Source organism: Notolepis coatsorum (assembly GCF_963971535.1).
Source record: "Notolepis coatsorum genome assembly, contig: SUPER_15_unloc_4, whole genome shotgun sequence".
In the NCBI taxonomy this organism is placed as follows: domain Eukaryota; kingdom Metazoa; phylum Chordata; class Actinopteri; order Aulopiformes; family Paralepididae; genus Notolepis; species Notolepis coatsorum.
The window spans coordinates 769,313-841,401 of NW_028174863.1; positions in this window are offsets into that span (position 1 = coordinate 769,313).

The following is a 72,089-nucleotide window of genomic DNA, read 5'->3' on the forward strand; positions in this document are numbered from 1 at the left end:
CTTTGTGCTCAAAACACAAAATCGACTAGACCAGTGCTTCCCAATTCTCTCCTCGAAGCACCCCAGCCGTTCAATGTATTTGTTAAATTCCACCACCAGCACACCTGATTCAACTTAACTAGCCCTTTATTAGTTGAATCAAGGTGTGCTGGTGGTGGAATTTAACAAATACATGGAACGGCTGGGGTGTCTCGAGGAGAGGTTTGGGAACCACTGGACTAGAACTAGAGCATACATTTGAGCCATCAAAGAAATTAAGCAAAAGTGGTTACCTGTGTTGAACTGGTTAATTTTTTAGAAAATAAAAAAATATAGTGGATTACTATTACGACTACTACAACTGCCAATACTACTGATACATCCCTATTGGCAAACGTTATATTTAAAAAAAAATATATATATATATATTTTCTTTTCTTTTTTAAACTTTTTTTTTGGTTCATTATACAACTGTGGCGGGACTAATTAGACTGTGGCGGGCCTCCACAGTCTAGGTAATTAATGGGAAACCCTGCAGCAGGCATGTATCCCCTCCCTACTTCCCATTTCCCCACGTGGAATGCACCTGATTGGATAAATGACATGCTGGTGCTCTAGTGTGACACCTTGTGGCTGAATGTTATCTATACTCTATACTATAGCACCAGCCAGGTGCTACAACCAGGAAATGCCCAAGAGAAAATTGTCTGTTATATCCATGCGCAGAATTTATTTCCCTCCCCCCCAGGTAATCTCTTAGTTACAACACAATTGTAACAGTAATGCATTTGTATGGTTCATACGTGACAAGGCTTTAATTTTGGGTAGTTTGGAGTTTGTTTGCTTTAAATAAATAATATAAATATTGTATTAAATATATAGCCCTATTAAATATACATAATACTACAGATATTACCTGAAAAAATACAATCAACAAGTAAACAAGTCAAGAAGAAACATCACAATAAGAGTCTTCCACTCTGTATCGAACTGAGACTGTGCACAGAATAAACTATCTTTTTTTCCCTATCCATTGACCTGCTCCTCTGATTATGTGATCACAGAAATAAACGACTTTCTTTGGAATAGCTCATCTCAATTTCTGTAAACTCACTGGATTTGGTAAAATAATCTTTCACAACACCTCCAGGAATGTGGGAGAAGAATAGTAATATATGTGCATTAACAATATGTTTAAATAAAAAAGGCAGAGGGCATAAATTCTGTTTTGAAAAAACTATATTTATTTAGTAAGTAGTTGTGTAATGCGTGGCACATTCAATCAATTTGCATGCATGTTGAGAAAACGGGTACATGCGGCATTTAAACATCTGAGTCTTGGCTATTTTTTATTTTTAGTCTTAGTCATGTGTCAAATGCTCTTTTTCGTTTTCATCATTTAGTCACCTTAATTTATTTTTCGTTTTGTCAGTTTTAGTCAACTACAGGTCAGCATTTTAGTTTTTGTTTTGTCTCGATTTAGTCTTTTTTTGTCTCGCCACTCAGTTACAGCAGTCAACGACCTCATTCCTGGTCCGTATACTAACAGCACTAGAGTCTGTTCAGCCTGTTTACTAACAGCACTAGAGTCTGTTCAGCCTGTTTACTAACAGCACTAGAGTCTGTTCAGCCTGTTTACTAACAGCACTAGAGTCTGTTCAGCCTGTTTACTAACAGCACTAGAGTCTGTTCAGCCTGTTTACTAACAGCACTAGAGTCTGTTCAGCCTGTTTACTAACAGCACTAGAGTCTGTTCAGCCTGTTTACTAACAGCAGTAGTCTGTTCAGCCTGTTTACTCACAGCACTAGTCTGTTCAGCCTGTTTACTCACAGTACTAGAGTCTGTTCAGCCTGTTTACTAACAGCACTAGTCTGTTCAGCCTGTTTACTCACAGTACTAGAGTCTGTTCAGCCTGTTTGTTCAGCCTGTTTACTAACAGCACTAGAGTCTGTTCAGCCTGTTTACTCACAGCAGTAGTCTGTTCAGCCTGTTTACTAACAGCACTAGAGTCTGTTCAGCCTGTTTACTCACAGCACTAGTCTGTTCAGCCTGTTTACTAACAGTACTAGTCTGTTCAGCCTGTTTACTCACAGCACTAGAGTTCAGTTCAGAGTTTTTATTTGCCACATGGAATCATACTATCAGAGTTTCTTCATTACACAATCATAAATATCATTCCATGGACAAAAGGAGCAGGAAGAAGAATAAATCTTATAGTTACCTGCCCCTTATTCCTAAACTAAACAAGTATTTACTTAATGGTCGGCGTACAACCTAATTTACACAAATAATAATTTATACCATTATACAAGAAACACACAATCCACAGTTAAACAAGAAAAAATTTAATAATAATAATAAAAAAGAGAGAAAAAATATCTCACTATTCAGATCACATTTGATTTTCATACTGACAAAATATTTTTTTTTTATAATTTTTTTAAATTGATAAACACTATTACATCCCTTAAGCTCGCTATGGAGAGAATTCCACAACTTTACACCAATAACTGAAGGACACATCTGTTTAAGTGTGGTACGTGCAAATTGATGTTTAAAATTTTATTTTCTCCTACTAAACTCACTTTCTAAATGAAAAAGATTTTATAGTTTTTCTGGCAGTGTATTATTTCTTGCCCTAAACATAATTAACATTGTTTGAAACTTAACCATGTCTTCAAGTTTAATTATTCTAGATTTAATAAATAATGTATTTGTGTGTTCTCGATAACTCACTCTATGTGTGATTCTTACAGCCCTCTTCTGTAGTATATATAATGGTTTTATATTGGTCCCATAAGTATTCCCCCATACTTCAACACAATAACTGATATAAGGTGAGATGAGTGAACAGTAGAGTGTTCTCATTGCCTCATACTCTAACACATCCTTTACTTTATTCATAACAAAAATACTATATTTTTTTACGTGTGCTATGTGCGATTTCCATGTTAATTTATCATCCATAATCATACCAAGAAAACGAAATTCATTAACTCTCTATATCAACTCCATCTATGGTCAGTACTATATTTTCATCTAGTTTTCGATTGCCAAAAATCATAAATTTAGTTTTTTTCAGATTCAGTGATAGCTTATTTACATCAAACCATTTCTTTAGCTTTGTCATTTCATACACAATATATTCAGCTAGTTCCTTTAAATTATTTCCAGAGCAAAAAAATGGGTATCATCAGCAAACAAGACAAACTGTAGTTTGAAAGTTGAAGTTTTGAAACATCACAAATATCATTAATATATAGTCTATATAGAGTCTGTTCAGCCTGTTTACTAACAGCACTAGAGTCTGTTCAGCCTGTTTACTCACAGTACTAGAGTCTGTTCAGCCTGTTTACTAACAGCACTAGAGTCTGTTCAGCCTGTATACTCACAGATGATGATTGACAATATATTATTTGTAGCTAAGGGGCTACACAACCCTGACTGTATTTAGATTGTTTAGATTAAACCACTGCTAAAGAATATATTAATGGCCAGACAGTATAGGTAGACAAAATGGCGGACACTCCATTAACTGCGCGGGGACAGGGATACAAGTTGAACAAGCATCATTTTAATGTCAATAGCAAACATACATATTATTTATCACGGTTCTCCTTTAATAATAGAATGTCAGTGCAACAAAGTCAGCGGTAACGATAGTTCCTATACTACGGATACTCGACCGGTGGAGCTCTGAATGGAGTGAGACGAAGCGAGGCGGCACAGGGAAAAGCAAGATGGTGGCTGGAGACGGTGGTTCTCTCTAGAGCTCCGGCTCCAGAGAAACTGTAGACTGTTGGGATAATCCTGTCGTCGCTGGGAGAAGGGGTCTCGTACGGAACCGGTCCTTGTATTCCTAGCGCCCGATGGCAGGGTTAATAGCTATTAATCCAAAAGCCTGTTGGCATAGATGATAGCTAGTTAGCTCCGTCTGTACTGGAAGCTAACCCGCAGGCGGTCTCCAATGAGTAGTTATGTCCAGAACGTCGCTGGGTTTAACTATAAGTCTCTCCACGTTACTTCGCTTACACAAGTCACTATACTGTGCCAATAATGGCTCGACAATATTATAGTGGTATCTAATTAGCCATGCGGCTCTCTATAACGATACACTGCTCTCGGTCTGTGTACAACTGCACCAGACGTCTTCTCTCTCACTCTGTTAGTTTCCCTGTAATGCTGCTGCTGTACGTCGTCTACCCAACGTCGTCTAATACTCTATATTAGTTCCCTGTTGGTCTCCGCCTGTTCACCTGTACAGAATCAATGCGCTCGCTCCCTTGAACGGGCATGCCTGAACATGTTCTGAAAACATGTCTAGGGGGGCGCGCGCCCTGGCGCCTACAGCGTTAAGAATGGGACATACAATAAGCGAATGATGAATACTGGTAGGTAAACAGATGACGTAAAGATATATATATCTTATATATATAAACAATATATAAGTTATACAAAATAATAAACGCAGACTTTCAGTGTTAATCTGGACCTTCAGAACATTATTATTATATATTATCACATGTGAAGAGAATAGAGTCACACACTGTAACGTGTCTGGCTGTGTGACGTCAACTTGTCAGCATCAAAATAACTGCACCAGGATAGCTTAGCTTAGCAAGTAGCTAATCAAACGCTTCTTGGATTTGGTACACACCCATTTATTATCAAAATATAAGATTAGGCTTATGACCATACAATGCCTGGTCATACGGCTTTATATTAATTCAATGTACATATTAAATAATAGTTTCACAGACACATCGTTACTAGAGAACTAGACAAGTTAACGCTGTACTGAACGGCACTGGCTCAAGTTAAACCTGTTACTACGTCAGGTACAAACAAGCCGCGTTCTTCAAAATTGCTTTGTCTCTTTGACAATCAACGTTTTCCCAATACCATCTACAATCCTAGATCCTAGATTGTAAATTGGTGCAAGAAAGGCAAATTAATACAATTACAAGACAATAGAATATTTTGCGCCGAGATGCTTTAGTGAAACTCAGCCTCGGTTTGTCAGGTGTCCTCCTACCCGCTCAGGGACTCGATGCTCAGCCAATCAGTGTCGCTGCTCTTTATTAACTTTATTAACAGATTGCAGAATGGGTACAATACAGTACGGCTCGATACAAACAATTGTTAAGAGGATGCAGACCAGAAAAATACTTTTGTCTTGTTTACATCAGGGTTCCCCATTTTCAATTCATCAATACATTTATGACATACAGATATACAGTAGGCCTACTGTGTAAGAAAAAGAGATAATAAAAAAATATATACATCCGAAGGGGAAGAAACTGTACATTGGAGGGGGTTGGGTGGGCGGGGGGGGGATTTGGACACTTGGACACCCATCACTCTTTATCAGCTATGTCGGCCAGTTAATTTCAAGGTTGGGTTGACTTACAAGTTCAAGTTTCAAGTTTGTTTATTAATTGTGACAATAAAATACATGTATTTTACGGTGAAAGGCGTGGTTCTGTATGAGCCCCTGAGAGTGTGCTTCATACAGTAAAAAAAAGTAAGTAAAAGTGTAGAAGGGTGGATTATCCCTACTTTATGAGAGTGGATATGAACTGTCACCAGGTAGTGGGAGCACAGCAGATCTGGGTCCGGCTGAGTCCCTGACTGTAGTGTAGGGGTACTAGAATTGGGATTTAGCTAATGGAGCGAATGGGGCCTAGGATTTACTAACCTAGGGGTTCTACACTGGTCCTTCTTGCCCTCCAGGGCGACTGCAGTAATTCCCCAAACACCCACACTTCCCCTAATACGTCCCACACCCTCTCACACCCGGTGGCAGTAGTGATAGATGATATAATTTCTCCCCAAAGCAGTACCTTTCCTTGTTGACTGGTGGAGACCTGTCCAGAACACCTGCCCAAATTATGCATAGACCGTAGATAGGAAAGGGTTAAACAGTAATACACATTCGTCGGAAGGAAGGGGTTAAACACTCATTCCCAGTAATTGACACGCACACAGTGGTCCCATTTCTACGCCTCTCCTTTTACTGAAGCTTTACATGCACTCTCATGCACAAGTCCCCATATGGGTTATAAGCTTTTCATACACTAAGTACCAAGGAGATTGGCGGAACGCTCCGGGAGCACACAGTGGGAAAACCAGTATAATTACAATCACAATTGTGCCATATGCACCACATGTTATTACAGTAAACGAAAGAGAGTGGGCCCACACTGAAAATCAAAATACCTTATAAATGCCGGCATTACCAAAATAATAAAGTTGGGGCGCCCTTAATCGCTGGTGCACGTGCAAGCTCAAAGTACCGTATCCTCTTCGCCCTTAGAGAGCATGCTATTAAAAAAGAGAATGTTCGCCGATAATGTTCCAGGGCGCTTGGAGCGCTAACAGTACCTGTTGTGAGTGTACCAACCGAGTGCTGGCCCGCTCCCGCAACGAATGTCTGTGACGCGAGTTGGCCGTCGTACGGTCCCGTGGTTGTCACCTGTGATAGCAAGGGGGCTGGCTGGGCTGACGTTAGGCAGGCGAATCGCTGGACTGGCGGTCGGCTAGGAGAATGTTGGAGGCGGGTGAAGTCCGGAGAAGTCTGGCGGCGGTGTCTGCTCCGAGGGCTGGAAGACGGCGGAGCGACGCGTGAGCTAACTAGGCTAACAGGCCTATACTTGGAGCTAAGCTCTGGTCAGTGTGACCAAACGATTCTCCCGACCATACGTTCTAAACGCTGCTCGCGGCGGGTCAGCGGTGCCGTCCGGCTGTCGAACGTCTTCTTCTGGGGTCAACGTGCCCTAATCACTATACTGGGATGATAACCTATTGGCTAGCGACGTTACTTGTTCGGACTGGACGCAGGAGCCGTATCCCACGTGTCCTTTGTATGGTAAGCTCTTCGCCGACACACCTGCTTGCTTCTGTGGAATTCGACGAAAGAGAGAGTCCCGTGTATCCAGCTCCTCCTTCATACCAGCCTCTCCTTTACCTGTCTCCTTTGCCAGCCCAACGCCCACCAGCTCCCCCTGGCGATAGTCTTCCACACTGTCCCACTGAGTCCCAGGGCAAAACGGGTCAAGAGATTACACAGCAGTTATCATAAATACAGTTAGGTCGCAAGGAATACAGTTAGAGCACAATGGATTATAGTTAGACACATTCACGTGTCTACAAGAGGAATATACAATACAATATACAATCTAAAGTACAACCTAAGTACAATCTAAGTACAGTAAGTAAAAATGACTCCTGTGAATGTGTTCAGCATGCATGGGTCCAGGGGTGTGATGGGGAAGGATAAGGTGTTTTTTCCTTTATAAAATCACTGAATCTTTGGGGGGCAGAAGAAGACCTTTGTCCTTTGTTTTGACTCACACGTCTGAATGAATGGAAGTGGACAGCCATTTTGAATAATCACGCTGAATTATTGCGGTACACACATTACAAAACCTTTGTTAAACACTCATTTTCTGTCTGACTTTTATAAACTTGTACTACATAAGACTTCAGCTCCTACCTCTCAGCTGGAACCCAAAAACAGGCATCTGGCAGCAAGTCAACACAAAAGTAAGGAGAAAATATTTTATTTCAGTGTGTTTACTTCAAACCTCTGTTTCTCTAATACATTAGCACTCAACGTGATTTTTCTTTATTGTGTAAGAAACTTCAGAATGTTACCTTTCAAAATAGACCATCTCATGCATGTGCTATAAGAATACAGTATAATATTTAGTTTTATGCAAAATGTGGGGTAAGCTTAAGGTTGATGTTAAGGTTATGGGATGTTATCATAACCCAGGAATACACTCTTTGAGTTAGTCTAAGAGACACAGGTGTGGTTAGTCTAAAAGAAACATTATGCTTTCAGCTTATGTGAAGAGAGATGTTACGATACCTCCAGGTCAGCAGAGGGCGCTCTCAAGAGTGTAGAAGCAGACTGCGTAGCATTGATTCTGCACGGAGCTCGACAGGATGCGAGTCTGAAATACAATGAGTGTCGTCATTGATAGCGAGCCCCAAACACCAGGTAGGCAATGTTTTAAAATGTCTTACACCTTTTACAAGTGATGCTATACTGCTTTTTCTGCTGTATTGAGCTATAGTTTACTATGGACTACGTGTTGGTGGTGTTTAGGCTTTGGTGATATTCAAATAGCATATTAACGGAAACAACTATTGTTGTCGCTAGCTTGACGCAGGTCTTTGTTACGAAGTTTGCGATACAATCTCTCGGAACATTCAAGCATTTTGATTCCAGCTTCCAATCAAAATTGATAAAGTAAGCGACGATAGACATTTACGATACGTAAATTAACATAAGTACATATAAGTAAACTATAATCCTATATATCTGTGATCGGTACATAATAACTACCTTAGCAGTTACATTGATTGATTGATTGAAAAGTTTATTAACAGATTGCAGAATGGGTACAGTACAGTACAGCTCAATACATACAATTGTTAAGGGGATGCAGACCAGAGAAAGACTTTCGTCTTGTTTACATCAGGGTCCCCCATTTTCAATTCATCATAACATATATGACATACATGACATACAGATAGACAGTACTGCTACATCTATACATTTATGACATATCAGATTTGCAAATACAGTACTGTTTGTGATACAAAAGTGTCCAGAAAAGGAGTGTATATACATTTGGCATAGAAACTGTACATTGGAGGAGGTTGGTTGGGTGGGGTGGGGTTGGGTGGGTTGGGTGAGGGCTGTACATTGGAGGTGGGGGGGGGGGGGGGGGTTGGGAAGGGGACACACACACATTTTACACTGTACATTGGAATATTGACAAAGCCTTACTTGGTCATTTACTGTACAACTAGGTTAGGACATTTGTAGGGGCCAGTTTCGAATTGCAGTCTCACGTAGGTGTTTTTTGAGAGTGTTTTTGAAGGTGGGTAGTGATTCACATTCCTTTACAGCTTTAGGTAGGGCGTTCCACATTGATGTGGCATAATTGCGAAACGTGTTTAGTCCCTTGTTTGAGCCGAATCTGGGTTTTACATGATTTGTGGAGCTCCCTCTGGTGTTGTGATCGTGGTATTCACTGACCTTTGGGAAGTATTTTGACATGTACATGGGTACCTTGGTCGCGTAGTGTATCTTGTAGACCAGGCCCATTGCAAGTTGCTGTACTCTGTCGTCTACTCTAAGCCATCCTAGGTTGTCAAAGTGGGCAGGGGTGAGGTGGGTTCTAGGAGTCAGGTCAAGTAGTAGTCTGACTAGCTTGTTTTGAGATGTTTGTAATTTGTTTTTTAGTGCCTTTGAGGTGCTTTGGTACCATGAGGTGCAAGCATAGTCGTAGTACCCTTGAATGAGTGCTCCTGCTAGAGTCTTCAGGGTATTCTTGTTTACCAGAGAGGAGATCCGGTACAAGAATCGCGTTCGTTGGTTGACTTTTTTTATTACATTGGATGCCATTTTGTCACAGGAAAGATTAGCCTCTAGGATGGAACCCAGGTAGGTAATTTCATCTTTCCTTGTGATAATATTGTCACCCACTGTAACAAGTGTCGCTAGCTTGACGCAGGTCTTTGTTACGAAGCTTGCGATACAATCTCTCGGAACATTCAAGCAATTTGACATTTACCATACGTAAATTAACATAAGTACATATAGGCCTGCCACGATAACAAATTTTGCTGGGCGATTAATTGCCCCCGAAAATATCGCGATAAGCGATATTATTGCGACCGGTTAGAGAATTTTTTTTTGAGAAATTTATTTCCCAAAACTTTTATTTTGAAGCCCACCGCTCCGTCTTTTCCGGTGTTTTAGACTTTTATTTTGAAGCCCACCGACCGGACCGGAAGTATTGTTGTTATTATCCTAGCTTGCTGATGCTGCTGGTGGACTGGGGCCAGCTAACGTTAGCTTGCTGATGCTACTACTACTTCGACATGCTGCTAATGGGCTGGGGCCAGCTAACGTTAGCTTGCTGATGCTGCTGGTAGATCGACATGCTGCTAGTGGACTGGGGCCAGCTAACGTTAGCTTGCCGATGCTACTAGTAGATCGACATGAGCTAATGATAAAACAAATGTTGAGATTGTTGGTGAACAACTAACTTTAAGTTAGTTTTAACGTTAGCTACTAACGTTAAAACGCTAACGTTACACTACAAATAACGCTACTTGGTTAAAAGGAGCAACACTATTGAGAAATGTAGTTAAGCTATGTGGTGTTGCCCCACGGAGCTCCTGTGCTGTGCTCTCTGCTCTGTAGTAAAGCCAGCGGCCCGCCTCCCAACACGGACAGTGACTGACAAGGGGCACTGGTTCCGCCTCATTAAAACAAACGCGCAAATAGCAATTAATCGCGCCCGTCAAAATCATTGCATTAATTTTAATTATCGCGGCAATTAATCGATTTATTGCTTATCGGGGCAGGCCTAAGTACATATAAGTTAACTATATCCTATATATCTGTGATCGGTACATAATAACTACCTTAACAGTTACATGTCTGTGATCAGTACATAGAACTATCCTACATGTCTGTGATCAGTACACAGAACTATTCTACATATCTGTGGTCAGTACATATAATTATCCACATCCCTTTTCACATCTGGAGCGACGCAAAGTTATCTGCTCTTTGGTAAGTCATATTTTAACATGTCACATATCCAATGTGTTGTTTGCTTGACTAAACTTTCTCAGTTTGTGATTGTTCTGTTCTGTTATAACAATCATATTTTACGTTGCATGGTTTTGGAGAGCCGAAAGTCTTTCTCTGGTCTGCATCCCCTTAACAATTGTGTTTATTGAGATGTACTGTATTGTACCCATTCTGCAATCTGTTAATAAAGTTTTCAATCAATCAATCAATCAACCTTAGAAGAGACTCAAGAGTTTAGTGTGAAAGTAAGACATAAGTAAACACGCTCTAGCCTAAAGCTAACATTTCCTTTTTTTCCGTTTCAAACCTTTATTTCAACTTGTTAGGAAGTGGAGGTTTCCCTCATTTAGATTAGATTAGCTGTCATTATACAGCACAAGTACAGTACAACAAAAAGAAGTCTGGCAGATTTAGGCTATTTTCAGTACATTATGAACGACATGAAGGTATCTTTTTCTCGTAACCTGCTGTAATTTAGCCTTTAGTTTTTTGGCAAATAATCCACTGCGTCCACCATGATGAATTTGTTTTAGGCATCTTTGTGTCAACGTCTAGATAAAACCCTAATGGATTGTCCAGACGTCCACACGCTTCCCATCACCCGTGGCAACAAGGATGGTCTGCTGGACATAGACAAGCTTGCCAGAGGTGATCGGTTTACTACTTTATTTACATTCTTTAAAGTAATTTTGTTCTTAATTTTTTATTATTCCTAAACACCTCATGGATGTCAGTCAATCTACATTTTATTACGGACTCGGGGTCCATATAAAAGACAGGACAATACATAGAATAGATTACATATAAAAGCACCATGAAAAAACATAGTTTAAAAGATAAGAAAATAAAATAAAATACAGATTAATGTCTTGCATAAAGACAACTGTCTGTGTTTCCACTGCTGGGATTGAAGGACAAAACCAAGAAGATCTCATTTACAGAGTAATTTACCTGGCAAATACATTTATACATAAGATTTCTTAAGACAGCTTGGGAAGGAAGTCACATAGGGGCGAGTTCACAGAATGGGTTGCGCACGCTAATAGCACCCCTAACTGCGCACGATTGGTGCCCGCTATTTGCTCTATTTGTCTTTGCGAGCTATTCACTGAACATATTGCGCGGATGATATCATAGGTATCATAGATACGCATAGGTGTGCAATTTGCTCCTGATATATGTCAGTGCAGTTGGCTCGCGGAGCAGTTTAAAACATAAACCCGAAATGAGGGAGAGGGAAGCTCTTAACAGTATTTTTCACCATTTGTATTTCGTGTTGTATTTTGTTTATTTCGTAATTTGTATTTTCATGACGCATTGCATCCTTTGTTTTTGTCACTATCTTTCGTCATTGCATTTGTTTGTCATGTCATCCCCAAATAAATTCTTTTGAGCAGACCTGTCCATGGTGCTGAATCTTTAGACCGAAGTTAGGCACTGTGCCAGTGAAAATATTTTCTCAATTAGGAATATTTTCTGAGTGAGAAATTAAGTTGTATTTAATGTTTAGTTCAGACAGGGGTCGGCAACCCGCGGCTCTGGAGCCGCATGCCGTTCTTTAGCCACTCTGCAGTGGCTCCCTGTAGGTTTGAAAAAGAATATGGAAATAAATAATGGCTATTTTTATTTATAAAAATGTTGGACATTGATGTGATACTGTGAACTGAAATTAAAAAGTGTTTAATATTTCATCTACTAAAATATATGTAACACCCCGCGCCTCTCCCTGCCGTCTGCAGGTGGCTAAGTTTCCAACCCCCCAATAAGCTAACCATGGATAAATCCCCAAAACATTAAGTAGAGGGTTTAATTAAGCGAGGACAGATTAATTAGCTTTCACTACTAACGATGCGGGCGTACCTGCTTGATATGTGGCGAGAAATTAGCAACAAAACAAAAAAAACGTCATTCCCACAAAGAATAATCGAAAGCATGTATTTAACGAACTAAAAATATTTCTAAACACAGTTTTATATTAACTTCATAAATAAACAAAAATGAAAAATCGACTTGTCAACGAAAATGTAACTGATAATAAATAACAGATAAGCGCATATAAACGCTGAAAATAACCAACTGTACTAAGCACCAAGAGTATTTTCAATGAGGCTATTATTATTATTATTATTATTATTATTATTATTATTATTATTATTATTATTATTATTATTATTATTATTATTATTATTATTATTTTGCAACAAGATAGCCTAATAGAACATAAATAGCCTGTCTCAGCTGACTCACATGGTCCCGGGGTGTCAGACATGAGCGCATGCAGCCTGGTCACAATCAGTCCAAACACACTCACTCGGATGGTACCGATGTCGCAGACTTTGCCAGCTCTGCCAGCCGGGGAATCCCCCCGCAAGTGACGGTAACATAGCTTTCGGTCGTCAGGGCAGTCCAGCTGCCTGTCGTCAGGGCAACCTTGTGACCTAGTTCTCTCCACAAGAGCTCCTCTCTCCATTACGCACGTCTGACGGCCGAATCTGTCCGACGGCGCACTTCAGTATATATGAAATTATATTAAATATAGAAATAGATGTGTTCATTAGAGAACAATTATTTCAATAATATGCCATATTCTATGCCCATTGTACAGCCAGCCTTTATGCACGGAGAGATGCACTTTAAATTTTGACAGAAGATAATCTCCCGATTCAGATATAATTGAATACAAACGGTTCCAAAGATATTTAATGTTTGTAGGCATATTTTCACACCACCAACAAAGTACTGGGTCCGTTGTCTCTTATTCGGAATGGATTTGTTGCCAGCTGTCATTTCTGCCCGTCTCCTCTCCGACACTTGAGACCGAACGAAAAATAACAATAGGTACATACTAGAAATAAGATTTTGAATAAATTCCAATCCCTCTAGTCTCTATATATAATATACATAGTGTTTCCCCCGAAAAAAAATTCAACAGCGGTGCTGTGCTGCACGCACTCTGCCGGAATCCATATGCGTGCGGCCGCGCGCACATGCCGTCGGAATCCATATTAGCGCACGCTGCCGGAGAAATAACTTAAAACTACCTTAGAATTGTTCGAGATAGGTTATTCATGTTCATGGAGTCATGTGCGTGTGAATTTGCTAGGATGTTTTTGGTGTGTCCGCTGACACTAGAAGTGCTCTGGAGGCCCAGGTAGCTGCATATTTGTACACTGCAAAAAAGAAATCTTATCAAGTGAAAATATCTTGTATTTGGTACAATAAGTCCAATATTGAGTAGAATTATCTTATTCCACAGATAATTTTTCTTATTCATTTCTTGATTTGTCATTTTAACATTTTCTTAAAACAAGATTAAATTGACCAAAATCAGGAAAAAAAGCTAAATTATCTGCCAGTGGGATAAGATAATTCAAGATAATTCTACTCAATATAGACTTATTGTAAAAAATATATAAGATATGTTCACTTGATAAGATACTTTTTTTTGCAGTGTAGTTGTAATCAAAGTAAATGTCAAGATTAATGACATGCCTCAACACTTGTACACTATTTGTATTGAACATACCGTAATTCCTCTAATAGTAACCCCGGCTTGTATTTGTTTCAACTGTAGCGGGTACCAGGCTTGTATTAGGAGGAGGCCTGTATAAGAGGGAGGCCTATATTTCAAATTTTCAAACTGATCATAATGAATAAATCAACATTTTGTGTCAGTTTGAACCCAGTAAAATGTACTGGGTTCATTTATTGAAACCAAGTACTGTATGAAATAGTAAACAGTGCAATTACAGGTGGTCACTGGTCATTTCAACGTTTTCAAAGTGAAATCAAGTAACTAGCCAGCGTTTCCGTTAGCCGGTAATTACCGGTATTTTACCGGCAAAATCTGTTTAAGTCCGACATATTTGATCTCTCCGGTCTTAATGTCCGGTGAAAATAATTCCCTGAGTCTAAGCACAATTTGATTATTTGAATTGTATTAAAATAGGCTAAAATTAAATAGCCTATGCGATGAACGAAACGATCATTACATTTGTTTCCTCGTTGCTTCTAATAATGACAACGACGTTGTCGGCGAGAGCTTAGTGCTGGTTGTGCGGACTTTTCTGAAGCTGTAGAGCCGCAGTACCAGCAGTACAATGCAATATTCCAGCAGTACTCCAATTCAGCCATTTTCAGCCAATGTTGGGTGGGGGGCGCTGTTGTGCGGTTCCCAGAAAAGAGCCAATAACAGCTGAACAGCTGCCCTGCAGCGCCATACTCTTTGCAAATAAGTCGTTGCGAGGTGGAGAGAGTCGTCACGCAAACCACGATAATGTTGCCGTCTCTCTGCTTTCTCAGTTCTTCGCTTGATATAATTAATACAAATGTCCAATATAACGGAATTCGTTAGCTCATAAAAATGTGATTATAACAGACTGCTGTTTAGTGTCGGACCGACTGTCCACAGACACGGTCTATTTTATTTCAAGTCAGCAGCAGCACGGAGTATCGAGGGACTTATTTTATTTGGAATATATTAATGACTGTATACGCAAAAGTAGCCTAGTTTTAAGTAATAATATTATAAATCTACATGCCTTGAGGATGACATTCTTTATATAGCCTGCCTATCAATTGTTTTAAAGCTAAATAAACTATGACCGGAATTAATCTCATTTGTCCGGTAGATTGAAATCTTGCAGGTCACGGAGACCGGCAACAATTTTTTCTAACGGAAACCCTGAACTAGCTCAGTATGCAGCTCAGTATATTAGTAACCCGGCTTGTATTAGGAGGCCGGCTTATAATTGCTTAGCTCAAGAGCGCACCCGGCCATTAATAGAGACCCGGCTTGTATTTGAGACCCGGTTACTATTAGAGGAATTACGGTATGTAGGTATCGTTATTTTAGGTGCTGCACAAACTAATTTTGTTGTACTGTGTTGTGCAATGACAATAAAGCCTTCTACTTTGTTTGTTGTTGTTGCATATTGGAAATAAACTCCAATCAATATGTCTCTCTCTCTGTAGATTAAGAACGTGCTGAACTCAGCCATGCTGCTCGGCGATGCGTCCGTCTCCTTCACTAATAACTGTGTGGTGGGCATCGAGGCAAATACAGAGAGAATAAAAAAACTGATGAACGAGTCTCTGATGCTGGTCACTGCTCTCAACGAACACATTGCTATGTATTACTATACTGTACTGTAATGTACTATACTTTTTTTTTTATCAATTTCTTTTTATTTTAAACTTTCACAAAACAAAAACACAGCATCAACAACAACACACCAACTATAATAATAATGAAAAAATGAAGAAATAAAAAATATGTGTTATATATAAATCTAGGCTAATAATACTAAATAAAAATAATAACGGGTACAAATTTAAATAGCAATAACAAGTTAAAATAATAAAGAGATCACAAACGACACGGAAGACATTAGGCACTAGACAGACAGACATCCCCTCCCTAGACCACCGGACTCCCCGGGATCAACGCCCCACCCCTACTCCGCCACTGCATGGTGTTCTTGACCAACTCGGCCGCAGCAGTCATAGATATAGATGATTTAATAGATAATATAAATACTAAATGTCTAACATACACAAATCATAACACTACAACAGCACTTTACACCTAAGAAGTCTCAGTGGCATAGGCTACATTCTGCCTTAGAGCATTAATTTTCCTGGGCTTTTGAAAGAAAAGCTCCAGGGCTCTTTGGTGGGGAATTCACTGGTAGGGGCCCATTGATGCTGAGACGCATACAAGCGGCCAGATGGTCTCCCTGCAGCCTTTTCCTCAGGTCAGTCTTTTACATTAAGCACCCCCACAGCCCAAATGAAATGATGATAATTTTCTTTTGAATATTTATTTATTAATTTATTTTAATTTGTAATAGTCTAGTTCATAGCAGCTGCGCCGCTGCTGAATGCATATAAGGGAAACACTGACATATATATATAAAACGTTATACACTGTCTTATCTTCATTTTAAGGGTAAATAGGTTTTGCGGCTCCAGGTGAATTTTATTTCATGCAGGAGGGGGCAAAATGGCTCTTTTGATAGTAAAGGTTGCCGACCCCTGAGTTAAGAGAATAGAACCCGCATTATCCTCCAGAATAGACTTTTCATTGACCGTGTTTCCCGCGTCTACTCCCCGTGGACCTGACTAAACATTATAAATTAAGTTTATTCTGGAGCATATGAGTCTGCGGGTTCTATTCTCTTTATTGTGATTATTACCTTATTCTCTTTATTGTGATTATTACCTAACCCAGCACCCAAAGGAGTGGTGTGCTTTGGGGCGACGATATAGCATTGCTCCACAGCTACGATCCAGGCATCTAAACCAGCTTTTTGCCAAATGTGCACTCGATCACACCGCACACCGCCTCTCCCATGTTGGCAGGATTACACACAGGAGTCATCAGCCATGGCTGGAGCTGGTAGCCGCCATCACCTGTATAAAAGCTAGGGCTGTACCGAATAGTTAGAAGCTTCGAAGCTTCATTCATAACGTTGGTTGATATTCGAATTCTAAATCAACATTTAAATTTTTTATTATTAAAATAAAACATTTATCATAAATGATGTAGCCTATCTGCATCCACTTGGCGCTCCATCAAGACATCATCACCATCCCTTTCGTACGAACCGTGCCCTTATAGGATTATTTATGTTGATGAAACTGACGAGTTATATTCATTAACCTCTTAACTGGCGCCCAGAAAAGTGGCAATTTTTAAACTTGAACTTGAGGACTGCATACTTTTTTTGCAAAGCTGATCTTCTTTATACTTATAGCACATGCATGAGCCTGGTCTCTTTTGAAAGATAACATTCTGAAGTTTCTGATACAATAAGGACAATTCACTTTTAGTGATAATGAAATAGAGTAACATAGGTGTCCAAATACCTAGTCGGTCACTGTCAATGTGTCAACTAGACCTCCCCTTTGGAAGGGTGCAGGCGATCAACTGTTTTAATACGGACCAAAGGAAACAATTCCAACATCTGCTTGAATGTTATTTATTAGGATATAGCATCCAAACACTCAAACTCCAACGTCATTGGCAAACAGCCACCAGGTGGTCAATTAGACAGCAGGTAGCTAGTAGCATTAGTCATTAAATCAAATCAAATCAAATCAAATCAAATTTATTTATAGGGCCCGACAACACACGTTAATGTCCCCATGGGCCGTACAGGTCTTCTTTAAACAAGTCAAGAAGACAACATAACAATAAGTCAAGAACAGAACAAGAACACCATAGGGTCCAAAAATTTTTTAGATGAATGCAAATAAATGAAAGAATGCAAGCACTCCCAGACATACCCCACGCGAAGGTAAGGAAAAACTCACTAAAACCTAACAATAGGGAAAAAAGCTCCACAGGCAATGTGGAGGAGAGAAACCTTAGAAGGGCCGTTCAAGGGGGGATCTCCCTTCTTAGATGTCGGTGATAGTAGTGTTGCAGACGGACAGTTGGTAAGCATGCACTCATGTGTGTAGTGAAACACAGATGAGTGCATGCAATAGCAACTGTACATTTTGAAAAATTAAAGATAGAGTTGATAGCGGATCTATTTGAAGCACAGGGGCGGCGCAAGAGGGTCACGTCCTCCCCGTCTTAGTCACGGGACATTCAGCACTCCGGTCGTTGCTCAGGGACAGCCGGAGACAGGGGGAAGGGGGGGTGGCACAGAGAGGGTCGCGAACTCCCCGACATCATCGCGGGACATCCGGCACTCCGGTCACCACTACGAAACCTCCGAAGACAGGGGGGCACGCAGAGGGGGTCGCAATCTCCCGGCCTTCGTCACGGGACGTCCAACACTCCGGTCAACACTCCAGGACAGCAAGTCATAGGAAGACAGGGAGACGGGACAGGCGTTAGACAGCTCATGAGATTGTAGTAGGCGGACATAGCAATAGATACAAGTGGTAGGCATATATGTGAATGGAGTATTAGATTACTGGTAGTCTTTAGACAGCAGTATTCATCAGTCATTAGTCACTTTACCGTCAGTTAACAGTCAGATTATTTACCTATACAAACGGGAAACAAAACGGCATTCATTAGCCACATGTGCTATGCATATATAAATGATAATTACGAACATAATCAGCGCATACAACGCAACGTACCGTTAGCCAGTTAGATCGCCCACAGGGCTTTTCTCATTACAGGCCTATGGCTATGAGTGTCGCTTAAATAGTGCGTCGTGCCGACGCTGAAGCAGCTCACCTGTCCACAGTCTCAGATAGGGCTGGGCGATATGGCCTAAATATGATATCACGATATTTTCTGACCTTTCGGCGATACACGATACACATCACAATGTTTTTCTTTTTTTCCCCAAACAATTCATTATGAGGCTTACCAAGACAGTATTTGAGTTTGCAAGCTAACATTAAAGACAAAATAAAATACCCATGCATTTAGCATTTTTATATTATATATTAGATTTAGATTATTGGATTATTAGATTATATATTGCATATATTTAGCAATGAGATATTATATGATTTAGATATGAAATATGATGAATTGAAAATGGGGGACCCTGATGTAAACAAGACGAAAGTCTTTCTCTGGTCTGCATCCCCTTAACAATTGTATGTATTGAGCTGTACTGTACCCATTCTGCAATATGTTAATAAAGTTTTAAATCAATCAATCAATAAATAGCATTTTACCATTTTTATGAAACTACTGTATATTTGTATGTCTCTAAATGTTTTGATGAATTGAAAATGGAGGACCCTTATGTAAAAAAGCCGAAAGTCTTTTTCTGGTCTTCATCCTCCAGTCCACTGTTGTTGTATTGAGCTGTACTGTATTGTACCCATTCTGCAATCTGTTAATAAAGTTTTCATTCATTCAATCATTCAGCCGGCAACAGAATAATTTTGATTGACAGTCGAGTCTGCCAATTACGTCACACCGCTTGCACCCGCCCTGCTGTTCTTAGCACCAATCGGCAAGCGTGTATTCGTTTTTTACTTCCAGAATGCCCTCCATTGATTTTGACGAGAGCTCAACAACAACAACGTTAGCTCCCCGCGGCCGACGAGTAGATTACCAGCGCTCCGCAGATGACTAAACGAGGCATAATGATTTTACTGCAACGAATGTTATAATAAAAGCCTTTCCATACATCTGTCTGATTGAAAACTTTATTAACAGACCGCAGAATGGGCACAACTCAGCACGGGCTGAGATATGAACGAGTAATGCTTGCTATCTATCTAGGTCGTCCTCGGACGTTGTTATGTTCGGGTAAATACGCTGATGTTATTGAACGTGTAACTATATAACTTTAATGCCACAAAACGAATGCCTTTGTTAATCATAAGTAGTAACTTTGATGCAGTAGTGCGTGTGTGTGTGGGGGCGGCGTTGTTCAAAAGTTTGAACGTGTGGACCAGATTGATGCGACACAATCCTCTTGGGCAAAACATCACGATATCCACGATACGTTAAAAAGGTGTATCGTTAACACTATGATCGCCGATGACGTGTTTAGACGTCATTCCTAGCCATGCTCATTCTGCCGAAGACGCCGTAACTCGTCTTTGATGTCAATATTTCAAAAATCTGTAATCGAAATCATATTTCCCTTCCGGAGCCCTGAGACACACTGCAAAGCTCCACTCAACTCTCTAGCGGTTCAAGAGCGCCATCTGGTGGCCGATCGGCAGATCGCCAACCGGAAATGACCCTTTGAACCGGTAGTGCTCATCCATATGTGGTCCGGGCACTCGCTATCGTTAGAGAGACTCCGTCTTGACACAGTGAACATCGATCGGTGTAAATAACTCGAAAAAACAACATGATTTGGACATATATACTATTATATAACCTGGAAATGGATCGGGCATTTCTCCATCCCATAATAGAAAAAATTCTGTTCCACGCTCATCTGCCAGCGGTGCGAAGAAGCCACGGTAAGATTCAGCGTTATATTCTAACGTGTTCCATATAAACTGCTATGATGAACATATGACCCACTCTGGATGAATCATCTAACGCTGCCCACGGAATTATAAACGATCCCCCGTCCATCCGGTCATCATAAGATGATATGTAGTAACTCCTAGAAGCACATCCAGTTGAAATTTTTTATCTCGCACAGATTCCTATCAAACTGTATTTGATCATCAATATAATGCATTTAGGGCTATAAATCACATTCTGAAGAAAGCTGCAGAAAATGATAAAATCATACTTATACTTTAGACCATATTTTAGTATGTATGTGAATGAAAAAGTTTAACGTTGCTACACCCTGAACAATACATATAGGACATTGAATGGGCCATAATAATGGCAATTTAGCAATAGAATTTAAAAAGTTATAGCCCTGCAAAGAAGGGGAACTTCTCCATAGACAAATAGAGATGGCGAGGGATGGTAAATTATGAATTTAACCCATGGCGATCATCAAGTGTTAATGAACTGTACCCGATATTTATATAATATCGTCATATCGCCCAGCCCTAGTCTCAGACACACGTTCCGGTAAATGCCCACTAGGCGGCACCAGACAATAAATAATACTTGCAAAATGTCTCTATAGGAATAACAATAATAATAATTATCTCTCTGTAGGAATAACGTAGAATAATTCTCCACCTAGTATTCTGGCCGTAAGGGCTCAGAAAACTACCCAAACCATACAAAGTGTTCTACCCATACAAATGGACTTATATTGGGGCGGCTACGTGGCGTAGTGGGCAAGGCGCTCGCCACGAATGCGGAGACGCTGGGCTCGCCTGTTCGAGCCCAGCGCTCCACATTGCTTTCAGTTTAGCTGGTCGTTCATACTAATACACATTGGCCGTATTAGGGGGTGGGAAACTGATGGGTGGGGATCGGGCGTTGTGGACAGCGACTCCTACAGGTCGGTTGGTGCGCCTGCGCAGTAGAATCAGGAAGTGTCGGGGGCAGCGTGAGCCTCCCACGCATTACTCCTCGCCACTGAGCGATCGAGCTGCGCAGGTGAAAAGATGCGACTGCTGTTACCTCAAGTACCGGAGGGGACTTGTGCTATGTATGACTTAGTCCACATTGCAGCCGGCTTGTGGGAGGCAAGAAACAGCGTTCGTGACAGGGGAGGGTTGAATTGGATGATACGAAATTGGGATGGGAGAAAAAAATGTACTTATATTAAGGGAAACAAAAATACAACTCTTGCTCCATCTACAGTGGTAGTTCAATGGCATCCGTGAAAAAATATGCAAGTTAAGCCGGAAATGGGCAATCTTCAACGTTCTAAACTGTGATAGAAACAAGCAATCCTCGACATCCTAGGCCATGGAGATGACCTGGAACCAACTGGAGAGAACAGCTCAAGACAGAGATGCTTGGAGATCACTTGTTGACGGCCTATGCCCCAGAAGGGGTAGCAGGCGTAAGTAAAGTAAAAGTAAGTGGTACAGTAAGAGCTTGGAGTACTCATCCTTGTGGACCACAAGCCTGTCCAGGGTGGTTGCAGGGAACTCTACGCCTTCCTGCGCAGCCAGGCATAGTTCATCGAATGCGTTTTGGCATTCCTCGACTGTCAATGCCTCCCATTTTGCTGGACCGGGCCTGCCTGGGGTTCTTTTGGGGCCATTTTGAAGAGGACACCGACAGCTTTCGATGAGCGTTGGAATTTTTCCGAACGACACTTCCCAAAGGCCTCTATGGGGTTTCAAGCAAATTACTCATGTATGCATTTTTTTTTATATCTCTTATTACTCGGGATAATAAACCACAAAACTTAACGTTATTGGTATATATTAGGGATGCTCGATATTGGCTTTTTTACCGATACCGATATTCCGATATTGTCCAACTCCAATTTCCGATACCGATACCGATACCGATATCAACCGATACCGATATATGCAGGGTTTCCCCCCCAAAAAACGGAATAATTTCAGGTAACTAATAATTTCACTGGATGCATTCAAAAGGCTTTCTAAATGTAAGCATTATCTGTGCAAAATATGATCATTAAAAAAGTAAAAATGAAAATTTTAAACCAACATGCATACTTTTGACAATAAATAAAATAAGAATTGGTTCTTACTTGCTTGCCTGGGTAAATAAAGGTTAAATAAATGTTAAAAATATATTGAAGCGCAGTTAGTTTCTGTTCCCTATTTTTAGCATGTAGCAACAATTAGATTTGAAATTAGTTTCAAAATGGTGCCACCCTGGCAAAAATTAAAAAGCTACTGTACATACAGTAGTTTTCATTATCTGTTCTTATGCACGCCTGGTGATACTAAATCCAAATTGAACTCAGGCATTTGAAATATAAGATTTGGCACAATCCATAAATGTGCGAATTGGCTATAATGTCATTTATAAGCCTGCTATTCTATAATAATATTTCAAATAGCATTGGTCTGGATGGGAGAATTCAGTACTTTATCTACAAAACCTTTTGTTTAATCATCTTCCCTTTATTCACTTCCTTAGATTTTTTGTACACATGATCTCAAGAAGGTACTGAACGAGATCAGTGGCAGTTTTTCATGTCAGGTCATTTTTAGCATGGTGTTATTCACTGTCAAAGATGCAAAGAAAAAAATCATAATTCGTATTCTCCTTGTTTCATCACAATTTAAGCAAGCCTAGTAATAGACATAATATTTCTGACAGTGGGAATACATTCACTGAGGTCCATAGATGTATATGCAAAGAATATGCAAATTGGCCTTGTAGAAGTGGAGCAATATTCCATTTACTTAGGTATGTATTTTAGGCGGATTTTCAGAAAATATGGCTCTGGGCTTAAGAGGCTAAACAAGCCATTAGCTCCTTCTCAATCAATGCAGCAGCTCACATCTATTAGGATAACTTTTTTTTCAGTCTTATAAAACTTTTACTCATTGTAGTTACTTTATTGATATGACAGTTTTAAGTTTTAATTGAATACATTTTACATGAAACATGGTGAAATTACCTCCAAGGATGCAGCCTCCTCAGTCACTTCTTTGTAGACCTCCTGTTTCCCTTCCTCTGAGAAAAGGCAGTTCTTTAAAGCTGGGATCCAGGGAAGAGGCTGTATGAAGGAACTTCTTCGCTGCTTCACTGTTGTACCTAGTATTTGAGATATGCAAAATTGGATTTTAGATTAGATAATGGGGGAAAAGATTATTTAAATGTTTTACATTTTGTCTTAGATAAATGCAACATTTAATATTTTTTGTCTACTTTGAATTGTTTTTAATGTAACAGCAAAATAATTCAGTGTTTTTTTATGACAACTGTCTATGCTGAAAATATCAATAAAAAATTTGCCATAAATAAATAAATACCTCTTAACTCTTTGGGCGCCACCCACTTTCCCCATCTGTACCGCCTGGCGCCAGCGTTATTGACCATTTTAGCGATGTTTGCAGACCCATCATGTGTTCTGTACTATAGCTATGGAGACAATAGTATGGCTCATTTGACAGGCATTGTTCATAGTCCATTACTGACTAATCAGTTCATTTCTACAAAACATCGCCCCTTTCCAAAATAATAGTATTTTTTCATAGATCGCGAGATATGACGCGTTATATGCAATAAGCCAAAATCGTTCTGGTTGATCGCCTGAAACCCCAAATACTCTCAAATCAAAGGTATATACCATGTACATATGTGTCTTCACAAAATCATCAATGGGGGGGCGGGGAGGGGGGAAGACTAGAAACTGCGATTGTGTTTGTCGAGCATGTTTTATATCCCGTAAAAACAGGACACTGTGATCGTTACAAAACATGTTTCAGGTTCGGTAAAATACCTTAGCCAGAAGGTATTCCAAAAAGAATAATTCCCAGTGATCGCATCGCCATCGCGATTACCCATGTCTATACTTGTGTATACGTGTCATGTACAAAGGTCTGATGACTAGGGCTGTCTTAAATACTTCGAAGCTTCGAAGCTTGGTTCGATGGCACGAGCTTCGAACATTAAAAAAAAATCGAAGTAACTTTTTTTATTTTTTTTTGCCTCAAATCTCGCGCCTCCATTCCAATGAAACGAAAGTAAGCGGCGCCTTCCCGCCTCCATTCCAATGAAACGAAAGTAAGCGGCGCCTCGACTCCACCTCTCTACAGCAAGCACGTGGAGATTATCTGTGTTGAAAACAACAAGGACATGTGCAGCAGACATGTCGACGAAGAAGTCATCAGACGTGTGGTTACACTTTAAAATATGCAAAGACAATGCCCAAAAAGCAGAGTGCCAGATATGCCAGAGAAAATGGCATATCACAACTCTACAACAACTTTGTCAAATCACCTAAACAACTTAAGTATCGTTGTACACGACGGCGACGCCACACAAAACATTAATAAGGCTATGCCTATGCTGCTATGACTACCAAGTTGGCTAATTTAATTGTAATCATCTGCTTTTGTAGGTGCATTGTCTGATATAATTATAAATTAAATATAATATAATTGTTTGCTTGATAGACGAAGGTTGCAACATAATTATGTAATGTCATGTCGTTGGCTGTGAGAGCAGCCCCACTGCACCCAGGAAGCGCAGCCGAGTGAAACCTTGTCACGAAAGGGGCTACTTAATTAATTAATCCAATCCACTTTATTTATAGAGCACATTTAAAAACAACAAAGTTTACCAAAGTGCTGTACAAGTCCCACAACATAAGATTAAAAAAAATATATATATCTTATAATACGTCTTTTTTTTATAATTTTTTTTTTCTTTCTCGAAGCTTCGAATTGAAATCGAAGCTCGGCCCCGAAGCTTCGATTGCCAAAAAAAGCTTTGAAGGTCAGCCCTACTGATGACCATAGGAATATAGCTGGAGCGGGCTGTACATGAAACCAGCCCGTCCAGTAGGTGCTTTAAGCACAGCTCCCAGCAGGCAAGAAACAAACAACCGCGTTTTTCCAAAATAGTAAATGATATTTATTATAATGGTGATTAAAACCCACAGCAACACAAGTAGGGGAAAAGGTAATGGGAGAAATCGCTAATTGTGATAATTACTTCTTTGTATGTCTTCGTCTAAATTGATTTTCAATCATCATCTGGTGTTTTCAAACACACACACACACACACACACACACACACACACACACACACACACACACACACACACACACACACACACACACACACACACACACACACACACACACACACACACAGAGTGCCCCTCCCCCAGTCCCCACACAGAAAGGTAGACTGCCTCCCCTCTCCGTCTCCTGTTCTCTCTCAGGGTTAGCTGCTTAGCTTAGTTAGCGTAAGCAGCTAACGTAACGTTAATTTAAATATTTAACGCGACGTGGGCATAAAGGAATGGCGACGATGCAAAGCATGTTAGATGCATTTGACCCGTTGCGGGAAAAAACAGCACAGACTTATATCGGGTCGCAAAATAGGCGCTCTGTAGCTCTGCTGTGCTGTACAGAGCTACACAGCGTTTCACACTACTATTCGTATCCAGCGGATACGACTCGCCGGATTTTCAAAATAAGAGTATCGCAATATGAACCGATCCTTTTTTGTTTGGTTTTCTTTACTTGCCAGTGTGGCGAGTGGTCTTCATGAATCACTCGCCAAACATAGAAAATACTCGCATTTGGCGAGTAAAATGGCCTAATTTCCTCCCCTTGTAGCAACGCTAGCACAGACACCTACCAGGTAGCAGTGTGAACCGGATGAACACACAGTCCCATACAATTATGGAGACAAGGCCAATATAATACAATAGTGGAAAAAAAACACAGTTCCACAACAGTGGCAGATAAAGGCAACCTCCAACACCGTGATCACTAGCCAGTGACACAATGAGGCGCCCCGATGTGTGTCATCTTCCAGGTTAATAACCACTCGTCCCAGGCGCGTTATTTTTTTCTGTATCCGCATTTTGCGGAGACACTCTCTGATTGGCCACTGACTGACGCTCTCTGATTGGCCACTGACATGTGCGCCCAATCGCGTGACGAGCTGTGTCTTTGCCCATTTCCGGGTCGAACAGCCTGCAAACTACCTAACGCCTAGTTTATCACTGGTTAAGCTTAGGCGACTCTTTCGAAGTTGGTTAGAGTTTGGAATCAGGGCTGGCGTTCTATCGCCATGCTCTAAGACAAACTCTAACCTTAACCAACTTCGAAAGAGTGCCTAAGCTTAACCGGTGTAGAAACAGGCGTCACACGATTGGGCGCACATGTCACATGAAGTGGCCAATCCGAGAGCGTCTCCGCAAAATGCGGCTACGGAATTAGAGCCACCTCTCCTCCTCTGTTAGAGCCACCTCTCCTCCTCTCTGTTAGAGCCACCTCTCCTCCTCTCTGTTAGAGCCACCTCTCCTCCTCTCTGTTAGAGCCACCTCTCCTCCTCTCTGTTAGAGCCACCTCTCCTCCTCTCTGTTAGAGCCACCTCTCCTCCTCTCTGTTAGAGCTGTTAAGCTGCAAATAAGACAACTGTTATCTTTCATTCATGTTTATTTCACGCTCCATAGCGTAGTGGCCACAGCCTTCCTCCAGTCCAAAACCAGTGACGCGCAACAACAGCGCCCATTCACCTTTATCCAGATTACCGTAATGGCCGCAGTAGAAGTGAACTTAACAATCTCACTCTCTTTTTTTAAACAAATAATACAAGATCTTACTCTTTTTTTTTTAACAAATAATACACTGCAAGGATATTTCAAGAAAACAAAATACACCCAAATCTCACTATTTTTTTTTAAACAAATAATACACTGCAAGGATATTTCAAGAAAACAAAAAAAATAAACTCAGTCATATAAATAACCAGTTATTCAGTCATCTAGCTTCCACTGTCCATTCTTCAGTGCTTTAAGCAGCACAAGGGAAGATGCTCCCTTTTTGGTCAGACAGTTTGCCAGCTGGTCCTTCGTAGTAGACCACAGAATCCGTTGGATCCTTTTGTCCTGGATAAGTTCTTTGATTCCACTTATTTCCAGTCTCAGTCGTTTCTCAGTCACTGACTTGGTGGACTTGATAGCCTCCACAAGGGAGAAGTTGTCTGTAACACACATCACAGGTAGGGTGCGCTGTTTGACCATACCTGTAGTGAGTTCAGAGTAGAGAGAGGACAAAAATATGGCATTATCAATACCATCAGCCAGGGCTAGTGTCTCTCCTGCCAGCGTGCTCCGAACCACTCTTCTGATCCTTTTTGATTTCCAGCAGATTGGAGAGAATCGTCCTTTCTCACCCATCAGAACGATGAGATGCCCTCCTTGTGTTCCCCCATCTGGGAGGTTTCCCATGGATGCGTCGCTGAAAACAACAAGCTTCAAAGAGTCCTCCTTTCCTAAGTTGTGAAACTTCAGGGTGACATGTTCTCAGGGAGCGAAATTTACTTTTTGACTCACCGGCCAGTGGCGGGTAGATGGGAAGAGTCTACCCGCCAAGCATATTTCTTACCTGCCAAAATGTTTTTGATTAAAAAAATATATATATATATTTTATATAAAAAATTTTTTTTAAATAAAATATATATTATATAATCATACTTGTAGTTGTATTATCTGCGAGACATCGCCACCACGCAATAAGTCAAAATGCTTGCTATCTGCAAACAGCTCCACTGTCTGTGTGTATACTTGAGTAGCCTCCAGCTCCAGCAAGGATTATCCGGCCCTGCAGCTAGACCCTATATTCAGCTAGACCCTACATTCAGCATGCAAGGATTCTCCGGCGATGCAGCTGGACCCATTTATAACGTTACGGTTATGTTGTCAAATCACATTCAACATGCCCTCAGCTAGAATACGCATTCAATCAATGTTATAAGACATTGATATCAGGAGCTATCTGTAGCTACTGCTAGCCCGGTAGATAACGTTAAGACAATTTAGTTTACTGGGACAGATCGATCTAGCGTGAGCTAGCTAACGCGAGCTAGCTAACGAGGGAACGGAGGTAGTATGCACTCGAGTAGACTATTGCTGGAGCATTTGTTGATATCAGTAGCTAGCCAGCTAGATACCGTTAGACAATGCGTTAGCACTAGATGCTGCGGGCGAGCTGCTACCATTCTGAGAGCTTAACGTTAGCAGTGGCACTAGAGCTGCGGGCCGCTCTGTGTTGATACGAGCAGAAGCCAATAGTATCCCGCTGCAGGGGGCTGGCCCGGCTGGGCGGATATGACTCGTTGCCACGTTTTTTTTCAAAATAAGAATATTATACGAACCGAATGCTGCTAACTGCCGGAGCCATCGATATTATGACTCTAGCTGCGCTTGGGCCGGAAATGATACCCGCACAGATCTTCAAAATAAGAGTATCATTATGAACTACACGCCACACGGCGGGCAGGGCTCTCAGTGGCAAGCGCCAAAGGTAAAAACTGAGCGCCCCTGGCGGGCGGCGGGCTTTAATTTTGCCCCCTGCATGTTCTGATTGCAGTTTTCGTACTACCTTATTTGCTTCATGCATAGTTTGCACAGTAGCATGTTTTAGATTGGTTGCAAGGACACATGTATCGAACATGATATCTGGCCTACTCTGTCTAGCCACCCACAAGAGTTGTCCTATTTTCGACCTTAGGTTGTCAGTCTCACACTCTGTGAGAAGAGCATCACGGTGCAACGCTCTTGATGGGTCTATGAGAATGGGCTGAAGGTTCTTTATGTAGATCTCCTGTTGCACAAGCACTTCTCCACCTATTGTGGAGAGTTCCATCCCCACATAGCGAAAGTTGTCTTGTTCCTCACGTCCCACCTGGAAAACTGTTTTGAGGTGGGGAATGGTCATCGTGGCAAATGTGTGTGAGCCACCCCAGATGAAATCATCCACATGACAGGCAAGAACACCAGTCACAATACAGTTTTCATCAAGCCAGTAGAATACAGCAGGATCAACTTGTGACATAGTGGCCCCTGTTTTGATCATCGTTGCTTTTACTCTGTTGTACCAGTAGAGAGAGGCATCAGCAAGTCCATAGACACACTTCTTCAGCTTCCACAGTGTCCCCTCACTTTTAGCCTCAGGAGGAGGGCGGATGTGTATATCCCGAGACAGCTCCATTCCTTGAAGAAAAGCTGACTTTATGTCCATAGAGTTCAATGTCCATTTTTTCTGACACAGAACTGATATGAGTAATCTAAGGGACTCTGATGAGCATGTAGGCGAGTCCTTCTGTAGATCTTGAGTGTTAAATTCTTCAAAACCCCTAGCCACTAGCCGTGCTTTAGGTATGATACCATCTGGGGTTTCTTTAAGCGTACACACCCATCTCATTGACACCTGTCTTTGACCCACATTTTTCACCTCCTCAAACACCTCATTTTTCCTCCAGTTACTGATTTCATCTTGTTTAGCCTTATCAAATGGTACACCCTCTGTTACTAATACATCATTTTCCTGCATATCAGAGCATAGTTCTACACCATCTAGTTCTACACCATCTAGTGGCTTAACCTGAAAATTGTCTACTTTAGTAAGATCAACTGACCCCATAGTACCGGTGATGTCAAAAGGTTCTAAGTACTGTAGGTTGTACCAGTTGCTGTTTTTTCCTGTAGCCTTTCCTGCTCGTCCCATCACTTTAGCTGTGTGAGAAACACCTGTTACATTATCCACAAAGCTGATTGTCTGACCGGCTTTTACCTTTATACCGGTTTTCACCTCTATGCCGGTCTGGTGATAATCGTCTTGATTGATCCCATTAGGGTTATCTATATCCTGGTTTGCTACACCTGCTGCGTCATTATTCATGTCACCATCAGTAACGGGCATGTCCTCACTGTTACTATTCATATCATTGTCAGTAACAGGCACATTATTATCACTAACAGATACATCGACATTGCCCACAGTATTACTTTCCCCAGGGTGCACTTTTCGCAGCCTAGATTGATGAACCCTGACATATGTCCCACCATGACGTACAAAAATCACCACCCCATCTTGCCCTATCACAACCCCAGGGCCTTTCCATTCAACACAGTCTGTCCTTTTGTAGAACACTTTGTCTCCTGTTTCATACTTCTCATCTGTTGGACGAAGCTGTTTTCGAAGAGCTCGTCTGATTCTCTCTGAGCATTCTGCCTCCGTAAAAGCTTTCCTTGCTGCATGTAATGCTGTTATGTAGAGCTGCCGCGATTACCGCATTACCGCGGTATCGCTGTTACATCACGGCCACCGCAGAGTAGGCTGAATACCGCGTCACCGCTGTTTTTTATAATAATAATAATAAATTACCCGCCTCTCGTTGGGCTTGCGGCTCTGCAGATATACCCTACTCATCTATCGAGGTTCCAAGCGACCCTATTGGGTACCAGAAAAGTCACGTGAAACATTGCAGACCACTGATTGGTCAGAAGAGAGACGCGTCACACGTTGTAGCGTCACCACCAATCGGCAAGCGCGTATTAGGTTTTTACTTCCTAATGTCAGATCATCACAACACGGCTAATAACGTTAGCTTTAACTCTCCGCCGGAGTGGACTACGATCGCTCCTAAGGAGTACTAAACGAGACATAATGATTTTACTGTCTGCAACGAATGTTATAATAAAAGCCCTTCGTTCTATACACTTGTCTGATTGAAAACTTTATTAACAGACCGCAGAATGGGACAACTCAGCACGCTCTGAGCAAAGAAAGGAACTGAGATATGAATAGAGTATTGCTTGCCTTGCTATTGTCCGGTAAATACGCTGATGTTATTGAACGTATAACTATATAATGTTAATGCCACAAAACGAATGCCTTTATTATAAAGTAGTAACTTTATAGTAATAATAATAAGAAAGGGTCGGGGGGGTTAGGGGTAACCACCCCTGCCCGCGTCACCGAGTGAACGGCGCACGACCAGAGGGTAAACTTCGAATCCGTGTTTCACTTTCAATAACTAATGCGTGCTTGCCGAATCCCAAACAATATTCATGCTACAAAGTCATCCTCTAAAAATAGACATTTAGACTAGAGGCAGGCTATATGCTATAAAGAGTAGACTACTACTAAAAAAAAAAATGCATTCAAACTTTTATTTTTTATTTTTTGTGTGCATGCGGTAATAACCGCGGCGGTAGGAAATATTTTGCAAATTTGTGCGGTAAGGAAATAATCAATACCGCGGCAGCTCTACTGTTATGTGCTTTCCCACCCATGCGCTCATTGTAGTTCCCTCCAAAGCAGGTGGCTGGTCAACAAACACAGAGGGAAGGTTCGGGTTCTGTCCAAACACCAGCTGATGTGGACTGTAGCCATGCACGTTCTGCATTGTGTTCTTTGCCATGAGTGCCCAATCAAGAGCCGTTTTCCAGTCAAGTCCTTTGTCAAGTTTTACCTTCAGTAGTATCTCTGTAAGGGATTGGTTGTGGCGTTCCAGCAAACCATTGCTCCATGGACTGTAGCCAGCAGTCGTCTTGATCTCGATGTTGAAGTTCTCCGCCATGTCTCTTATTTCCTCATTATTGAACTCTCCACCGTTGTCAGTGAAGAGACGCTCAGGTGGACCATGGACACTGATCCAGGAATGCACAAAATTGTTCACTATCACACTTGGCTTCTTTGAGGTCACGATGCTACCTGCACTAAAGCGAGTGAAGTGATCGATAATGTGTAGGTACCACACATTTGGTTCTAGCTCATGTAGATCAACTGCCACAGTCTCGTTGTACCTGGAGGCCATGGGCAGACCAACAGCAGGCTTGGGCTTAGCCTTGCTGTACTTGAGACATATCTCACATTTTCCTACTATTTCCCCTAGAATAGCAGTGCATTCATCATCCGTGTTTCCAGCATTTGTCAGCAGCTTCTTTAGCCTATCAACTGATGCATGTCCAAATTGCTTGTGAAGTTTAAGTAAAGCTTTGTGTTTTTCCACACTGGTCATATTATCTGTGATGGCCAGGACCACATTCTCATATGCTTCACTCGGGGACTCCTTATCCAGTATGTTCAGACAGTAGTGTCCAGATGAAGTCAACTCTAGAGCTACTGGTTTCTGAAACATTATAGCTGTATCGTTTTCCAGGTTCAACACAGCTCCTGCTCTCTTTAGCGAAGTTTTACTGAGCAGTAAAGGAATGTCAGATGAGACTACCTCTGTTTCAATATAACATTTTGTTTCTCCTATCTTGGCTGGTATCTTGACCTTTTTTGTAGAATGCACAACTCGCCCATCCCCAAACTTAAAAGGTTTGCTACTCTCTGTGCTAACCAACCTTTTGACTTGTTTCTCATTTAGTCCCCCAACATAGTTATCCAGCCATTTTTCACCACATACAGTCCGTGTACATGCCGTATCAATGACGGCCGTTCCCAGAGCCTCAACCATGAATATTGCTGCATCTGATTCCTTAGAAATAAGTGTTATATTACACTCATCTGGCTCTTCATTTTCTTCCGTCACTTTTACATATTCTTTCTTGTTTGATCAATCTTTCACCCAGTGGAATGTGCTCTGACAAATCCCACACTTCGTTCGTCTTCCAAATTTATCAAGCTGATTTGTGCCTGCGAATGGTCCTCTAACTTGTCCACTTTGAGATCGCGGCTGCTCCTGCCTCTGCTGCTCTCGTCTCTGATCTGTGTAAAAAGCTGCATCTTGCTTCACAGTAATGCCTCCTGCCCTTTTCTCAGTTTTTTCTCCAAATATACGTTTCAGTCCTGACTTCATATCAACAAAGGTGTGCTTACCACAGGCAGTCAATGCCAGCTGTTTGTCTTTGATGTCGAGGCCCGCTGTATCCAGTAGTTTGAATGCCAAAACAGCGTCAGGTAGAACCATATCGAATTTCTTGATCCGGTTGTACTTCTGTTCAAAATCAACAATATAGTCCACCATAGAGACGCCGTCTCCTCGCGAAATCTGATCAAACTCCGAATAGGCTTCGTAAGCCCGGTCCTTCTCTTCTCTCAAAAACACCCTGTCAAGTTCCCGAATCAAAGTTGCCATTCCATCATCCTCATTTAGATCATCGACAGGTATTTCCAACGCAGTATCCCTCGCCCTACCCATCAACGATAGAGCAACAGCCAACGCTTGTTTCTTCTTGGCTAAATCCGTCACCCGACTCCACATCTCAACTTCATTCTTCCACTTCTCAAAAGACGTCTTTTCGTCCAGTCCAGGCGGCTGCCTGTAGTTATTAACGTTAGAGGCCGACATCCTCTGCTACCATGTTAAGCTGCAAATAAGACAACCGTTATCTTTCATTCATGTTTATTTCACGCTCCATAGCGTAGTGGCCACAGCCTTCCTCCAGTCCAAAACCAGTGACGCGCAACAACAGCGCCCATTCACCTTTATCCAGATTACCGTAATGGCCGCAGTAGAAGTGAACTTAACAAGAGCCACCTCTCCTCCTCTCTGTTAGAGCCACCTCTCCTCCTCTGTTAGAGCCACCTCTCCTTAGGGCTGGGCGATATGACGATATTATATAAATATCGGGTACAGTTCATTAACGATACACTTTTTTAACGTATCGTGGATATCGTGATGTTTTGCCCAAGAGGATTGTGTCGCGTCAATCTGGTCCACCCCGTTCAAACTTTTGAACAACGCCGCTCCCACACACACACACTACTGCATCAAAGTTAGTACTTGTTATGATTAACAAAGGCATTCGTTTTGTGGCATCAACATTATATAGTTACACGTTATATAGTTACACATCAGCGTATTTACCCAAACATAGCAACGTCCGATGACGACATAGATAGCAAGCGTTACTGTTCATATCTCAGTCCGTGCCGAGTTGTGCGTGCCCATTCTGCGGTCTGTTAATAAAGTTTTCAATCAGACGGATGTATTGAAAGGCTTTTATTATAACATGTGTTGCAGTAAAATCATTATGCCTCGTTGTCATGCTGCGGTGCGCTAGTAATCACTCGTCGGCTGCGGTGAGCTGTTGTTGTTGTCGTTGAGCTGAGCTCTCGTTAAAATCAAGGAGGGCATTCAGGAAGTAAAAAAAGAATAGCGCTGCTTGCCGATTGGTGCTAAGAACAGCAGGGCGGGTACAAGCGGTGTGACGTAATTGGCAGACTCGACTGTCAATCAAAATTATTATGTTGCCGGCTGAATGATTGAATGAATGAACGTTATTAACGATTGCAGAATGGGTACAATACAGTACAGCTCAATACAACAACAGTGGACTGACTGGAGGATGAAGACCAGAAAAAGACTTTCGGCTTTTTTACATAAGGGTCCTCCATTTTCAATTCATCAAAACATTTAGAGACATACAAATATACAGTAGTTTCATAAAAATGCTAAAATCCTATTGATTGATTGATTGATTTAAAACTTTATTAACATATTGCAGAATGGGTACAGTACAGCTCAATACATACAATTGTTAAGGGGATGCAGACCAGCGAAAGACTTTCGTCTTGTTTACATCAGGGTCCCCCATTTTCAATTCATCATATTTCATATCTAAATCATATAATATCTCATTGCTAAATATATGCAATATATAATCTAATAATCCAATAATCTTAATCTAATATATAATATAAAAATGCTAAATGCATGGGTATTTTATTTTGTCTTTAATGTTAGCTTGCAAACTCAAATACTGTCTTGGTAAGCCTCATAATGAATTGTTTGGGGAAAAAAAGAAAAACATCGTGATGCGTATCGTGTATTGCCGAAAGGTCAGAAAATATCGTGATATCATATTTAGGCCATATCGCCCAGCCCTACCTCTCCTCCTCTCTGTTAGAGCCACCTCTCCTCCTCTCTGTTAGAGCCACCTCTCCTCCTCTCTGTTAGAGCCACCTCTCCTCCTCTCTGTTAGAGCCACCTATCCTCCTCTCTGTTAGAGCCACCTCTCCTCCTCATGCTATGTGTCCAGTGGAGAATGAACAGTCACCTCTGTAATTTCATTGTAAGGCACGGTTCCTCAGAAGGTCTTAAAGTATACATCTACACATAGGTTTGTAAACTGTGGCAGTCTAAGGCTATCTCTTCATTTGAATGTTTCTGTCTCTCTGTTCCCCAGATCCACCCCCTGTCCTTCTGCCCGGCAACCAATAGAGACATGGAGGAATTGAGACGTCGTTCCTGTGACCAGTGTGGGGAGAGCTTCAAGACAAAGTCCGAGCTTAAAATACACCACATGGTACACACAGGAGAGAAACCTTACTGCTGTGACCAGTGTGAGAAGAGCTTCAAGAGAAAGGCAGATCTTAAACTACACCACATGGTACACACAGGAGAGAAACCATACTGCTGTGGCCAGTGTGGGAAGAGCTTCCAAACAAAGGGAAATCTTGAAAGACACCACATGGTACACACAGGAGAGAAACCTTACTGCTGTGACCAGTGTGGGGAGAGCTTCAAGACAAAGGAAGATCTTAAAAGTCACCACATGGTACACACGGGAGAGAAACCTTACTGCTGTGACCAGTGTGGGGAGAGCTTCAAGAGAAAGTCACGTCTTAAACTACACCACATGGTACACACGGGAGAGAAACCATACTGCTGTGGCCATTGTGGGAAGAGCTTCCAAACAAAGAGAGGTCTTGAAATACACCACATGGTACACACAGGAGAGAAACCTTACTGCTGTGACCTGTGTGGGAAGAGCTTCAAGACAAAGTCAGATCTTAAAAGTCACCACATGGTACACACAGGAGAGAAACCGTACTGCTGTGACCAGTGTGAGAAGAGCTTCAAGAGAAAGGCAGATCTTAAACTACACCACATGGTACACACAGGAGAGAAACCTTACTGCTGTGACCTGTGTGGGAAGAGCTTCAAGACAAAGTCAGATCTTAAAATACACCACATGGTACACACAGGAGAGAAACCTTACTGCTGTGACCAGTGTGGGGAGAGCTTCAAGACAAAGTCACATCTTAAAAGACACCACATGGTACACACAGGAGAGAAACCTTACTGCTGTTGCCAGTGTGGGAGGAGCTTCAAGAGAGAGTCGGATCTTAAACTACACCACATGGTACACACAGGAGAGAAACCATACTGCTGTGACCAGTGTGAGAAGAGCTTCAAGACGATGAGAGAACTTAAACGTCACCACATGGTACACACAGGAGAGACACCTTACTGCTGTGACCAGTGTGGGGAGAGCTTCAAGAGAAAGTCACATCTTAAAAGTCACCACATGGTACACACAGGAGAGAAACCTTACTGCTGTGACCAGTGTGGGCAGAGCTTCAAGAGAAAGGCAGATCTTAAACAACACCACATGGTACACACAGGAGAGAAACCATACTGCTGTAACCAGTGTGGGCAGAGCTTCAAGAGAAAGGTAGATCTTAAACTACACCACATGGTACACACAGGAGAGAAACCTTACTGCTGTGACCAGTGTGGGGAGAGCTTCAAGACAAAGGCAGAGCTTAAACGTCACCACATGGTACACACAGGAGAGAAACCTTACTGCTGTGACCTGTGTGGGAAGAGCTTCAAGACAAAGTCAGATCTTAAACTACACCACATGGTACACACAGGAGAGAAACCGTACTGCTGTGACCAGTGTGAGAAGAGCTTCAAGACAAAGTCAGAGCTTAAACAACACCACATGGTACACACAGGAGAGAAACCATACTGCTGTGGCCATTGTGGGAAGAGCTTCAAGAGAAAGGGAGATCTTGAAAGACACCACATGGTACACACAGGAGAGAAACCGTACTGCTGTGGCCAGTGTGGGTGGAGCTTCAAGACAAAGGCAGATCTTAAATGTCACCACATGGTACACACAGGAGAGAAACCTTACTGCTGTGGCCATTGTGGGAAGAGCTTCCAAACAAAAGGAAATCTTGAAAGACACCACATGGTACACACAGGAGAGAAACCTTACTGCTGTGACCAGTGTGGGAAGAGCTTCAAGACAAAGGGAGATCTTAAACAACACCACATGGTACACACGGGAGAGAAACCTTACTGCTGTGACCAGTGTGGGAAGAGCTTCAAGACGATGAGAGAACTTAAAAAACACTACAGACGGCAGAGGACACCATGCAAGGTGCCAACCTACTTATCAAGAGCAGTTAGGGGTTATGTGTCTAGCTCAAGGACACTTCGACACACTGCCCAGGACGAGCTGGAGTCTAACCGGGAACCTTCTGATTACCAGACGACCGCTCTACCTCCTGAGCCACTGTTTAAGCAGGTGGTTATATCAAATCAAATCAAATGTATTTATAGGGCCCGACAACACACGTTAATGTCCCCATGGGCCGTACAGGTCTTCTTTAAACAAGTCAAGAAGACAACATAACAATAAGTCAAGAACAGAACAAGAACACCATAGGGTCCAAACATTTTTTAGATGAATGCAAATAAATGAAAGAATGCAAGCACTCCCAGACATACCCCACGCGAAGGTAAGGAAAAACTCACTAAAACCTAACAATAGGGAAAAAAAGCTCCACAGGCAATGTGGAGGAGAGAAACCTTAGAAGGGCCGTTCAAGGGGGGATCTCCCTTCTTAGATGTCGGTGATAGTAGTGTTGCAGACGGACAGTTGGTAAGCATGCACTCATGTGTGTGGTGAGACACAGATGAGTGCATGCAATAGCAACTGTACATTTTGAAAAATTAAAGATAGAGCTAATAGCGATAGCAACTGAACATTTTGAAAGATTAAAGATAGAGTTGATAGCGGATCTATTTGAGGCACAGGGGCGGCGCAAGAGGGTCACGTCCTCCCCGTCTTAGTCACGGGACATTCAACACTCCGGTCGTTGCTCAGGGACAGCCGGAGACAGGGGGAAGGGGGGTGGCGCAGAGAGGGTCGCGAACTCCCCGACATCATCGCGGGACATCCGGCACTCCGGTCACCACTACGAGACCTCCGAAGACAGGGGGGCACGCAGAGGGGGTCGCAATCTCCCGGCCTTCGTCACGGGACGTCCAACACTCCGGTCAACACTCCAGGACAGCAAGTCATAGGAAGACAGGGAGACGGGACAGGCGTTAGACAGCTCATGAGATTGTAGTAGGCGGACATAGCAATAGATACAAGTGGTAGGCATATATGTGAATGGAGTAGATATATGAAGTAAGCGTATTATGTGAATAGAATAGAAGTACTTAACCCAGCAATGAAACCGCGTTGACTGTTAATCTGTTAACAGTCTGTTAATCAGTTGACAGGACCACGGACAGACGGCGGTGAATAACTGATCCAATGCCTCGGAGGTGCATGTAGAGCAGTCACTACAAGCTTGGCCAAGACCCCGAGGCATCCATCACCTTGGTCAGCGCCAGGAGACGGGTACTCAGAGAGAAGGGGGAGGGAGGGGGGGGGGGAGGGGGGAGAGGGGGGGGGGGGAAGAGTTAGAGAGTTCCCATGTTTGTGGTGCTGCAAAGGAGCAGACATGTAGTACCCTGTAGTGCCATGTAGTACCCCGTAGTGCCATGTAGTACCCTATAGTACCCCATAGTGCCATGTAGTACCCCGTAGTATCCTGTAGTACCCTGTAGTGCCATGTAGTACCCTGTGGTGCCATGTAGAGCTATGTAAGCCATGTAGTACCCTGTAATGCCATGCAGTACCAAGTAGTACTCTGTGGTACCATGTAGTACCCTGTACCCTAACTAAACTACCCTATAGTAAACTACCCAGTGGTACCATGTAGTACCCTGTACCATAACTAAACTACACAGATTAATCTAAAGGTCAGTCCCCGACCAGGTGAGATCAAGGTAGGTTGAAGGAGAGAGAGAAAAGATGAGTCTTAAGCAGGGATTTAAAAGCTTCGACAGAGCAGGCGCCCCTGATGACGGCAGGTAATTTGTTCCACAGGTAGGGAGCGCGGTAGACAAAGGCTCTGTGGCCGGCGGATTTCTTTTTAACCCTAGGGGTCGATAGAAGCCCCGCATTTTGTGAGCGCAGAGCACGAGCGGGCGAGTATCGGGAGATGAGATCAGATAGATAGAGCGGTGCAAGCCCATTTAAAATTTTGTAGGTGAGGAGTAGCACTTTAAAGTCAGAGCGGGCTTGGATAGGAAGCCAATGTAGGGCGGACAGAACTGGTGTGATGTGATCAAATTTTCTAGTTCTAGTTAGTATCCGTGCAGCCGCATTTTGCACGAGTTGAAGATTTTTGATGCTTGAATTAGGTAAGCCTGAAAAAAGTGCATTACAGTAGTCCAGACGTGATGAGACAAAAGCATGAATCAGGGTTTCAGCATCAGCCAGAGTTAAAATGGGGCGTATTTTTGCGATATTACGAAGATGGAAGAATGCAATTTTGGTGACATTTTTTATATGTGCATTAAATGAGAGGGAGGAATCAAAAATGACTCCGAGGTTTTTTATGGTGGAGCTCTGGGATACATGACAGGTATCAAAGTTGAGGGAGATGTCCTGAAACAGGCCTCTGTGGTTTGGGGGGCCAACAATTAACATCTCAGTTTTATCTGCATTAAGGAGTAGAAAGTTTTGCGACATCCATTTTTTGACGGCAAGCAAGCAGGCCTCAAGGTTTTGTAGTTGGGAGGAATCATTTGGCTTAATAGGTATATATAATTGGGTGTCATCAGCGTAAAAATGAAAGTTTATGCCAAATTTGCGTATGATATCGCCGAGGGGTAGCATGTAAATCGAAAATAGCAAAGGGCCCTGGACAGAGCCTTGTGGGACACCACATTGCACTGGGAGGGTCTCAGATGTTAAATCATTATAGACCACGCAGTGTGTTCTATCAGTTAAATAGGATTTAAACCAAGCTAGTGCGAGACCCCGAATGCCAACATGGTTCTCAAGCCGACCTAGAAGAATCGAGTGATCGATAGTGTCAAAGGCTGCACTGAGATCAAGCAATAAGAGCACAGAGGTGAGGTTTGAGTCAAGAGAGAGCAGTAAGTCATTTGTGACTTTGGTAACCGCCGTTTCGGTGGAGTGTAAGGCTCTAAAGCCAGATTGAAATGATTCATTAAGATTATTGTTTGATAAATGGTCAGTAAGTTGCGTTGCGACGATCCGTTCTAACACTTTGGATAGGAATGGGAGATTGGAGATAGGTCTGTAATTTTTCAAGATTAGAGGGTCGAGGTTCGGTTTTTTAAGTAATGGTTTAATGACGGCTGATTTAAAGGCCAGGGGCACCACGCCAGTAGACAAAGAGGTGTTGAAGATATTGAGTAGGGCAGGGCCTAGAGTTGGGAAGAGTTTTTTGATGAGAGATAACTGTAATGATGTGTTTCGATGTAAATCAAGATCCGTGGTCCGAGGTATTAAGAATAGAAATTGGAGGTGGCTGGGTGGCGCAGCGGACTAAGCGCTCGTCACCAACGCGAGAGACACTGGTATCAAATCCGGCTGTCAGTGTTGCCTCCGGCTTGGCCGGCAGTCATACTGGCTCAATTGGCAGAATCAGCGGGAGGGAAGCCGGTGGGGTGGTATTCTGTTCGTTGTAAACAGCGACTCCTACAGGTCGGTCAGGGCGCCTGCACAGCGAGGGAGGGAGAAGTTGAGGGTAGTGTGACCTCCCACACGTTACACCTCACCAATGAGAGTCCGCGCTGGCAGGTGAAAAGATGCTGCTGGCTGTCTCCTATGTCTCGGAGGAAGCATCTGATAGACTTCAGGGCTCCCTAGACCGACCAGCGGGGGGCACATGCGAGCAACGACCAGGAAGGGGAGGGGGGAATTGGCATAACGACTAAATTGGGATGGGAGAAAAACACAGAAAAACAGGTGGAGAAAAAGTGGATACAAAAAAAGAATAGAAATTGGAATACTAATATTGAAAGGAATATCCAAATGATTAGGAGACAATTCCTAAAGTTCAATAAGATTGTTTATTATAATATGGATTAGGGCTGAACAATTAATAAATTTTAAATCGAAATCGTGATTTGAAATGACGCAATTAGCAAATCGCAAAGCCTGCGATTTGGGATACGTTATACAGCGAGTCTGATTCAAGGTTTTTTCTTGCGTGCCAGTCATGCTTACCAATCAGAAGTGCTGTGCTCTCATTGCTCACCAATCAGAAGTAGCCCAAGGTAGCTACGTATACGCCCAACAACAGCTCATGAAACGCCTGTGTGTGAAGACGTTACAGCAGGGCTCCAGAGTGTGCCTATTTAGTCGTATTTTGCAACCCAAAATAAGTCCCTGCTTTTTTCCCCGCGCTGTTTCTATGTGCAGTGAAAACTCCAATGCGTCTAACAAGCTTTGCATCCTCGTTATTCCTGATGCCCACGTCGGGGTAAACTAACGTTAGCCACAGTGCTAACTAAGCTAAGCTAGCTAACCCTGCTCACAGACAGAAAACAGCAGAGTTTCAATAGTAGCGAAAGGGGGGCGGGTGGGGCTGAGCCCGTCTCTCTCTCTCCCTCCCTCCCTCCCTCTCTACTGTACGTTCAATTAACATTTAAGTATCAAAACGTTACACTATAAAAACGAACTGGATAGTTGATGATGATAAACATTTTACTTCATTAGCTGAAGTGTGTCTGTGCGCAAATTGAATCGCAATCGCAATATCTGTCCAAAAAAATAGCTATTAGATATTTCCCCAAAATCCCTAATATGGATCCATACAGTTTGTGAAGTAAAAATGCTCTTTCATCAGTAATAGAGTGGGGAAGAAGGGAGGAGAGGATAAAGAGCAGAGGATAGAAGAGACCGTAACACAGTAATGTTTTATATCTCTCACAGACAGAGAGTCATATTACTTGATACATATTTAACATGTAAATTCGGACATGTAAGTTCTCATGATGCATATACTGTGTCTCGTCTATGTCCATATCCATAATAAGGTACATCTCCCAACGCTGTTTATATATCATAGGCCGTTTACCTTATAGTGTCAGAAGCAGATACTGAGCAGAGACAGGAGTGCATTCATGGCTATAGAGTGACTGAGAACATAGTGTACAGAATATGTTCACGTAAGGATGTGTGAATAATCTTTCCTCCTTACAATCACATTGTAGGAGTCATACGGTAGGTCCATATCATATAAACATCAGTAGCTATTCTCTATATTTACTAACTGCAATTAAATCATCTATTATCTATATTTACAAACAGGTAAAATATGACTATTCTTTATATTTACTAACTGAGGTCAAATCTGACTATTCTCTATATTTACTAACTGAAATTAAATCTGACTTCTCTATATTTACTAACTGAAATTAAATCGGACTATTAACTATACTGTATTTACTAACTGAAGTTAAATCTGCCTATTCTCTGTATTTACTAACTGAAGTTAAATCTGACTTATCTATATTTACTAACTAAAGTTAAATCTGACTATTCTCAATATTTACTAACTGAGGTTAAATATGACTTTTCTAGTATATATAGAGGTTGAGTAGTTTCCTGTGATATATCACATTCACACTCCAAGTGAGTTAGATTATCTTCACAACTAAATATATACCCTACCTGCAGTAGTTTAGCCTGGTATCACCCTCAGTACCTGCAGTATTTTAGCCTGGTATCACCCTCAGTACCTGCAGTATTTCAGCCTGGTATCACCCTCAGTACCTGCAGTATTTTATCCTGGTATCACCGTCAGTACCTGCAGTATTTCAGCCTGGTATCACCCTCAGTACCTGCAGTATTTCAGCCTGGTATCATCTTCAATGCCGGCATCAATATCTGTGTATCCACATCAGTATGCATGGGACTTATGAATCAGAGATTTGAACCTATACTGAATCGTCTAAACATGCACTCTTTAACTCTTCACAGTGTGAAAGTGCGGTGAAGACTGAAGCTTCACTTAAAGAGGAAGGGTTGGAACATGAAGATCTGCAACGTGAACAATCCATCGATCTAGACTCCACCTCAAAACTAGCAGCGGCGTCTGCCTCCTCTGACATAGAGGTGTTTGACTCTTTCAACAGTTTCCTAAAGGCGAAGAACATCAATTATGCCCACTGTGCCATTTTCTCTGCCCCAGAGGAGGAGGACAGCGACATTCAGACCGGGGATCAGAACCCGAGGCCACAAATGACACCTTCATGTGAAGTTGAGTCTGACCCTGAATGTGATGGGGACCTAAGTACCTCTGAAACTGAACACAGTTCTGATTACTCAACATCTTGAGCTTCCAAAGATCTCCCTCCAAGTCAGATTGTAAGGATGAAGAAGGCGAGGACACGTCAGACGTAGCCTATCGCAGAGTCCTCCTTTACCCGAGTCTGACTCTGAGAGTGATGATGGCGATTTTGCAAAGAATGTACGCAAGTGCGAAGAGAGGAGACTTCCAACCACAACCGAAAGCAAGGACACTTCTGATGAGTCCGATTGTATGATAACAAACGGACAATCTGCTGAATCCAAAACTGCCATTCAGCGCAGGTCACCAACGACTTCAAGTGGCAAACACATGGTGACTTCTGAATCAGAACCTGAGCAGTACAGTGAGAACACACATAGGCTGAAGAGGAAACTGACCTACACTGCACCAGATGGAGAGAAAACGTTTCTCAGAGTTCAGAAAAGGCACATCATCCTCCAGAGAAGGCTTGGCCTCTTCAAGAGAAGGTTTGTCGTCTTCAAGAGAAGGCTTGTCGTCTTCAAGAGAAGGTTTGTCGTCTTCAAGAGAAGGTTTGGCCTCTTCAAGAGAAGGCTTGGCCTCTTCAAGAGAAGGTTTGGCAGTCTGTTTGTATATACTAGGGTATTCTACAACCTTCTAGAATATAATGCACCATTACAACGAAGGCCTGCAACTTTAACATTAGCATCCTGTGTGTATAAGCATATGATCAATTGACTGAAGTTTAATCAGGCTTTAATAAGGCTTTAAAAAAAATCAGCCACATCTAAATGTATGAGCACAACAAGGTTATTCTAATATTTTAAATAATCACTCCACTGATTTAGAGATTGGCACAATGTAGCTCTAAAAGTCTCTGTTTTTCTCTTTTATCTCTGTATTCAATTTTATTTTAGTGGTTTCTCCACGTTGAGTTATATTTTAGCTCTCACTCCCTTTTTTTTTTATCTTACATTGTTCTTTTCTATTTTTCTTCATTTTAAGGTGTTAGTGTTTCTCTCCAATCTTTTCCTTTTTCTGATGTTTCCTACATAAGTTAGTAGAAGGTTCAAATGAATATATCAATGAAGGTATTCTTTTTTTCATTTTTCATAATATTTTAGTACATTAAGGGAAGGCGCAAGACCAAAAGCGACATTCTATTGAATTAGAATGAAAGTGTTAGATCCTATGGCAATTAGCATAGGAAGAGTAGGATTACAAAGCTCAGTTTGGGCAATCCGGTGGCCTAAGGGAGGGAGTCATAAGCGGAGGATGTGTCTATGGAACACAGGCCTGTATGACTCTCTGGGGGAGGGGGAAAAAGGGGATTTTTATTTGTATATATATGTTTTTAAGCTCGGCTCTCAACGGGACCTCAATAATTGGATGTACATCTATTGTAGCTTCGCACTCCAGAAGCATTACCAAAAACTACACAACAATATGTATAGATTATGGCTAGTTTGAATATAATGATATGGAACACTGGTGGGATAAATAAACAACACAAACGCAAAAGCGTGCTCACACTGATGAAAAAAGAACATGTGGACGTGGCTCTACTAAGCGAAACGCAGATTTTAGAGAAAGACATAGATACGTTAGCGGACAACACATATCATAATATTAGTCACTCTTCTTTTGGTACGAGAACTCGAGGTGTAGCCATAGTCGTTAGACGTAAGTTAAATATTGAATTAAAGGGAGTATGGTCTGATGCAGACGGTCGTATAACTATAGCTATGATTGACACAATAACAGGAAAATAGCGTTGGCAGCGGTATATGCCCCAAATTTGTACGAAGAGGGTTTCTTCTCTACACTAACCAATGCAATGTTAGACCTTCCCGATTACTCATTTATAATAGGTGCGGATTTTAATGCCATTTGGAATCCAAGGATGGACAAATCTTACCTCGCCTTTTCCAGCGAACAAAAGAATTCATCTAAAGCATTAAAGGATTGGTCGAAGATTACAGGTGTAAATGACTTATGGCGATCACTTAATCCCACGACCCGAAAGTACTCTTGTCGATCTGTGAGACATAACACATTATCCAGAATAGATTATGTCTTTGCATCCCCGAGACTATTTGATAAATATGAAGTGGAAATGATACCCAATGCACTATCAGATCACTGTTATTTACTCCTAAAAGGAACATTTGGTATACTATCTTCCTGAGCCCCAAGATGGCGATTTAAATCGATGCTGCTTAATAACAAGGAATTCATTACACAACTCAAAGAAGCTCTTATATTATTCCTACGGGAGAATGCAAACTCGGTGCAAGACCCCAGAATAATATGGATGTCGGTAAAGGGAATGATCAAGGATTTCACTGATAGCTTTTCCTCCAAAATGCGCAAGAATCAAGGCACAAAACTGTCTGAACTGGAAACGCTTTACTCAACGTTATTTAATTCTTTAAAATACAACAACTCAACTCGACTAGAAAATCAAGTTAATGTACTAAAAAAAGAGATCAATGCCATATACAGACAACAATCGGAAATACAAATACGCAGCACAAGACAACAGCAGTACTCCCAAGGTTCTAAACCTAGTCACCTATTAGCCATGCGATTAAGAATTAATGCAAAATTTGCAGATATAACTACCATTAGAGCACAACAAGTACTTGAAACAGACCCTGAAAAAATAAACGATACATTCAAAGAATTCTACTCCGACTTATATAAATCAGAAATGACCTTCGATCAAAACAAAATGGACACATATCTTAATCAAATTATTCTCCCTAAACTTTCAGAGGATGACGCTAAACAGTTAGAAACACCGATCACACTAGAGGAACTCAAAAGGCCATATCCGAAATGCAAAGTGGTAAGGCTCCTGGAAGAGACGGTATCCCACCAGAAATGTACCTTTCTTGTTGGGACATAATTGGACCCTTATTACTAAATATGATCTTATACTCAGTCAAGGAGGGGAACTTCCATAAAAACGACAATATTGCACTCATAACAGTCCTTCTCAAAAAAGACAAAGACCCCACCGAGTGCGGTAGTTACAGACCCTTAAGCCTCCTCGGAACCGATATCAAGTTCAAGTTTTTCAAGTTTCTTTAATAGTTGTCATACAGAAGTACAGAATACTTTCATACAAAATGCTTCTTACTGTTACACTCCAGAGACTGTGCTAGACAAGATAGTATCAAATAACATAGTATAGCATGTAATTTAGAAGAAGAAAATGAGGTCACAGTGTTCGGTATAGACATATGTACAATGTTCTGAGTTACCATATAATATACAATACTATGCAGTGTACTAATGTACAGTACTATATAGTGCAAAGCAGAAATGGGATGAGGTACAATTTAGGTACAATTTACAGTAAGGTGTACGAGTTGTAGTGCAATCCTTCATCAATAAATATAAAGTGTGGGGAGTGGGTGCTACAGTGTGTTTGTTTAAAGTGGGTGTGTGCTATAAGGCCTAACAAAAATAATAGTTGGTTTCAGGTTGCCGACCGACCCTGCCGATTTAGGTGCGACCCAATATATTTTATGAGTTTTTAAAAAAAATATATAAAAAAAAAAAAAATCAGATTTTTTTTTTTTTTTTTTTTTTTTACGAATAAAGTTTCATAGAAGTCTTAGTCAAACATTTAGTATTATGGATATTAAACATGCTGGCAGAGTACATGCATCCATGTTGTTGTGAACATTTTAATTAAATAAAGAAATTCCCTATCCATAGTCGCCATGGGAAAGAATAAAATAAAAAAATAAAATAAAATAAATTCCCTACCTACCCATGGCCAAACTGACAACCAACCTGAAACCAACTATTAATTTTGTTAGGCCTAAAGTGTGTGGAGTGGGTGCTACAGTGTGTTTGTTTAAAGTGAGTGTGTGCGTGTGGATGTGTGTGCTATGTGCGTTTGGTGGTTGTTGTTGTGTAGTGTTCATTGTTCGTTTAGCAGCCTGATGGCCTGGGGATAGAAGCTTCTTAGGTATAAGCTTCAAACTGTACTCTAAGGTTTTAGCCATCAGATTACAAAAGCATATGACGTCTTTAGTTCATCCGGACCAAACTGGCTTCATAAGAGGCCGCCTGATCACTGATAACATAAGACGAATACTGCACGTACTAGATGCCGACAAGGACGACACCATACCTAAGGCGATGCTGTCCCTGGATGCAATGAAAGCTTTTGACAGGCTGGAATGGTCGTATCTATGGGCAGTATTAGAGAAGATGGGGTTAGGTAAAGGTTTCATTGATATGATTAAAGTAGTATACAAAGACCCATCGGCCATGATTACTACAGGTATAATCACCTCCGGAATATTTCCGGTATCACGCTCAGCTAGACAGGGTTGCCCTCTTAGTCCCGGACTATTCGATCTATCATTAGAACCTTTAGCACAATATATAAGACAATCCCAATCCATACAACCAATCGTAATCAAGGGCACACAACATAAAATTAGTTTATATGCGGACGACGTAATACTGTTCATGCAAAACCCCAACACCACACTGCCTCATCTGCTCAAGTTGATTGAGAACTTTGGTGATTTATCGGGATTCAAGATAAATTGGCCGAAGTCGGCTTTCCTTCCACTTAACACCCCTGCAAAAAAAGATATAACCCTCCCAGGAGAGATACCTATGGTAAAACATTTTGGATGCTTGGGAGTGGAAATATTCCCCACCATAAGACAAACGGTGAAGCACAATTACACAAAAATCCAAAACAAAATCAAAGACGACCTTGATAGGTGGGCAAAACTTAAAAACTCAGTACAGGCACGGATATCAATAGTTAAGATGGACGTACTACCTAGAATCAACTTCTTCAGTTCAATGCTACCGTTACCCCCTCCAGAGGGTTACTGGAAAAGATTACACTCCTCCACATACAAATTTATTTGGAATAACAAACCACCACGTATAAAAAGATCCACCGCACAGAGAAATAAAGCAGACGTGGCATGGCATTTCCAGATTTTTTCCACTATTTTAAGGCGTACACATTAAGACCATTGACAACATGGTTTGATCCCCAAGCATTAGTATCCTGGAGAAAATTAGAAGAAAACATGGTAGCCCCACATAGACTGAAGGACATAGCATACACTAAACTACCAATCAAGCATTGTGAACGGAAATTTGGCCCCATAATTACTCATGCGATCCGGATATGGCGTGAAACACAAAAAAATATCCTAACCCACATAAATGGCACAATCATACTCCCTTATTCAATAACAATGCACTCTTAATTGAAAAACGACCTATAAGATTCCCTATATGGGAAGAGCAAGGCATACACTCATTAGGGGATGTTTTTAACAAACAGGGTTTTTGTAGTTATGGAGAAATATGCAAAACATTTAATCTCACCAAGTCCACATGGCTTTTTTGCATACAGTTACGGCTATGTTTGAAGTCTCACGGTGTTCCATTAGACATACCAATTGAACACCACAGATACCACAAATTCTTCTATGAAAGAGAGACATCGAGAGGTTTTGTTTCAGATTTTTATCATCAATTACTAACGTCCTCGTATGAAACCCTCCAACTAGACTCTGTCTGGAGGAGGGATATACCAGACCTGGAAAGTGACTTTGATTGGCAAGGAGCCTGGGCAAATGTCCGACTTACATCAAGGAACCCGGACCATCAACAAATCAATCTTAACTATATTCACAGGACATACTTGACTCCTATAAGACTGAACAGAATGGGTCTTAAACAAGACTCCAAATGCTCCCAATGTACAAATGGGGATGAAGGGACATTTATGCACATGTATTGGGACTGCCCACCAGTTAAGATATTCTGGAAAGATGTGACCCAACAATTATCAAAACTCGTATCTTGGAATATACCTGTACACCCCTCTGTATTACTATTGAATGATGTTTTTGAGTTTGCAGTACATCCACAGCTAAAGAGATTGGTTTTATCGGGTATCACAGTAGCTAAAAAGCTGATCGCATCACGCTGGTTTCAACCGGAAAAAATTTGCCGGAAAGTTTGGTTTCTTACATATCTCGATGTGATTTATCAAGAAATATCTACAGCAAGAATTCTGGGTCTCAATGAATCCAAAATGACAATGTGGTTAGAAGTGGTGGAGAGAATAAAAGCTAGCTTATAATGGTAGTGTCTGGTTAGGAGCGAGGGATAATGGAGGTACTATCCAAAGAGGGGTCCGGGAGGGGGGGGTTCGAGCTGGAGTAGCTGTGTGTAGGTTTTTAGATAACAGGTATTAGGGGTATATCCTGTATAAGACATTGGTATAAATGGTAATTTCGTTGGATATACACTGTGTATTAATGCTTGTGTATCTTATCGTGTGTTGTCATGTGTGTTTAAAAAATAATAAAAAAAGAAAATAAAAAAAAAGAGAAGGTTTGGCCTCTTCAAGAGAAGGCTTGTCTAAGCCCTCCAGAGAAGGCCCCTTCACTTCCAGACTTGCTCCATTCACCTCAAGGTTGAAGGAAAGTATTCTTTTCACCGACTGTTAACCTCTTCCACCCGTGCGGTCAGCAGATGACATCACGCCATAAATCAATCTGTCTAGACTGTATGACATAATGCATAATGTTGCGTTTCTTTTTTAAATGTATCCAAGAGTAAACACCCTAACCATGTCACAACAGCAGTCATAGTGTATATTTTCAGCAATACGTTTGTTTACCAATAGGTTAAAGTGTTATTAGTGAGATTTTAGTTTTTGAAATGTGATAATATTACCGTGGAGGTCGGCCATTTTGAATCGCCGACTGATGATGCTTTGTAGTCATATAAGCACAGGGCACCCAGAGCTCTCAATGAGTGTTTTTATTTCTCTTATTTCTAGGGATACTATATCACAAAACTGAATGTTATTGGCATATATTGGAGTGCAGTTAGTGTGTCTAACTTCTGTGAACATTTAGCAACAATCCGCACTGCAAACGGATAAAAAATGGCGGACCTGTCGCAAAAATAAAAAGCGGACTGTATTTACAGTAGATTTCATTCCCGGTTCTTCATGCACGCCTGGTGATACTAAATCCAAATTGAACTCTGCCATTGGAAAGAGTAGATTTGGCCCGATCCATAGATGTGCAAGTTGGCTATAATAAGGTAAATTATATAGGCCTCATATTCTATATTCTATAATAATATTTCAAATTGCATGGGTCCGGATGGCAGAATTCAGTACTGTATCTACAAAACCATCTGTTTAATCATCTTCCCTTTATTCATTTCCTTAGAGCTCAGTGGCAGTTTTCATGTCTGGTCATTTTTAACGGGTGTTATTCACTGTCAAAGATGCAAAGAAAAATCATAATTCATATTCTCCTTTGTTTCATCACAATTTAAGCAAGCCTAGTAATAGACACAATATTTCTGACACTGGGAATACATTCACTGAGGTCCATACATGTCCCTAGATACCAAGAACATGCAAATGGCCTTGTAGAAGTGGAGCAATCTTCCATTTACTTAGGTATGTACTTTAGGCAGATTTTCAGAAAATAGGCCTCCGGGCTTAAGAGGTTAATTACTGTTATTACTATTGTCAGAACAGTATTATGTTTGTAGGTGAAGTAGTTACCTTGTTTAAAGGTGCTATAGATACAATTAATGTTGCAGCAGCAGTGTTTCCCACAGGATTTTCAGAGACTATGGGGGGAGAACCTCCGACCCTCTAAGGGGGTCCGGGGGAATGCCCCCCGTAACTTTTTGTTTTGTACATTTTAAAGTAAAATGCATCAATCTGGTGCACTTTGAGAGCAAAATAAAGAGGCTAGATCTATGATGAACTTTGTGCTCAAAGCACAATATCGACTAGACTAGTGCTTCCCAATTCTCTCCTCGAAGCACCCCAGCCGTTCAATGTATTTGTTAAATTCCACCACCAGCACACCTGATTCAACTTAACTAGCCCTTTATTAGTTGAATCAAGGTGTGCTGGTGGTGGAATTTAACAAATACATGGAACGGCTGGGGTGCTTCGAGGAGAGAATTGGGAAGCACTGGATTAGAGCATACATTTGAGCCATCAAAGAAATTAAGCAAAAGTGGTTAGCTGTGTTTAATTGGTTAATTTTTTAGAAAATAAAAAAATATAGTGGATTACTATTACGACTACTACAACTGCCAATACTACTGATACATCCCTATTGGCAAACTTTATATTTAAAAAAAAAATAGTAAAAACATATATATATTTTCTTTTCTTTTTTTAACTTTTTTTTTGGTTCATTATACAACTGTGGCGGGACTAATTAGACTGTGGCGGGCCTCCACAGTCTAGGTAATTAATGGGAAACCCTGCAGCAGGCATGTATCCCCTCCCTACTTCCCATTTCCCCACGTGGAATGCACCCGATTGGATAAATGACATGCTGGTGCTCTAGTGTGACACCTTGTGGCTGAATGTTATCTATACTAGTCTATAGCACCAGCCAGCTGCTACAACCAGGAAATGCCCAAGAGAAAATTGTCTGTTTATAATCCATGCACAGAATGTATTCCCCTCCCCCCCCCCAGGTAATCTCTTAGTTACAACACAATTCTAACAGTAATGCATTTGTATGGTTCATACGTGACAAGGCTTTCATTTTGGGTAGTTTGTAGTTTGGAGTTTGTTTGCTTTAAATAAATAATATAAATATTGTATTAAATATATAGCCCTATTAAATATACATAATACTACAGATATTACCTGGAAAAAATACAATCAACAAGTAAACAAGTCAAGAAGAAACATCACAATAAGAGTCTTCCGCTCTGTATCGAACTGAGACGCACAGAATAAATCTTTTTTTCCCTATCCATTGACCTGCTCCTCTGATTTTGTGATCACAGAAATAAACAACTTTCTTTGGAATAGCTCATCTCAATCTCAATTTCTGTAAACTCACTGGAGTTGGTAAAAGAATCTTCCACAACACCTCCAGGAATGTGGGAGAAGAATAGTAATATATGTGCATTAACAATATGTTTAAATAAAAAAGGCAGAGGGCATAACTTCTGTTTTGAAAATACTGTATATTTATTTAGTAAGTAGTTGTGTAATGCATGGCACAATCAATTTGCATGCATGTTGAGAAAACTGGTACATGCAGCATTTAAACATCTGAGTCTTGGCTATTTTTTATTTTTAGTCTTAGTCATGTGTCAAATGCTCTTTTTCGTTTTCCTCATTTAGTCACCTTCATTTATTTTTCGTTTTGTCAGTTTTAGTCAACTACAGGTCAGCATTTTAGTTTTTGTTTTGTCTCGATTTAGTCTTTTTTTGTCTCGCCACTCAGTTACAGCAGTCAACGACCTCATTCCTGGTCCGTATACTAACAGTACTAGAGTCTGTTCAGCCTGTTTACTAACAGCACTAGAGTCTGTTCAGCCTGTTTACTAACAGCACTAGAGTCTGTTCAGCCTGTTTACTAACAGCACTAGAGTCTGTTCAGCCTGTTTACTAACAGCACTAGAGTCTGTTCAGCCTGTTTACTAACAGCACTAGAGTCTGTTCAGCCTGTTTACTAACAGCACTAGAGTCTGTTCAGCCTGTTTACTAACAGCACTAGAGTCTGTTCAGCCTGTTTACTAACAGCACTAGAGTCTGTTCAGCCTGTTTACTAACAGCACTAGAGTCTGTTCAGCCTGTTTACTAACAGCACTAGAGTCTGTTCAGCCTGTTTACTCACAGCACTAGTAGAGTCTGTTCAGCCTGTTTACTCACAGTACTAGAGTCTGTTCAGCCTGTTTACTAACAGCACTAGTAGAGTCTGTTCAGCCTGTTTACTCACAGCACTAGAGTCTGTTCAGCCTGTTTACTAACAGCACTAGTAGAGTCTGTTCAGCCTGTTTACTCACAGCACTAGAGTCTGTTCAGCCTGTTTACTAACATCACTAGAGTCTGTTCAGCCTGTTTACTAACAGCACTAGAGTCTGTTCAGCCTGTTTACTAACAGCACTAGAGTCTGTTCAGCCTGTTTACTAACAGCACTAGAGTCTGTTCAGCCTGTTTACTAACAGCACTAGAGTCTGTTCAGCCTGTTTACTAACAGCACTAGAGTCTGTTCAGCCTGTTTACTCACAGCACTGGTAGAGTCTGTTCAGCCTGTATTTTGATCCTTTTCTCTTTTTTTCGATTTCCCCATTATAAACACTCGTGTCTCCCTGGCACCGCTGCCTACGTTAAAATTGCAATGACGATCAAATCCCGACAGGTGGCAGTATCGCTTACCTTTTGAACTGGGTCTCTAAGGTGTCTCTCTGTAGCTCTGGCTGCAGGAATCCCCTCCCCCTCAAAGTGAAGCAGCACACAGCCATCTGTCGGAGATTTGCTCGCCTGAAACTAGGGGTGTAACGGTACACAAAAACCACGGTACGTACCTCGGTTTTGAAGTCAAGGTTCGGTACGGGTTTTCGGTACAGTGGGGGAAAGTTTGGCTTTCCATGTTCCACTCAGGGGTCATGTAGTGTGCAGTAACTAATTGTACTTGTAGGGCTGTCAACGAATATTCTATATTGAAATGACTAATCGACTTGTAAAAAAATATATATATTATTATTATTATATTATATTGTGAAAAAAACAGCCCCCGGTGGGCGGTCGTTAGTGGTTAACATACCGTTGTATTCGTTCGGTACACTACACAGCCGTTCGGTACGGTACGGTACACACTGAAACTTGTTCGGTACGGATACGTGTACTTTTACACCCCTACCTGAAACCTATTGTTTCCCGTATTATAGCCATGCCCAATGCACACGAGTAATGGCGATCGCGATGGAACTACTGGGATTATTCATTTTGGAGTACCTTCTTTTTTTGTATTATCTTTCTCCCCCTCCTTTTTTCCGATTTTTCTCCCATCCCACTGTTAGTCGTTATGCCAATTCCCAACCCCCTTCCTGGTTGTTGCGCACCCCCCCCTACTGTTGGTCCGGGAGGCCGGAGACTGTCACATGCTTTCCTCTGACACATGTGCAGCCAGCCGGCAGCCAGCCTGGCAGCGCAGATTCTCACCGGGAGAGTGTAACGTGTCACACTACCTTTCTCCAGATCCTACCCTCGCTGTGCAGGCGCCCCGACCGAACTGTAGTTAGTTACCGGGGCCAATCGCGGGAATGCGGAAGGGCTCTTGGTCTGCCTTTAATATAGAGGCGCCCAGGACCCACCCACGGCTTCCCTCCCCCTAACTCAGCCAAACGAGTTAGTATAGCGATCAGCCCAAGCCAAGGCAATGCTGACTCTCCGATTGGAGTACCTTCTGATTAAGGTATGGTCTATTTTACTGAACCTAAAACATGCTTTTGTATTGATCACAGCGTCGTATATTAACAAACCTAAAACATGCTTTTGGGAACGATCGCAGCTTCCTAAAACGCCCCCCCCCCCCCCCTTGATGATTTTGTGATGAAACATATATATATATTTTTTTGATCAAATATTTTTATTTTATTTTTCTTTATTTTTTTTCCCAACATGAAACAAAACATATATCACAAACAATACAATAATAATAATAATACATAAAAAGACTTCCCAAGACAATAACTTAACTTAACACCACATGACAAGACAATAACTGATACAGACTGTACAGTGATCATCCTACATGGACACTCGCTCGTTCTCTCCCCCCCCCCCCCGCTCACCCAAGGACCTCAACATGAGTCACACTCGCAATACATTATTCAGTAATAAAAAACTAAAATCAAAACAAATTCCCAAACTTATATGCGTTCTTTTAACTTTGCCACTGCAGCCAACCAAATTGCGATATTAGATTCCTTAACCCCTACAACACGTGCCGTGGATATCTCCAAATAGATCACATCAAGGTAGGTGAGAAACCATACCTTCGGGCAGAGTTTGTCTGGGTGAAACTAACGTGAGGCAATAAAAAAAATGTGCGGCTGTGAGGCCGGCCAAAATGAGTCCTGTGAATACAATTTAGGTGAATCTGTTGGTGATCTGGGTTGTGTGAGGATAACCGAACATTTTCCCAGACTGCATCCCAATCAAAATCTACATCCAACTCCGGGACATCCTTTCTCCAAATCGTATCCAGGTGAAGGTCTTTATACGAGGACATGAGTAAATGGTGATAAAAGTCAGAAACGAAGCCTCTCGATGTCTCTTTGTCATAAAATAATTTGTGAAAGCGGTGATGCACTAGTGGAGCGTCCCATGGCACGCCATGAGCCTTCAGAGCTGCTCTTATTTGTAAATAAAAGAAAAAGGAGGTTCCGGGGAGATCATATCCGTTGGATATATCCTGAAAAGAGCGGAGACCAGAGTTATCGAAGATATCCCCCAATGTGTGTATGCCTTTCTTTTCCCATCTAGGGTATCTAATAGGTTGTTGTCCAATAAGGAGAAGATTGTTATTAAATAGAGGGGAATGCGTGTGCCATTGATGGCGTTTTGTACCCACTTTCTGAGTGTCACGCCAAGTCTGGATCACATGTGTGATAAGAGGGCCAAATTGCAATTTACATTGTTTAATTGATATGTTGGTATACACAATATCCTGAAGTCTATATGGGGACACCAACTTCTCCTCCAATGGTCGCCAAGATACAGCTGCTTGAGCGTCAAACCAAGTGATCAAAGGTCTCAGAGAGAAAGCTTGAAAATAATATTTAAAATCTGGAAATGCTAAGCCCCCATCGAGTTTACTCCTCTGGGCAGTTGATCTCTTCAAGCGCGGGCGTTTATTGTTCCAAACGAATTTATATGAGGCAGAGTGCAATTTCTGCCAGTAACCAGCAGGAGGAGGTAACGGGAGCATGGAGCTGATAAAGTTAATTCTGGGTAAAATATTCATTTTAATTATTGACGCACGGGCCTGTAATGAATTTTTTTATTTGGACCATCTGTTAAAGTCATTCGTAATCCTGTCACCCAAGCTGGAGTAATTATACCTTACCGTCTGGCTAATAGTGGGGAATATTTCAATCCCGAGACATTTAAAGTGCTCCACCATAAGTATGTTTGCCGGTAGGATGGTAGCCTTCGCAGGCTCATTAAGTGGAAGAAAAGCAGATTTTGGCCAGTTGATCTTAAAGCCGGACAGAAACATCTATATATGGTATATACCTTTGATTTGGAAATAATATAGGTTTCAGGCGAGCAACCCGAACGATTTGGGCATAATGCATATAACACATCATCTCTCGCAATCTAGACATTTTGAAAAGGGGCGAGGAATAGCGCACAAACGAAAGTATGTAGAAATGAACTGGTTTGTCAGTGTTGGACTATAAATAGTGCCTGTCAAAGGACACTGTATAGGAACGACTCTGTAACACGAAACACTCTGAGAACTTTAAATTTTTATATTTTTTTTATTCATATATATATACATATCTTTTTTAATTTTTTTTAAATGTATTTCTTTATTTTTATTTTTATTATTATTATTATATATAATAATATATATATTATTATTACATACTATGTTATATATATTATTATAATATATTATATATATTATTATATATATATATTTCTTTCTACATATTTTTTGGTGCTGGACTGGTTTTTTATTTTTATTTTTTCTGTCTTTTGTTTGTTTTGTCAATAAGTGTATGTATGCCACGTTCGTATTGTCTACTGCAGGGGTAGGCAACCCTAGGCACGCGTGCCTGCATAGGCACGCAGGGGCATTTTCATAGGCACAGGGGGCAGCAATAAAAAAACGTATTATGGATTGAAAACTGAAAATCTTAACACTTTAATCGCCAAAAACGCTGTAGGACGTCTTTCCCTGCCATGCTCATTCTGCCAAAGACTCCGTAACACGTCTTTGATATCAATAAATCAAAAATCTGTGATCGAAATCATATTTCTCCCCCGGGGACCTGAGATCTCCTGTTGATCTCCTCTCAACTCTCCGACGGTTCAAGAGCGCCATCTGGTGGCTGATCGGCAGATCGCCCAAACAGCAAACCGGAAACAGGAAGTGGTGCTCATCCAAATTCGGTCCGACCACTCCCTATATCTCCCGCGACTCCATCTTGACACACTGGATAATAGATCGCTCGCCCTAACTCAATAAACAACGTTATTTGGACGTATATACTATTATACAACCTGGAAATGGATCGGGCATTTCTCCATCCCATAATAGAAAAAATTCTGTTCCACGCTCATCTGCCAACGGTGCGAGGAAGCCACAGTGAGTTGCAGTGTTATTTTCTAACGTGTTCCATATAAACTGCTCTGATGATCATATGACCCACCCTAGATGAATGATATAACGTTGCCCACGGAATTATAAACGACCCCCCGCCCATCCGGTCATCATCAGATGATACGTAGTAACTTCTAGAAGTACCTCCAGTTGAAATGTATTATCTGGCACCGATCGCTACCAAACTGTATTTGATCATCAATATAATGCATTTGGGGCTATAAATCAAGTTCTGAAGAAAGCTGCAGAAAACGATAAAAACATACTTATACTTTAGACCATATTTTAGTATGAATATGTGAATGAAAACGTATAACGTTGCTACACCCTGAACAATAGATATAGGACTTTGAATGGGCCATGATAATGTCAATTTAGCAATACAATTTAAAAAGTTATAGCCCTGCAAAAAGGGGAACTTCTCCATAGACAAATAGAGATGGCGAGGGATGGTAAATTATGAATTTAACCATGGCGATCAAAGTGTTAATGCACAGTAACTGAACTCAATATTTTTAATTTCTGGTAACTTATTATTATTTATTTTTTTACAGTGTAGTCTTGCGATCAATCAAAACTTATTTACACGATATACCTCACATTCACCCTCCATTCACATCCTGGTGTTCTCCATTAGGCCTGTAGGTGGAGCTATGACAGCACACGTACAGTACACACACCGATGGTGTGTGATGTGTCCAAAAATGAATGGGCAAATGTGAGTGAAATGGTCACACTGTATGCAGCTGTTTGTCTGCATTGCATTCCCCCCCCCCCCCGACTCAGATTTAGGGTTGATACAACCATCATAATAATATTGTTAATAATAACAATAACAATAATGATGTAATAATGTAAAAATTATCATTAAAAATACCTGATTATGAGAAAAAAAAATTACGATGCATGGAATATTGTTGAGGCACACTAGTTACAACTATATTTCAAACAGGCACTCCATGTCAAAAAGGTTGCTGACCCCTGGTCTACTGTAATGTCTAAAAAAATGTATAACAAAATTTTATTAATTTTTCTTTTATTATTATTGTTATATATAATAATATATATATATATATATTATTATTACATATGTTATATATATTATTATTATTATTATATATATTATTATTATTATTATTATTATTATTATTATTATTATTATTATTATTATTATTATTATATATTTCTTTCTACATATTTTTTGGTGCTGGACTGTTTTTTTTATTTTTTATTTTGTCTGTCTTTTGTTTGTTTTGTCGATAAGTGTATGTATGTCACGTTCGTATTGTCTACTGTAATGTCTAAAAAAACGAATAAAAATATCAAATATAAATAGTGCCTGTCAAATGAGCCATACTATGGTCTCCATAGCTATAATATAGAATATACGATGGGTCCGCAAACATCGTGAAAATGGTCAATAATGCTGGCGCCATTGAGTAAAGATGGGAAAACAGCGTGGCAGTCAATGAGTTAAGGTCACAAAGGAACACAGGTCTGTTAAAGTTGGAAATGCTGTATATGGGCCACTTATTACATGGCGTTTTAACATTCGCCAAAATGCTTGATTGTGATTGGTCAATAGCGCTCGGTTGCCCCTGACAGCGGTAAATAATTTCTCGATAATTCACCGCTGCTATGGGCAACGTGCAATAATGACCGCTGTTAGGGGCAACAGAGCGCTATTGACCAATCACAATCAAGCATTTTGATCGAAGTCACGAAAGCTAAGCTTTACAGCTGCACTACATCAGGTGCAATCAGACCACACACCTGCCGGCGAGGAGCAACAGAACAACTGCGTCTGCATTTGATCTCGTCTTGTCGATGGTGTAAATTGAATTGTATATTGTTAGTAAGTTAGCCCTGTAATAAGTGGGATAATGTATAGCTATACTCGGTCATTGTCGCAAAATAATTGACCTTCACTGCGTTTAGAACACCGAGGCGCAGCCGAGGTGTTCCAGAACGCAGTATCGGTCAATTATTTTGCGACAATGACCGAGTATAGCTATACATTATCCCTTACATAATACATTTGTTTTGTATAATTCCATAGTATTGTTTGATAAAGAACTACTATTGAAATCACAGAATGGAAAGTCCACTACAAAAACCAGAGAGAGAGACTGTAGCACGCTGACAGATTGGGTGCTGGAGGTGTAGGGTGTAGATCTCACCGTCGATGATGTTCTCCCACTGGACTCTGATGTGGCTGTCTCTGTCACTGCGGGTCTGCTCGTGGTTGAAGCCCAGCGCGTGGAGCAGCTCGTGCTGGACGGTGCTGTGGTACAGGCAGCCCTGACGGCTCAGAGACACCACCTGCTTGCCCCCGGTGCGGCCCACCCAGGAGTAGCACCTGGTGACATACGGATGATGATTGACAATATATTATTATTATATATTATCACATGTGAAGGGAATAGAGTCACACACTGTAACGTGTCTGGCTGTGGGACGTCAACTTGTCAGTAGGGCTGGGCGATATGGCCTAAATATGATATCACGATATTTTCTGACCTTTCGGCGATACACGATACGCATCACGATGTTTTTCTTTTTTTCCCCAAACAATTCATTATGAGGCTTACCAAGACAGTATTTGAGTTTGCAAGCTAACATTAAATACAAAATAAAATACCCATGCATTTAGCATTTTTATATTATATATTAGATTTAGATTATTGGATTATTAGATTATATATTGCATATATTTAGCAATGAGATATTATATGATTTAGATATGAAATATGATGAATTGAAAATGGGGGACCCTGATGTAAACAAGACGAAAGTCTTTCTCTGGTCTGCATCCTCCAGTCCACTGTTGACTGTTGTTGTATTGAGCTGTACTGTATTGTACCTATGCTGCAATCTGTTAATAACGTTTATATTCATTCAGTCGGCAAACAGAATCATTTTGATTGACAGTCGCGTCTGCCAATTACGTCACATAGCTTGCACCCGCCCTGCTGTTCTTAGCACCAATCGGCAAGCGCGTATTAATTTTTTACTTCCGCCACTGGAGAGCTCAATGAAAACAACAATGGCAGCGGTAGCTCGCCGCGGCCGACGTTTAGCTTTTAGCTCTGCAGAATGACTAAACGACTGGAGGCATAATGATTTTACTGCAACGGATGTTATAATAAAAGCCTTTCCATACATCTGTCTGATTGAAAACGTTATTAACAGACCGCAGAATGGGCACAACGGAGTCAGCACGGGCTGAGATATGAACGGCTAATGCTTGCTAATATCTAGGTCGACCTCGGTCGTTGCTATGTAAATACGCTGATGTTATTGAAAGTGTAACTATATAACGTCAATGCCACAAAACGAATGCCTTTGTTATCATAAGTAGTAACTTTTGATGCAGTAGTGTGTGTGTGGGGCGGCGCTGTTCAAAAGTGTCAACGTGTGGACCAGATTGACGCAACACAAGCCTCTTGGGCAAAACATCACGATATCCACGATACGTTTAAAAAGTGTATCGTTAATGAACTGTACCCGATATTTATATAATATCGTCATATCGCCCAGCCCTACTTGTCAGCATCAAAATAACTGCACCAGGATAGCTTAGCTTAGCAAGTAGCTAATCAGACGCTTCTTGGATTTGGTACACACCCATTTATTATCAAAATATAAGGTTAGGCTTATGACCATACAATGCCTGGTCATACGGCTTTATATTAATTCAATGTACATATTAAATAATAGTTTCACAGACACATCGTTACTAGAGAACTAGACAAGTTAACGCTGTACTGAACGGCACTGGCTCAAGTTGAATTAAACCTGTTACTACATCAGGTACAAACAAGCCGCGTTCTTCAAAATTGCTTTGTCTCTTTGGCAATCAACGTTTTCCCAATACCATCTACAATCCTAGATCCTAGATTGTAAATTGGTGCAAGAAAGGCAAATTAATACAATTACAAGACAATAGAATATTTTGCGCCGAGATGCTTTAGTGAAACTCAGCCTCGGTTTGTCAGGTGTCCTCCTACCCGCTCAGGGACTCGATGCTCAGCCAATCAGTGTCGCTGCTCTTTATTAACTTTATTAACAGATTGCAGAATGGGTACAATACAGTATGGCTCAATACAAACTGTTGTGAAGGATCAGATTAAACCGAATATATATATTTATTTATGGATATATATTTAATAGTATTTGTATATCGTTTGATATCCCTTGTATATTCCTTGTACATATACACTGAATATCCCTTTAGTCTACTAACAGCCCATAATAGTTTCATTCTCTCATTGGACAAGAACCTGGCGCCAGCAGCCAAGCCCCTTGGTTCAAGTTCAATCGTGCCGACGAACATGTCGTTACAAGCCCGGTTCCGCGTAGGAATACGTCTGGCGAAATACGAATGGTACTATTTGTTCACAGCGCATATATATATGGCGCAAGTAAAGTAGAACTTTCTTTTAGTCCATTAGTCCTTTACCCTCCAACCTAGTAACAGACGTGAAGCCTCACCCACGACGCACGTGTGGTGCAGTATGGCCTACTTGGCCTCAGAATAGGCATTGAGACATCGTGTGGATTAATAGTTGAACTGTCATAGTTTGGCACTATACCGTCGAGTGGGACGTATTTCTATTAAGTTAATAATAGTCTATTATGTATGGTGCATCGTTCGGTTAGAGTTATAAAGTGAGCAGTACCCCCATCGTTCCTGGCGTTATCTAGAGTCTTAACCAGGCTGGGCAGACCACGTGTGGTGCTTTCATCCGAGGAGTTCTGGGCCAGGACGAGTGGACCTGTACATTGGATTACTTTACCCGGACGACGGCGAGCCCTACACGGCTTGGATTATCTACATGCTTTGGGTGCTTTGATTATGCCATGGATAACAGCCAACACTGCTGAGTGTTGGAACTACCCCCCGAGAGGAGTCCAGGTGAGACGGCGCTCTACCCCGAGTGAGGTCGCCTCACGTCTCTTCGTTGTGGACCGGCAGCTACCATCTACAAGAGGGCCCAGCTGTATTCATCTGTGGACCGAGGTTCTGTGGGCACCGTGTTCAGCACTCTGAATTCTCCCAAGAAATCGTTGGCCAGATGGGATATCGCCGGCGGCTCTCCTAACCCCCCCCCCCCCCCCCCTACTGACTTACAACCAGCGGGACCCCCCTTTAGTGTACCCAGCTATAATCATTTAAGTACCATCGCTATAGTTCCCTAAAGAACCAGGTTGTATACTTGCTCCCTGCGTAACCAGAGATTGGACATTCAATGTTGATTTGCCTACGAATACTCATTTGCCTTACAAGTGCATTCAAATCATAAATGTCATTAAGTGAACGTTGTATATACCCTTTGCTATATAAAATATTCAATTTATACATTTGTGTGGACTTCGTTTCATGGTGGGAAAGTGTTTATCATATCTATATCATGTACTGTGTGGCCAGTAGTTAAAGTACATAAACGGTAGTGGTTTAATGATACCATACTTATCAATACAGTCAGGGAATTGTACCCCTCAGTTACAATTGGTCCTTCGAGCCGGAGGGTAACTAGTGTAATATTAATATAGTGTTATTAATATTGAAATGGCCTATGATGAACACTCCACGAAACGGTCCTCCTAACGTAGAACGCCCGCGGCGCAGACGACAGACACCTCAGTACTTAGAGGATTACGCTGTCAGTCAACTACCTAGCCTTCGACAAACGGTAAACGCGGTAAAAGTAGAAAGTAAAATTATGTCTGACCTTAACGACCAGGTTACCCCGACCAAAGAGGCCCTAGTGGGTTCTAATGTAACTGACCAAGCTCACGGTGGGGACCAGGAGGGAGCTGACATGCCTTTACCCCCCGCCAATACCGAAGAAGTAGTCCCCGACCAGCCCCGGGAGGAAGACAACCCTACAGAGAGAGAACTCTGCACGGAAGAAGAGGAGGAGAGCGCCGAGGAAATAGAGCTCCAGGACTCCCCAACGAGTACAGCCAGGAGCGGCTCACCTCTACAACCGTCTTCCCCCAGCGAAGCGGAGAGGATGCTATCACAGGCGTTCCTCGTCAGCCTGACAGCCTTTACCGAACGCGATCGACTTCAGGGTGAACGCGATCGACTCCAGGGTGAACGCGATCGACTCCAAGCACAGATGCTTAGCGAGCGCGAACAACTCCAAGCGCAACAACGAAGCGAAGAAGAGCGCATACGCCTGGAGATGAGACGCCTTCAGACGGAAGAGAATATGGCAAGAGACCGGGCCGACGCCCAGCGCGCCGCTGCCGGTGCCCAAAGAGAAGCAGATCTCACCAAGCGCGAAGCCGAGCGCGACAGACTACAAGCCGAGCGCGACAAGTTACAAGCGCAACTAATGGAGCAGCTGATCCTCAAGGCAACACCCTCTCCCTCCGCCAGGGGTTCAAGGAACTCGTCGAGACAACAGTCAAGGGCAGCGTCTCCTAACCGAGCAAGCGACCCTGAACTTGACCAACAGACCAAGCCTATACCCCCCGCAGACCCCCTTCCCAGACCGGTCCAAGCGAGACCCAGCTACAAGGAAGGAGCGGCATACACTGCGGAGAAGCTAAATAAACGACTACAGGATCTAGAGGACCTGATAGAAGAAGAAGAGGGAGAGGAGGAGAACCAAGCCCGACGACAGCACAGTACTCCACCGGACCAGGAGGTCCAGTACAGCCCAGGCTATACCCCCGCGGCGCTGCGCTACAGACCCCCGACTCTATTCACGGGTGAGCACGACGCACGACCAGCCCCGAGGAATAGCACCTGGACCAGCAGGCCATGGTACCCTGCCGGTACCAGCCCACAGAGAGGCGCAAGAGGAGACTCGCCTAGGGGGTCTCTCCCCCAACGCTCGCCGATGTATCAGCCATCCACGGCGTCATACATTGCCACGCCGACGTTTCCAGACTTCACCTATGAGAATCGAGCACAGTACACGGAGCTCCGGATGTGCTTAGAGACAATGATGGTGGATGTCGCTGATGAACGCCACAAGTATGCAATACTACTGAAGCACCTGAAAGTACCGCGAGCGCACAATATAGCGCTAGCCTATGCCACCTCTACGACCCCATACACCGCGGCTCTAGCAGCGCTGGACCAGAGATATGGACGTATATGGGATTACGTAATCCAAGAGATAAGGCATATTGATCGCCTACCCCCAGCAACAGACAATCGCTCATTAGACGACCTGTCTATAAAAGTGCAGTCCCTGGTAGGGATGCTGGGAGCGCAACGGGAAAAGGGTATGCACGAGCTATACGCCAACTCTAACGTCGAGAGGATTTTAGAGAAGCTGCCACCCGCCAGACAAGAGCGCTTCAGGCGGCAGAGAGACCACCGTGATCCTAACGGTCCCGAACCATCCCTCCTCGATCTAGCCGACTTCCTGGCGAGAGAAGTCAGCAGCTTACGACTGGATACGTTCGTGCGGAGCACACCAAGCTCCAGAGAGGGACCCAGGAGAATAAACGATGGAAGAAGATCGGTGACTGTCATGCACCAATCAGAATCAGTACCGAGCAGTAAGAACCACAGTACCCCCTCGAGAAAAGAGAAGTGGAAGATGGTGTGCCCGTACTGCGAGAAGGAACACTGGCTGTCACAATGTGACCTGTTCACAAAGATGAATGCAGAAGAAGTGAGTCAATGGATAAAGTCCAACAGGCGCTGTTACCGATGTGCGCGCAGTCACATGGCAGCCGAATGCCGCCTAAAGAAGAGGTGCAGTCGGTGTGACGGAGCCCATCTAGATGTACTACACGACAGTAACAGAAGAAAGCCTGCACCTGCACCATCGAGCAGCACCAAGGCAAGTGTCATGTACATTGACCCCGCCAGCAGCAGCGGCGCCCAAGTGCTCTTAAAGGTAGTCCGTGTAACATTGAGCTACCAAGATAAAGTCATGGACACTTACACCGTCCTTGATGACGGGTCAGAGAAGACCCTTCTGCTCGCGTCCGCTGCGGCCCAGCTGGGACTGCGGGGGAGCGAGAACCAAATGACGATTCGGACAATAAGAAGAGATTTAAAGACGATAAAGGGCGAGAATGTCTCCTTCACTATCGCAGCAAGCGGGCAGCCAGAGCGACGGTATAGGATTACAAATGCTTTCACCAGCCAAGAAATAGGACTATCACAGTACACCTACCCCATCGCCAAGCTGATGGATAAATATGTGCACCTGCGTCAACTACCTATCCCGCTCATAGACGGCGCCACCCCGACCCTGCTGATAGGCTCCGACCATGCAGACCTCATCGTCCCGATAGACCGGGTCCATACAGGACCCCGAGGCTGTCCTGCAGCAGTCGAGACCCGCCTAGGGTGGACACTACAAGGCCCCCTCGCTAAATCTCTCAACCGAACAGCAGCCACTAGCTGCCTCCACTCCAGAGTGACAGAAGAAGACACCACTCTCCTGCAGCACGTCGAGAGGCTATGGACACTAGAGACAATGCCCTTTAAGAACGAAAAGAAAGACATTCGTTCTAAAGAAGACATTTACGCCATAAACCTCCTCGAGCAAGGGACAAAGAGAGTCACAGTCGGCGGAGTGATGAGATACGCAACTCCACTCCTGAGGCGAGAGGGAATGCCCACCTTTCACGCCACGAAAGAAGCTACGGAGCGGTATCTATTGAACACAGAGCGGCGCCTAGCCAAAGACCCCGCTCAAGAGAGTGTGTACCGCGCTGAGATTGAGAAGCTAATCACAGCGGGACACGTAAAGAAGATTGACTGGCGACGCCGTGCGCTGCTCCGCGCCTTTCTGATCAAAGACGGCTTTGATCTCAGGCAGTGGGCCAGCAGCGACCCGCACGTATTGCGCAGCCTCTCCCCCGCGGACAAGGCTGCCAGCAGCGAGACCTGGATGGCGACAATCCCAGGAGAAGCCCAAAAATGACACTAGGACTAGTCTGGCGCTTCAAAACAGACTCGCTCCACTATAGACACAAACCCCTGACCACGGAGCAGGGAAGGTCGACGGCGATACCGACCACCAGACGGAGTGTGTACAGAACACTCGCCAGACAATATGACCCGTTGGGATGTATTCTACCTTACACCACCAGGGCAAAGATGATTGTACGAGCACTATGGGACAAGGACCAGGGCTGGGATGACCCAATACCCGCACACCTTGCCTCCACATGGAGAGAGTGGGAGACGGAACTCCGCTCACTCCCAGGCGTCAATATACGCCGCAGCTACTTCCCACCCACAGTGAGGCCAGAGACATGCAAGATGGATCTACACGTCTTCAGTGACGCCTCCGAAGTAGCCTATGGATCGGTGGCCTACTTGCGTGCCCAAGAGAAGGGAGGAGAGATACACACTGCTTTCATCCTGGCTCGCTCAAGAATAGCCCCACGAAAGCAACAATCTATCCCGCGTCTAGAGCTCTGCGCAGCCCTAGCAGGAGCGCATCTAGCCACGTTAATCCAACGTGAACTCACCATTCCGGTGCACAGAACAATCTTGTGGTCAGATTCCACGACAGTACTCACATGGGTCTGATTCATGCAGATACAAGGTCTTCGTGGGAGTCAGAGTCACCGAGATTCAAGAGTTAACAGAAGCAGCGAGCTGGCGGTATGTGGACACCAAACACAACCCAGCTGACGTCATCACCCGGGGAATGTCCCTAGATGACCTCACCCGTCGCAACATCTACAGTGACGGACCAGAGTTCCTCAAGCTCCCGGAAGAAGAGTGGCCTACGCCCACCCCACGGGAAGCGAGTAAAGAGGAGGCTGAGAACAAGAAACCTATGTTCTGTGGACTGAGCACAGTCGCCTCCACAGACCCCAACATAGATGATTGCATTACCCTACAGAGTGCGCAGCTAAAGACATTCCTGTGGCACCACCCAGAGATTCAGTCCACTGCCGACATTTCAGCAGCTGAGTACGAAGAAGCAGAACTTCTTCTACTACAACGAGCCCAGAGAGACTCGTTCCCCGATGAGCTAGACTGTCTACAGGGAGGAAAGCCCGTCCCATCAGACAGCAGACTGCTCCACCTGGCACCCGAGAGCGACGCCCATAATCTCATCAGAGTGGGTGGTCGTCTGCGGAGAGCCCCCGATCTACCGGATGACGTTAAGTACCCGATAGTCTTGAACAGCCGACACAAGGTCACAGAGCTGATTATAAAGAAATACGACGAGGATGTGCACCACGCAGGAGCAGAGAGAGTCTTCGCGGAGATCAGACGTCGCTATTGGATACTTCAAGGAAGAGAAGCAGTGCGACGCTTCCAGCGAACCTGTCTAGACTGCCGAAAGTGGCGCGCGCAGCCCAGCATACCCCGGATGGCTGACCTACCTCCCTGTCGCCTCCGACTCGGCGACAAGCCATTCCACTCCACAGGCATGGACTGTTTTGGCCCGTTGTACATAAAGAAAGGAAGAGGAACCGAGAAGCGGTGGGGTATTGTATTCAAATGCATGACCACCAGAGCGATACATATCGAACTCATTCCGACCATGAGCACAGACTCATTCCTTATGGCCTTCCGAAGATTCACATCACGGAAAGGAAAACCGTCTACATTGTTGTCTGATCACGGGACAAACTTCAAAGGCGGAGAAAGAGAGCTGAGAGAGAGCTTCCAAGCTATGGGCCCAGAACTTAAGACCCACCTCGCTCCATCCCAGATTGACTTCCAGTTTAATCCCCCGAACGCACCCCACTTCGGTGGAACCTGGGAACGAGAAGTACGTTCAATAAAGACAGCCCTGTACGCCGTGCTTGGGGCCCAGACTGTAGCGGAAGAAGTCCTAATGACAGTCCTCACGGAGATCGAGGGAGTATTGAACTCCAAGCCCCTCGGCTACGTCTCCAGTGATGTAGCAGATGTCGACCCAGTCACCCCCAACACACTCTTGATGGGGCGGCTGGACCCCGCGCTACCCCAGACAATGTACAGGCCTGAAGAAGCGAACGGCCGAAGAATGTGGAGGTACAGTCAAGTACTAGCTGACAAGTTTTGGAACAGCTTTCTACTCCACTACCTACCGTCTCTACAGACCCGCCAGAAGTGGGTAAAAGAGAGAGACAATTTGACAGAAGGAACAGTCGTCATGATTATCGACCAGTCACTACCCAGAGCTATGTGGCCGGCTGGCCGCGTAAGCAAAGTGATCACCGGTGCCGATGGCAAGGTCCGAGCAGCCGAGGTGCTCGTCCAAGGGCGAACTTACACACGACCCGTGGCGAGGCTAATAGAACTGCCCAGACTCCCAGACACTATCGATGACGACCATGACCCCACGACTTTGTGAGTTGACTGACCCTTACAGCGGACCTTGAGTGGTAGACAGTGCGGTTAATCTGTCTCTGCTTAGCTAATTAGGTGGGACTAATTAGGGGGCGGCTGTTGTGAAGGATCAGATTAAACCGAATATATATATTTATTTATGGATATATATTTAATAGTATTTGTATATCGTTTGATATCCCTTGTATATTCCTTGTACATATACACTGAATATCCCTTTAGTCTACTAACAGCCCATAATAGTTTCATTCTCTCATTGGACAAGAACCTGGCGCCAGCAGCCAAGCCCCTTGGTTCAAGTTCAATCGTGCCGACGAACATGTCGTTACAAGCCCGGTTCCGCGTAGGAATACGTCTGGCGAAATACGAATGGTACTATTTGTTCACAGCGCATATATATATGGCGCAAGTAAAGTAGAACTTTCTTTTAGTCCATTAGTCCTTTACCCTCCAACCTAGTAACAGACGTGAAGCCTCACCCACGACGCACGTGTGGTGCAGTATGGCCTACTTGGCCTCAGAATAGGCATTGAGACATCGTGTGGATTAATAGTTGAACTGTCATAGTTTGGCACTATACCGTCGAGTGGGACGTATTTCTATTAAGTTAATAATAGTCTATTATGTATGGTGCATCGTTCGGTTAGAGTTATAAAGTGAGCAGTACCCCCATTGTTCCTGGCGTTATCTAGAGTCTTAACCAGGCTGGGCAGACCACGTGTGGTGCTTTCATCCGAGGAGTTCTGGGCCAGGACGAGTGGACCTGTACATTGGATTACTTTACCCGGATGACGGCGAGCCCTACACGGCTTGGATTATCTACATGCTTTGGGTGCTTTGATTATGCCATGGATAACAGCCAACACTGCTGAGTGTTGGAACTACCCCCCGAGAGGAGTCCAGGTGAGACGGCGCTCTACCCCGAGTGAGGTCGCCTCACGTCTCTTCGTTGTGGACCGGCAGCTACCGTCTACAAGAGGGCCCAGCTGTATTCATCTGTGGGCCGAGGTTCTGTGGGCACCGTGTTCAGCACTCTGAATTCTCCCAAGAAATCGTTGGCCAGATGGGATATCGCCGGCGGCTCTCCTAACCCCCCCCCCCCCCTACTGACTTACAACCAGCGGGACCCCCCTTTAGTGTATCCAGCTATAATCATTTAAGTACCATCGCTATAGTTCCCTAAAGAACCAGGTTGTATACTTGCTCCCTGCGTAACCAGAGATTGGACATTCAATGTTGATTTGCCTACGAATACTCATTTGCCTTACAAGTGCATTCAAATCATAAATGTCATTAAGTGAACGTTGTATATACCCTTTGCTATATAAAATATTCGATTTATACATTTGTGTGGACTTCGTTTCATGGTGGGAAAGTGTTTATCATATCTATATCATGTACTGTGTGGCCAGTAGTTAAAGTACATAAACGGTAGTGGTTTAATGATACCATACTTATCAATACAGTCAGGGAATTGTACCCCTCAGTTACACAAACAATTGTTAAGAGGATGCAGACCAGAAAAATACTTTTGTCTTGTTTACATCAGGGTTCCCCATTTTCAATTCATCAATACATTTATGACATACAGATATACAGTAGGCCTACTGTGTAATAAAAAGAGATAATAAAAAATATATACATCCGAAGGGGAAGAAACTGTACATTGGAGGGGGTTTGGGTGGGGGGGGGGATTTGGACACTTGGACACCCATCACTCTTTATCAGCTATGTCGGCCAGTTAATTTCAAGGTTGGGTTGACTTACAAGTTCAAGTTTCAAGTTTGTTTATTAATTGTGACAATAAAATACATGTACTTTACGGTGAAAGGCGTGGTTCTGTATGAGCCCCTGAGAGTGTGCTTCATACAGTAAAAAAAGTAAGTAAAAGTGTAGAAGGGTGGATTATCCCTACTTTATGAGAGTGGATATGAACTGTCACCAGGTAGTGGGAGCACAGCAGATCTGGGTCCGGCTGAGTCCCTGACTGTATAGTGTAGGGGTACTAGAATTGGGATTTAGCTAATGGAGCGAATGGGGCCTAGGATTTATTAACCTAGGGGTTCTACACTGGTCCTTCTTGCCCTCCAGGGCGACTGCAGTAATTCCCCAAACACCCACACTTCCCCTAATACGTCCCACACCCTCTCACACCCGGTGGCAGTAGTGATAGATGATATAATTTCTCCCCAAAGCAGTACCTTTCCTTGTTGACTGGTGGAGACCTGTCCAGAACACCTGCCCAAATTATGCATAGACCGTAGATAGGAAAGGGTTAAACAGTAATACACATTCGTCGGAAGGAAGGGGTTAAACACTCATTCCCAGTAATTCCCAGTAATTGAAGCCCAGCGCGTGGAGCAGCTCTACGCCTCTCCTTTTACTGAAGCTTTACATGCACTCTCATGCACAAGTCCCCATATGGGTTATAAGCTTTTCATACACTAAGTACCAAGGAGATTGGCGGAACGCTCCTGGAGCACACAGTGGGAAAACCAGTATAATTACAATCACAATTGTGCCATATGCACCACACGTTATTACAGTAAACGAAAGAGAGTGGGCCCACACTGAAAATCAAAATACTTTATAAATGCCGGCATTACCAAAATAATAAAGTTGGGGCGCCCTTAATCGCTGGTGCACGTGCAAGCTCAAAGTACCTTATCCTCTTCGCCCTTAGAGAGCATGGTATTGAAAAAGAGAATGTTCGCCGATAATGTTCCAGGGCGCTTGGAGCGCTAACAGTACCTGTTGTGAGTGTACCAACCGAGTGCTGGCCCGCTCCCGCAACGAATGTCTGTGACGCGAGTTGGCCGGCGTCGTACGGTCCCGTGGTTGTCACCTGTGATAGCAAGGGGGCTGGCTGGGCTGACGTTAGGCAGGCGAATCGCTGGACTGGCGGTCGGCTAGGAGAATGTTGGAGGCGGGTGAAGTCCGGAGAAGTCTGGCGGCGGTGTCTGCTCCGAGGGCTGGAAGACGGCGGAGCGACGCGTGAGCTAACTAGGCTAACAGGCCTATACTTGGAGCTAAGCTCTGGTCAGTGTGACCAAACGATTCTCCCGACTATACGTTCTAAACGCTGCTCGCGGCGGGTCAACGGTGCCGTCCGGCTGTCGAACG